This window comes from Hyaena hyaena, unplaced genomic scaffold (genome assembly GCF_003009895.1).
Source record: "Hyaena hyaena isolate Hyena2069 unplaced genomic scaffold, ASM300989v1 scaffold_32, whole genome shotgun sequence".
Classification (NCBI taxonomy): Eukaryota; Metazoa; Chordata; class Mammalia; order Carnivora; family Hyaenidae; genus Hyaena; species Hyaena hyaena.
In genome coordinates, this window is record NW_024080663.1 from 2,029,809 (window position 1) to 2,101,897 (window position 72,089).

The following is a 72,089-nucleotide window of genomic DNA, read 5'->3' on the forward strand; positions in this document are numbered from 1 at the left end:
GCCTTGAAGCTGCTTTGGGATCCCCTTAGCTGTGCCCACTCTCTTTACTACGTGGATCCTGCACACTGTATAGACTTCACGGCACGAAAGAACACCTGAATTGCTGCAGCTCATTCTCTTCTTTATGCCAATAGCTTACCATCTAGTGTTTTTTCTGGCTGTTTGTTTTTTTCATTTTCTGCTCTTTTGGCCAAGCAGGAAATCATTTTTGGCCTCTGAGGAGTCACCAAAGCAAACAAAAACAAAAAAAACCAGGTCTCCATTTATCTGGTATTATTGTATCTAACTATAGAATATACACTGATTACCAGTCACCACTGAGTTATTACTTCCTTATTTTATACCTACTGGTACATTTTTCTTAACTAGCTTTGGAAGTTCTGGTTGTTATGTCTCCTAGGCTTTCATACTCAAGATTCTCTAAAATGTTAAATAATCAGCATTAAAAATGTTTTTTTAAAAACATTTGCTGACTCCCCTTGCCATTTAGCCATATTCCTGCTTGTCCTAAGGCTCCTGAGATCCCATGAGCTCCTCTGTGAGATCACTATGTGTTCTGGCCTGATGAGTGACTCACAACAGAAATACTGTGATGGTAAGGGCTCCCATATAAACAGCTTTTCCCCCCAAATTCCAAGTTGGTCTATAAAAGCAAGACTTTATTATTGTGGCTATAATAGCCGTAGATTCTTCTGCCTAACTCTTATTGACAACATACAAAAAAGTCTCTTCTGGGTTTGATCTGCCCATGGATTCTCTGGATCTCCCTCAGCAGATCACCATGGATCCACTGCTAACCATGAATGATCCTGATGCAGCTTGTGCCTGCTAGAGGCCCAGATTATGTGTCCAAATTATCCAGGCAACCGTATTAAACTGCTGATTCTCATCTCCTACCACATATTTGCTGAATTAGGATGGTCACAGCAGTGGTAAGAGAAATGATTCTTAGATGAGAAAACTGTTAACATTAAAAAAAAAAAAAATACATTTTAAACAAGTTCCCTCTCTAGCCAGCTCAGCCTTAGTCTGGTGATTTGCGTATGAAGACTGCTGTCCAAAATGCACTTATTCTGTTTGAAAGACAAGGAACCTGTGCAGGACAAGATGTCAGCCCTTTGGTAAAACCAAGGTAGCTTATTGCTGTGCTTCCTGTTCATTTTGTAGGACATTACTCTGTCACAAAAGGAGATTTTATATGTTTGATAAGGATATAGCAGATGGTAATTACACCCATAAATTCATTTTGTGATGATGTTCCTATTATTTCTTTGGTCACAGAAATGAGAAATCCATTTTGTTTTCTAAGTATCAGAGGATCATTTCTTCAGCATAAGTGATTATTTGCCAGGAGCTTACTCTATACCAGACACCCTAAAGGTGTTCTGCTTCTCTGACTGGACACTGACTGAAATATCCATTGTCATGTAAGATTGAGAATTAGTGATACAAGTAAATCCCAAGGCAGAAATCATTGGAATATTTGAATGAAATGTGCAGAAGTTCCTGCTATTATTATCAACTTAACAGAGTACAAAAATTTATTTTGGGGCACCTGGGTGGCTTAGTCGGTTAAGCGTCCGACTTTCCCTCAGGTCATGATCTCGCGGTTCGTGGGTTCGAGCTCCGCGTCGGGCTCTGTGCTGTGTCTGTTTCAGTCTGTGACTCTCTCTCTCTCTGACCCTCCCCTGCTCATGCTGTCTCTCTCCTAGAAATAAATAAAAACATTAAAAAATATTTTATAAAAATGAAAATAACTTAATACAATAAATCCCTCATGGTAACAGGTCTATTGCAGTTGTCTGACCTCACATATGCAGGGTGTGGTCCCCTAGCCCCTAGAGAAGTCTATAAAAGTTGAGAGCTCACTTCAACAGGGAGAGACGCCAGTAATAAACAAAAGGAATCAATCACAGTGACTGTACAGTAAATGACCCTGGCAGGAAAAGAAAAAAGTTTTCTTTTATTTAGATACTAAGGACTCACCAATCTATACTCAGGCTACTGAGCAGAACAAGCACTTGCCAGACTGAGGAGAAATACCTAAGCCTCCACTCAAAAAAGCACATGGTGCCTGTGTATGTGATACAACATCTGGGAGGAGTAATATAACATAGAAGCTTTGCTGAGGCCTAGAGATGAAAAGTATTAATGTACTCAGCAAAAATATACTGGAGCATAAAATTATTCACCAGCAAAGTGGGAATGACATCCTCAGAGCCAGATTTCTACTAGAAAGGATCCCAACAACAGGAAACAGGTCAGTGGACCTGCTGGAATGGCAACACATGAGGTTAACAATAATTACATGGCCACACCTGTGGTTCCCAACCTTGCCTAAGTACTCTGCCACTGAAACACATTCATAAAATAGTCTGGGATGACTTTAAACTGTAGTGATTGCTTTTGTTTGTATAATCTTTGTAGCTACTTCTCTATTCCTTTGCTAAAATTTCACCTTGATGGATTGTTTCTAATATGCTTACTACTTATGATAGAAGTCAATCTCCTGCACTGGCAGAAGGAACAGCTGACCAGGTCTGTATATAGAGGAGAGATACTGTCCTTAGTTCTACTTCTCCTAAATGGAGATCCCAGTACAGTGACTAAAGATAAATTCCTTGAAGGCAAGGGTTCTATCAAGTCATTAGCTTGTCTTTTGGACTCTATAGTTCTACCCTTGATGGTGGGCCTGTGTCTGATTCATCTCCAGCTCCCATCGGGCCCCTGGAAGAATGCTGAGCACATAGGAACATAGTGTGTCATTCAAATGTTCATTTGTAGAATGAACCAATGAAGAATCTTGGCAGCCGAAAAAGAATACTGAAAATTTCAGATGCTTCAGCCAATGTGAGCTATATGTAATGGTCTTAGCCAAATATATTTATCAAACGCTTGGAACTCTGATTTAATACCCAAAATGCTATTGAGTTCCTGAGGTGCAACAAATTATAAATCAAGACACTTGGCATGTTTTCTTGGCTGGGTGGTCAAATATTTACCGAAAAAAGCTAGGAAATCATTGTCTTAGTTTTTTGATCCATGAAATGGGGATAATGTTAGACTCATGTGGTTGTTGCTATGGTTGGCCAAGACACTCTATGTGAAAATGCTATTAAAAGTACTAAGGACTATATAAACATTAGAGTTGTTGTCACATATTACAAATGCCAGATACTGAATTGATTATTTGCTTGTCTGTGTCTCCTACATTTTTACATGTGTAAATATATGGACAAATAAAAAATGAGGAGAAAAACTACTTAAACAGTAGCCAGACCAAATATTTTTAGTATTCTTTACTATGCTTCTAAATATTTAATAGATTATTAGTAGATGCAAACATAGAAGACACTATTTCACATTTGCATGTTAATGAAAAATCATGAATTATACATTATTTGCTGTGTGGAGTAGTGGAAACAGTATTCATTTTTTATGGCCATAAAAACTTAGATTGTCTCCTGAAACACACATCAAATCCCCTTCTGTAATAGTGCCAGAAAGATCTGCAAGCTTTTTAAAACCATCTCCAGCGAAATTAGATAGATTTGTTTGTGCCGCTTTGCAACACGTTAGTGTGAAAGTTCATTTTGAACAAAATAGTTTTAATAATGTCATTACTAATGTATATTTGGTCATCACTAAAAAATGGGGTTTTAATATGAATGCTTCATTTTAATAAACGACAGAGGAAGCAAGTTGCCCTGAGTCAGCAGGAAGTGGTTATACACCAGAGAACAGCCTGATTGTGTTAGATTCATCCAGAACACTGAGCAGCCCAGAGACGGTCCAAGAAAAAACAACTGGCTTTATTCAAATGATTAGGCTTACTGCAGCTCAATAGTGAGATTCACACATTCTCCTATTATTTCTTGACCTTGTGCCAAAAACTCCCACTTACAGTAATAATTAGAATTAGAGTTTCCAGTGCATGCCTGCATCTTCCTAACCAACAGGAAAACAAAAACAACAACAACAAAACAAAACAAAAAACTGTGGTGCTTATGAACTATGCATTAATGAAAATTTTCTTTACTTCATTTGATTAATTCAGCTTCATTTTCCTAACTTTACCATTATGACAAGTGTGTATACCTTCTGTTGCTAAATCACTACGAGTGCCATCACCAGTACTGCCAATCCCGCAGTTTTGAAAGGAACCAGTGTTTCTTTCTGCTCTCATTAAATTCTAAAGAAATTCATTTTCCTGGTCAGAGCACATATGTAAAGCTGTCTCTGACTACTGTCATTCTGGGGTGTGTGCATTTTTTTTTTTGTCAGTAAATGGAAAACTGTAAATACTTCAATATTGAATCACAAATGCTGGGATTAGCAAATAGTATAAATTACTGTGCCTACTATTTTAATGAGAGGCACAGTTTGTGAGAATGGTCTGGAAGGGCCAATCTTCATCGATGTCGATGAAATGGTTCTGTCTACAGGCCCATCTGAACTACTCACTAGGCTTCCCGTTACGTTCAGTCTCCCCTGCTATGAAGGAAATGGTGAGAAGGGAGTCATGTCATATTTATGCATTTAGTGATTCCTGTAGCACTGTGGTTATTACCACTCACAGAAGCCTAACACATACATCCAAGGAATTTACCCTTAGTTGGCAGGGCCTAATGGGAAATCAAACAGAAATCAAAAGGTGTGAAAAACAAACAGGATAAAAATAATCAAAACTTAGAAATATATATTTAATGGAATAAATCTGATTGCAAAGTCAAGTGGGATCTGAATTCCTTATAAGAGATCCAGCTCAAGTTTGGAATCCCAAAACCTAAACTGGACTCCACAGCTCCGCCACTAACTAATTTTAGTCTTCCTTGATGAGGCATCTAGCTGGTGGCATTCTGAACCTTAATTTTCTCATTTCTATAACTGGGAGAATAAAATCTCTACTCCCATCACCTCAACTTGTTTGTTGCCATGAACAAATGAACAGAGGTGAGTCTTGTAAACTCTACATGGCTAAATGTTGATGCTCAAAAACAGCATCCTACAGAGTTCTCTACCTATTGTCTTTTCACAGTCTGAAATTATCTGCCTCACTTATTTGTTTACCTGTTTGTTGTTAAGTGCACACAGAACATAAGCTCCCTAAGAGCTTAGGGCTTATTCAATTACTTGTCGTGTTTACTGCTTTAAAGGGGCACCTAAAAAATGTCCAGCCCATAGCGGGGACTCAGTAATACTTGTCTGAATGATTGCTGTTGGCAGCTCACTGCGAGGGACAGAGGGAGAGAATGGCTTAGCTGGTGTTTAAAGACCTTGACTACTTCCCTTTTGGTAAATTGTCCCACATCTGTCCCCTGCCATACTACAATGACTCCTAATATTTCCTTATCCCAGCTGTCCAGGGTCCTCTATCTTCTCTCCAAATATTAAAAAGAGTAACAGTAATAATAAGTGAGCACTAACATGTAGCTAAGTATTTCACAGTACCTGATCACATTTAAATCTTCAGAACATTTTACTTTAGAGTGAACAGAGACTTACAAAGATTGAATAACTTTTAAAACTCTCACCACCAGAGGCAGAGCTTATTCTCAAAAGCATGTTGGTCGGACACCCATGCTCTCCCCTGTACCCCAGTGCTTTCTATACAGCAAAGCTCGTGCAGATAGTGACTCACACTCTTGCTTCAACACACCTTGACTCCCTTTTTCTCTACCCTGGCACCCCCTATCCTGGGGGATGAATTGACTGAACTACCAGAGAAATGAAACAGGTAGATCATGCTCATGTTTTCCCATGAAAGTATATATCTTATCAGAAGCCCCCTGAATACAAAATAACTGACAAGGAAGCATGCCAGATTGATTATCATAGTAACAGCTTACATTTATGGAGTACACACTGAATGTTAGTCCCTTGAAGCTTCATGACAACTCTGTGAAATGGGTACTCTCTCTATTCTCATTTTTACAAGTGAGGAAACTGAGGCATGATGGAGTTTGATTATTTGCCCAAGTCATATGCCTAGCAAGTGTTGGAGTTGGCATTTGTACTCCCTAGTGTGACTAGAAAGGCAGTGTGCTTAATCACTGTGTTCAACTAAGCCACTATGAGGGAGAGGCAAGGGCTAGTTTGCTTAGCCTATATATAAAATTCACCTTTAACAGCAACTTATTTTTCCATGGAACATCTGGTCTAAGATAGCACTTAAATAAATCATTTCCATTTCTGGCAATGTTAGTTAGTGCTTTCATTTTGTGATTATATTTAATATTAGAATGATTTTAAAAAAACAGAATCTTGGATAAATAATCTATTTTTCATTTGATACAGATGAGCCATCAAGCTAACAATATCATTAATCACTTTAATATATCTATCACCATCACTTTCTCTAGAATTGCTTCTTTCTCTGTCAAGGAGAATCATAGGAAATAAAACAATTGTGCCATAAGAAATCATGCAAAGAATTCAAGTATTTTTTGGGGGGGGGCTTGCTGTTAAGGTCTCAAATCATATATGTTAGACATAGCAATTTCATTAAGCCACACTGGCTTAAATAAGGGAAGATTCTGAAAGGAAGTGGAACTAGTTGTATAAAAACCCCTAAATATCGGCAGTTTCAATGAGAATTATTTTATTTAAAATGACACATTCTTTTAAGAAAGTCAACCAAAAGAAAGAAAAAAAAAAAAAGGACAGCTAGAGATTTGTGAATCAGGCATTTTAGTAATTAACCACCAAACTTCCAGATGATATGACAGAAAGCAAGTTATGTCTTGGAGAAATTGCCCTCTGGAGAAAAAGGAAAAAAAAAAAAAAAAGATTTTGAGTTTGACAGGACAACCTTGTACCAGCACCAGTTTCTTCTCCTGCTGGTTCAAGGAGTTCTAAGCACCCTTCTGTAAATCATCATCTCACATCTATTTATTATCTTCCAGCTCAGTGCACAATACTATCTGTTACACATGGATACCAGCAATAATACACGAGGGGCTCCCGCATAAGAGGCAGCAAGCTCTGTGCTCATCTGCGTTCTGAGTCTCATCCTGCAATGGAGTTTCTGCTCACGCCGTAGCCACCAGCATCAGCAATTAAAACAAAGGTATTATGTTTCTAGTATTTATTCCTCTGTATTTTACCAATGCAGTGTGATGTTTGTCATCCAGTGCCATATGAATAGACAAAGTGTGTGACTGCCTTAGAGTAGCATAGGTTAAAGACTTTGTTTTCTTTTTTTTTTCTTCTTTGCTGTCAGAGTGGGCAATTCCATAGGACTTTGGTAACCTATGTTACAAGATGCTTGTACACACAGTAGCACTGTTTCTCTCCAGTGGAGGGCTAAAATGCAAAGAATCTGACATTCCCTTCAGAATGATACCAAAATGTTAGCTATTACTGCAGAAGAGAAAATCAGGCTGTGTGGAACAAAAAATAAAAACTCTAAACGTATGGTGTGTTGCGGTGATTCTCAACACAGGCTATAAGAATCACCTGGAATGCTTTAAAAAATACACACTTAGGGCCCCCAACCACTGGAGATGCTGATTCAATTAGTCTAGGGCAGGGCTCAGACACTTGTCTTTTTTTTTTTTTTCCGAAAGCTCCTCAGACAATTACAACTTGCAGGCAGGAATGAGAACAACTGTTGTGAAATAAAAGAAACTTCAGAGCCCCAATTTGCTTTAGTACTAGCACAGGGTTAACTATTTATGAGACTCTGAACAAGTCTTTCAGTTTCTTTGTGGTTTCATTCATCATACAGAGTTGTCATAATGACTAATTAAACCATGTAAGTGAAACTATTTTGACAAGCATAAAATGTTATAAAAATATATATTTTTTAAATTTCTGAAATCAAGGAATCCTGAGGTCTACTGTAGATTATGACATGAGGTTTAGAGGCAGGAAATTTGTCTGCCATCAAGTATATCCTTTTACATCTCTCCACCTTATTTCCTTACCTGTAAAATGGAAACAATTTATTCAACTTATAGCAGGAAAAAGAAAGAGATAAATGCTTCCATTTTATAAAAGTGTGAAGATTAAAAAGTAACATATTTAAGGTGCAATTTCAGTCCATTCTATTTTGGTTTGGTTTTGTTCCCTTTCTTTCAAAGACTCTCTGAGGATCAAATGAGTTCATTTATGTGAAAGCACATTATAACTATAATTTATTATCGTTATGCTGTTATTATTATGTTTTTATTATGCCTCAGTTTCTTCAACTGTAAAATGAGAGTACTGAACTAAATCATTCTAAAAATGTCCTCCAAGCACTAAAATTCTGTGGTTCTTAAAAAGGAAGAAGTGTACAACCTTTCTCTTCATTTGATTCATGTTCAGTATGTGTGTCTGTGTAAATTTCGGACAGCATTAATGGAAAGAAGGCTCTTGAGTTGTCCTACCCTAGAATTCATCACATTTTGTGACTCCGTTCCTCTGGAATAATCTACAGGAGGATTCTGAAGAGTTTATAAATAAAAATCTCTTTCCATTCCAGAAGCCTATGTACACCTTGACTTCTCCTGGTTTTAACTCACTGGGTGTTGAGATACTTTGTTTCAAAACAGAAGAAGGCCAAAGGATGAAGTCCACTGACTATATCTGCTCTACAGAATAGCCCTGAAAGGCCCAAGTTGCTGTCCTGTGACTCACTTAGAAACAGAGCTGCCAGCCTCCTCAAACAGCTCTTGTGTCCAAATTCCTGATGTCAGTTTGGGGGAGGGAAACACATTTCTACATTTGGGTCAGCATTCAAGGGAAGTAACAGAAAAATGCTGCATTCTTCTAGTAGATACATGTCTGTGTGGTCTCCCTGTTTATTGTGTGACTCTTTAAGCAGTTCCCTGTGTTGGCTCATTTCCTTTAGAATATAAATATACTCAGGTTTCTCCAATCTTAAAACAAAAACAAAAGGAAATAGAAATTAAAAATCCTTCTTTCCATGTAATATGATTTTCTAGCTATACTACTTTCTTCTTACTTACATAACCAACACCCTTGAAAAGCAGTCTACACATGCTGCTTATATTCCATGTCTTCCAATTCATTCCTAAATCCCAACCTGGCTTTGTCTCTGCTGTTGGCCAAGGTCGGCAATGACCTCCCAGGTGTTGATTTTAAATGTCCTTTCTTCCTTTATTTGGGTGTACCGACAACCAATGCATCTCTGATTCCACTGATAGCTCCTCTTATCTCAGATTTTCTCTTCCCCTGAGTTTAAAACACTGAAGGCTCCTACTTCTCCCTCTCTGCCCTGTCCTTGAATTCCTTCAGGCTCCTAGCATCTCATATAGTTCTTAAATACTGGTTCCCCAGAAATCTGTCCCTTGACCCTCTTTCTGATCACTCTGCACACACTTTCTGGAGGGCCTCATCCAATTGCCTGGGAGCGGTCATCACTTTCCCACGGTCTTTAGAATGAAAACAGCACGAGGGAAGCAAATCCTTACATGCTACTACCCCTGTAGGAAGTGGAACCTCAGAGAAGCATCAATGAGCACAAAGGGTGAGGAGTAGGAATACAAGGGGATCGCTGCTTCGGTTTTGTGTAAAACACAGCTGATTTCGCTATCTCACTGTTGGCTTCAAAAAGACCATATAAAACCCAACGTGTCAGAACAGACTGTGAAGAGCAGGGAAGAAACATTTGCCCACTAATTCCTTTCCCAATTGGCCAAAGTCTGCCCCGTGGGCACCAATACTTCACACAGAGTTGTGTCCTACAGCCCTTTTGGGTGTTGGCAGATATATTCGTTTTCTACGACTGTTGTAACAAATTACTAAAAACAATGACTTAAATACAAATCAAAGAATGCAGAGAACAACAGCCTTACCAATCCATACAGGTACACAGAATATGACTGTTCTTTACTCAAATCCTGAAAACCCCCAAACTGATGCTTACAATTCAGCCCTTCTTTGGGGTCCAAAAAATCTATAGGACAACTCAAGCAGGGGTCTCGTATGTTCTTTATAGTAAACATATGCAATGCTAAAGTCAACATCTTTTCTAACACTCTGTCCCCCAGATGTGCTCCTCCTACAGGATTTCATTTCATTAACCCAAGAACCCCAAATCAAAAGGCAAACAGTCATCCGTGACCTCTCTCTGCCTCACCACCAACCTGTTCTTGACACATCAAAGTCACCAGACTCCATTTTTTCTCTTCCATTCTCACCTTTCTTGCCTCATTTGGCTTTTATTTTCTGTTAACTTTTCTCCATTCTTCCACTTATCACTTTTTCCAATCAATGCTTCACTGGACATCCAGAATTACCCTTCTTATATAAGGTCCATGGATCAACTAAGGTCCATGTCCTTTTGCATAGAAATTCCTCAGTGCTCTCAGGATAAGATTGGAAGTCCCTAGCATAATATGCAAGGCACTTCATGATCTGGACTTGACTTAACACTTGTCATACCTTACTTCATTCCTCCTTTTAAACTTCAAGTTTTGCCATGTTGAACTACCTGTACTTCCCTCAGGATGTCATGTTCTGTTACGCCATTCTTCCTCTGCACATGCTCTTTTCACTGCTTGGAATGCCCCCTCCTCTCACTTCTTCTCCAGAGTTATGGCTACTCATACTGCAAGACTTTGACCCTCTTTCCTGCAATACCTAACCTCACTCAGTCCCCTTCCTACAATGTGGAGACTCACTATATCCTAACATTGCTCTTGCCACACACTCTATTATGGTGTTTTTTCCTTTGGGGTTTTATTTTACTGCAGAATTGTGAATAATTTTGAGAACAGAGACCCATATTATGTACCTTTGATTGTCTGGTAGGTGGCATGTAAAAGGTGTCTAATGAATGTTTGCCGAATGAATAAAAAGTCTGGGTGGTAACTACAGTTAAACAAAATAAGCTTTTTTTTTTTTTAAAAAAAAATGTTTTATTTATTTCTGGCATAGAGAGAGAGAGACAGTGTGAGCAGGGGAGGGTCAGAGAGAGAGGAAGATACAGAATCTGAAACAGGCTCCAGGCTCTGAGCTGGCTGTCAGCACAGAGCCTGACGTGGGGCTTGAGCCCACAAACCGTGAGATGATGACCTGAGCTGAAGTCGGACGCTTAACCAACTGAGTTACCCAGGCGTCCCTAACAAAATAAGTTTTAATATTATACAGATTAAGTGGCTTAATACATTACTGTTACAATTATTATTATTATTATTATTATTATTAATTATCATATTATGAAAGATATCTAGGAAGAATTCTTTTGTAGGCAGTCAAATCTCTTGACTAGAGATTTCCTTTCTATCATTCTCTGCTACTGGTCCAGGATTTCCTCCTCCTAAGAGCTAATAGTTATTGTGTTCCTACTATGTTGAGTCTGCCACTGAGCAAAACCTATTAATCCTCATACAACTTGATGTGATAGAACTATTTTATTTCTACGATACAGTGAGGATGCTATAGCACAGAGAAAGTAAGTAACTTCACCTGGGTAATACTTATAGGAGTGAGAGCTGGGATTTCATCAGAGATACCCACCTGTAAGAGCCTGCATACCACTCAACATACCACTCCTGCAGCCAGATGATTGGTTTAAGGCACAAGGAAATAGGGGCATCGGGAAACATGGCTTCTCATTCCTACTTATTTCCATCAAGCTAGAGAACTTTGCCTTGTCACTGGGACTATTTCCCTACCTATAAAATGAAGGGTGGTGTTTGATTCTGATCTTCTCTATGGTCCCTTCTGACTCAGATTTTGTTAGTTCTATCGCATGTATCCAAATGAGCTTTATAAACTCAATGAGAAAGGGAATCATTGAATTTCCAATGGCTAAGTATCCATTTGCAAAAGGTGAAAAAACAAAAAGCCCTGTAACATAGAAGTAGAGGTCTGCCCACCACCTACTAGAAACCCAAATGACCCTCTATATCAGGGTCTTTTAAATGAATTCACCACCTCTTTTTAAATCAGTTGATTATGGGAACAATTTATAAAATTACTTTTCATCTTTTGTTCAGCCCTCTTGGGTTTTTATCCTTTACTTCTTTTGCCAGTTAGATAAATAAAGTAACTCTCTAGAGCTGCTCAGGCACATCCTTCAGGTGTCTGAACAGGCAGAGGGAAGCCACTTTGTAGCTTATTTCTCTGAAGGCGAGCCCCATCTCCCCTCCCCTCAGCTAAGGGAGATACTAAACACATTATATCTCAAGGGGTGCATTCAGAGAAAAATACAACTCCAAGAGAAAACAGCCTTTGTTACACAATATGTCTCTTCTCAGTCACCATAGGTATGAGATCATGGTTGTAAATATTACCCAAGCAACCCCCAGAAGTAGGAACGAGTCAGTGTGTGTGCTTATGTAAGAGAAAATTACATTTATGCAGAAGAGGGTACCCTTCCAATGGAAATCACTTAAATTTGTAATTAATTAAAGGTCAGGAGCCCTGGCTTCAAACCATAGCCTCAAGTTCAGGCTCTGCTCCTTACTAGCTACACAGCTTTCCATGTCCATCTTTCGGAGTCTCTGCTTCATTATCTACAAAATAGGTAGCTGGACAAAAATAATCTTTTAAATTCCTTGTAGTTTTAACATTCTGTAATTCTGTTTTTTGCTAGAGTTCAGAATTTGAATTTATCCTGCTATCCCAGATACTGCCACAAAGGTCCCTTTTGTTAAGTCAATTTCATACAGTTCAGAATTCCATGCTCACTGAAAAACATAAGGAAAAAAAAAAAAAAAAACACCCAACTTTTATTCCTCTCAATCGAGTTTAAGGATGAGAAACTCGAGTGAGATGGTTCCCCTGGGTAAACTGTAGTGTGCTCACACTGCCCTGACCTGGAATCCTCTTCTCTTGGGTCAGAACCAGACCAGTTCTGAGAGGAAGTCAATCGCTTCCCTACATTTCATCTGAGTTATACTTGAATGAAAACATCACAAAATAAAACTCAGAATTTTTTTTCCAAAAGTCAACAAATTACTATAACTAAAAGATTATTTGGGCTCTGAATCAACTCTATTTCTTGTCTTTTTGCTCTTTTGAAAGTAAAAAAATCTTATTTCCAGCTCATAAAGTAGCATTAGTTCTTATTATTCCATACATTAGAAGTCAACTGGTAATTCATACAAATTAAATTAGTGATTTTGCATTTAATTTACTGATGACAAACTACAAGATTCAGCAGTTTTGCTCTGATAACCTTTAAAATGTATTAATTCCATCAGTGATTTACATAGGGCTTTATTTCCCACTGCTACAGCTTCATTCTCCAAAGCAGAAATGCCCCATGGTTTTTCAATTTGTTACCTAATCAGCACAACATATTTCTCCTTTTCTTCCTTTTATATTGTCTCCTAAATTTGAGACTTCAATATTTGAAGAAATTGCACCAAGAAATCTCACATGGTTTTTCTATTTCTCTGAACCTTTAAGGGAATAAACAGAGAAACATTATTCCATTGAACTAGGGGTACTGCTCACAAACACAGTGGTCTTAAGATGATTGCATTCAAATGATTTTTTTTTTTTCCAAATCATGGTACTTGGACATTACAAAAACCATTCCACAAATCCACCGAAAGCTCCTAATATCAATATATCAAAATCTCTGAGAACTATACCTATGGCAAACATTGGAGTTTTGAAAAGAAGTTGCCTAAGGTGATTCTAATGAGGCGTACTGTGGAAGAAAAGCTGCTCTCTGCTCTCTAAATGCCCCCATTCTGGCTCAGGAATGAGGAGGCACATTTTCTCCAGGCTTATCTTTCCTTATTGTTATCTCCAGGCCAGAGGACCCCAGATATAATGGGGGTGACTCCAGAGTTCAGAAAACTGTGCTTTGCTTGTCAGAATTCCAGTTTCTTTAAACCATTATAACCACATACTTTTGAATCTGCTTATAGTTATGGCAAAACAAACAAACCCTCCCTCAAAATTTAAGATGGTTTTGGAAGTGTTTGTCTTAGCTTAAAGGCGGTGAAATCGAATCATAAATTGAAAGTGCAAACAGGTCATTTTTCCAAACTCAATTTAGCAGAAGTCCTTATCTCACAGAAGGAAAGATGGCAATGAGGATCTGGGAACCACCAAAGTACCCACCAGAGATTCCTGGTGTTCCCTGAAGGAAGTGAGGGATGTTTGGCTGAACCAAGGAGGTTGACGTGGAGCAAGAGAGTTTGGGAAGAAATGAAGATCCATTTAAAGCTTTATATTGAGAGAGTGGAAAGATGTTTGGCCACTTGAGTGGAAATATCCGTGTTCTAATATTCCTTGGAAAATCAACAAAAAAGAACACTGCAGGGGAACTCTTATTTGAGGGCTGTACTGGGGAACTCTGATTTCAATACCAAATGGAAAGACAACTGTGACAGCAGCATTAAGGAAGTGAAATAATATTCATATAAAGTCATTGTATTGGAAGGCACCTTATTCTGGTTTTGTTTTTGTTTTTGTGTGTTTTTAAGTTTATTTATTTTGAGAGAGACAGAGATACCTTGGATGGGGGAGGGGCAGAGAGAGAAGGAAAGAGAGAATCCCAAGCAGGCTCCACACTGTCAGCACAGAGACTGATATGGGCCTCGAACTCATGAAATCGTGACCTGAGCCCAAACCAAGTGTCCTTCGCTTAATCAACTGAGCCACCCAGGTAACCCAGTCACCTTATTCTTTTGATTGCACTGTATTTGTTATATCTATACTTTGTCATGCTTGGGTTCTTCTAACACTGAATCTGAGGGGTAAAAATATATGATGTCCTGTAGGTTTTTCACAATGAAATATGACTTCATAATATAGCCTATAAAATATGATCTATCTAGTACTAAATTAATTTTTCTTTTATATGTTTCTTATCAAATGCACCTTCTTATGTAAATGTTTACATTTTCTTTGTAAATTGTTTTATAAACAACTCTGCACTCTTTCCTTAACGTTTATTTTAATTTGAAAGAGGCTCAGGTTCTATTCATTTGCTGATACTATGTGACATTTAAGCCAAACTTTGTCTACTAAATGTTTTTTTTTATAGTTCATGTTTTCTGGTTTTGTGGCTATTCTGAATGAATAGAAACCATACCTTTTAATTTTCCACTTTCCAAATAAAATCTCTTGATTACTATCCTTTCTTCATTTCTTCATTTTATATTTTGCACTCGCACATTTCCATTACAATAGACAAAGATTGCAGTTTAGATTTCAGTGAACTAGAATCTCTGTTATACCCAGATCGCAGTATCCTCAACGACCAGAGACCACCGGGGAGACCGAGTCACACATGCAAAGGCAAAGGGCTTTATTACAGGCTCAAGCTCGGGCTCACAGACTTCACCAGCGTATGGATCCGTGCTGTGAGCCCCGAGCAAAGGCAGAGTAGGGTTTTTATGGGGTTTGTGACGGAGGAGTTACAGAAGTTGTGACATGGGAACAGTGATCCAGTCATAATTATTCAACATCACTGACAGTGGGTTTGACCATACACATTGTCTAGAGTATTAGTTACTTTTGGCGGGATCCAATTACAACATTTAGAGTACCTTTAAATTCAACCAATCACAGAGCGAGCCTAGGGTCTTGTTCGGAGACTAACAGGTTAACTTTAACATTAGATAACAGGGTCTATAGTTTCTATCTCCAGGCCTCTCCCTTAACAATGTGGAGGGTGGTCGCTGGCCTTTCCTGATTGGGTGTTGCAAGGGTGGTTTCTCCTGCCTTGGGCAATGTGTAACTGCCTGATAGTTTCGGGGAAGCTGAAACTTAGGCCTTCTAGTTTAGAGGGGAAACTTAAAGCCTGTCATGGAGTCAGTTTGGTTTAGACTTGTGTCCTCGCATCTCTATTTCGTGAGGGCAGTGACTTGGTCCTCAGTTCCTCAGTATCCTCATTGTTTCTCTTCTAGGACAGTGCCTGTCACAGAGTAGGCAGTCAAAAAATATTTTTTTAAGGGCTAAATTATTAAAAGCACTCTTGGGGGGAACTGGGTGGCTCATCTGGTTAAGCATCTGACTCTTGATTTTGGCTCACGTCGTGATCTCACAGTTGTGAGATGAGCCATGCTCAGTGGAGCCTGCTTGGGATTCTCTCTCTTTCTCTCTCTCTCTCCTTCTGCCCCTCCTGCATGCACGTTCTGTGCATAAATAAAATTTATATATAAATTTATTTTATTTTTGAGAGAGAGAGAGAGACAAAGAGAGAGAGAGAGAGAGACAGAGCATGAGTGGGGGCAGGGCAGAGAGAGAGGGAAAACGCAGAATCCCAAGTAGGCTCCTGTGGGAGGCCGGCTCCAGTGGGGTCCAGGGGTCCCTGAAGGAGGGACGGTGTCAGCAAGGGAGGGATGAGAGAGCCACTGAGATTCTTTCTGGTCACCAGGCAGGCATCTCCACTCTGACTGGGGCTCAACTTTATTTTATAATTAAGTGTTTGGAGGACGGCACAGAAGTGGCATTTGCCTTAGACAATGATTTCTGATGACAAACTTCCTTGATATGTAAGAATTTCCTGGAACATAGATTTGTAGAAGACTCCTGCATAACCTTTATCAATAGTGATTGAGGCAGGGGATTTAGATGCTTATCCTATAGGGAAGGAAGGTATCTTTAGCATACAAGACAAAGTTTTTAGCATAAAAAGGGTGAAGTTACTTCTTTGTGAGCAGGGGTCAAACAAGTCTTTCAGGAAACACCTCTGCTCCCATAATCACAAAAGAAGTTCCTCAATAGGTTCCTTCACAGGGAGCAACCAGCATATTCAAGGCCAGAAAATGCTCCAAGCAGAAACAATTGGGTGGGGGTGGATATCTGCCCTTAACTCTAAACGAGGCTCTTTGTCTCAGGGCCAGACTCAGTTGTAACTCCTGTTCTTAGCCCCCTTTATTATGTAAGTCTTGGATCTGCAAGGCCCAGAGGAAGAGCCTTTTAACAATCATCCACAATGTTTTCACCTGAAATCTCTTTGGAAAAGGCATGGATATGCTTTTCCTTATGAGCAATCTGTGAGGGGAATATCAGTCTGATCTGGAATATTGTGAGGCCTGGTCCATACCAGCAGCCTCATTTCCAACATGAGCCAGTAGTAGCAGGAGATACCAGTTTTCATTTCTCATGGCAGGAGCTGTGTAAATGCTGCCATTTCCTCACTGTGACTGTCATCCAGAGAGGCCGGTGCGGCTCCCAGCAGGCTCCAGGCTCCAAGCTGTCAGTACAGAGCCCAACGTGGGATTCTAACTCACAAACCATGAGATCATGACCTGAGCCAAAGTCAGACACTCAACCGACTGAGCCACCCAGGCGCCCCATAAATAATTTTTTTTTTAAAGCACTCTTAGGATCAGCTGACCACAAGTTTTCCCAAGAAGATTCAGCAATAGTGCCAGCCCAGATGGTCTGCACCAAGGTGAGCCTGGTGGGGTTTTGCCTAGCAGAGATGATAGCTGTCTACTGAATACTATCCCACGTGGGAAGCTGGAGGTCAGAGTCAATATAAACTATTGTTTTCCCAAGCATGTGGATCAAGTGCCAGTTCTTAGCCTCTTCCTATATGTTCCATCCTGCTGTTATTAAATGGGCATGCCCCATTAATTTCTAAGGCACGACAATGTAAGAATTGGATCTTGTGATTTCACTGATCATACTGTGGATAAAGTGAAAAAAACTAAATAGCAAGATCACATCGTATTTCTGAACCACACAAGTGGGTTTTAAAGTATTACTGAGAAAGCAAAAATTACCAATGACGTATGGTATTTGTTAAAGGAATGAGAGGCAAGCCACTAACACAGGTCACTGTTTAAAGACTGCACAGTAAATTCTCAGCCCAGGTAATCTGGATATTTTTATCACGGAAATAAATAATGTATATATGAATTGAACCATAGAACATCATATTAAAATATATATATATATATAAACCTCATGATGTATGTTTGAAATATTTTCTTTTTACAGTTACATATTCTAATACAGTATCCAATTCCTCAAGGCATATAAGTACATATGACACTGAAGTATTTGTATTTTATTGAAACACTTTTGTGAAGTGTATGTATGTAAAGAGTCCCTGGGATGTCTAACTTGGTACATTTTGGATATATTTCCATGTGGTTGCATTACTTTATTATGGTAATTGAAGCCAAAGTTTAAATGTAATATGTGGTAGAGAAAACTACTTCTTTATTAAGGAGACTGAGATCATGGTCTAGTACTTAAGGAACTTGACTCACAAATAGATCTGGAATATTGTCTCTACCTTTGGTATATAATTTTTCAGTCTCTACCTTTGGTATTTCCTATAGCCTTGGTATTTCACCTCTGCAGTTTGTTTTAGTGCCTATATTTGAAGAACTTTTTTGCTAAGTAAATTCCAAAAGTCGAATCAGGCGACTTCTCTGATGAGATTCTGGTAGACATCAATACAACCAATCCTTGCCATAATAAAAAAAAGTTTTATAAGACTTAAAAGACTAAATATTCTCTACTAGCTGTTTAAGATGTGTTGGCTTATTACCACTGTGTTTATGATTGGAAGCAATGGGAACAAAAGTCCTCCTCTATTGGCAATTTGCAATACTCAAATCTCTAACATCGTACTGTTGACTTTTCTGTGATGGTAGTATACAACTCTGAGTGAAAATCATAGATGCTGGAGAAAGGCCATAGCCAAAAGACAGGATAAGCCTATTCTGTACCATGTTTTAGGGCATTTAAAATAAAACAAAATAGATTTTAAAAGTGTGAAGTAAGTGCTAATGAAAAAAAAATCATAAGGTTTCACTTGGAATTATGTTATAGATATAGAGCAAATACTATTTCTCTGTGTTAAGAACTCCTACTCATCCTTTAAGCCCACCTGTTGCCCAGATCCATTTTCTTTTCTTTTTAATGTTTATTTATTTGAGAGACAGAGAGAGAGAAAAAGAGAGAGAGAGAGAGAGAGAGCGAGCACATACAAGTTGGGGTTGGGGCAGAGAGAGGGAGAGAGAGAATCAGTGCAGAGCCTAAAGTGGGACTTGAATGCACCAACAGTGCAGAGCCCGACTTGGGACTTGAATCTACGAATTGTGAGATCATGACCTGAGCAAGATGCAGAGCTCAAACCCATGAACCAAGAGATCATGAACAGAGTCAAAATCAAGAGTCAGATGCTTGGGGAGCCTGGGTGGCTCAGTCGGTTGAGCGTCCAACTTGGGCTCAGGTCATGATCTCATGGTTGGTGGGTTCAAGCCCTGCGTCGGGCTCTGTGCTGACAGCTCAGAGCTTGGAGCCTGCTTCAGATTCTGTGTCTCCCTCTCTGACCCTTCCCTGCTCATGCTGTCTCTCTCTCTCTCTCTCTCTCTCTCTCAGAAATAAATGAAACATTAAAAAAGAATAAAAAAAAAAAAAAAGAGTCAGATGCTTAACAGACTGAGCCACGCAGCTACCCTGCCCTGGCCCATTTTCTAAAGCAGAGGAACTAAGAAGAGACAATTATTTCCTCTTTTGTGTGTCCCTATTCTTTGTATTTTTCCTAACCATGGCCTTTATGCAGCTACTTATCTAATGTCTTTCTTTCCTTTTACACTGTCAATATTTAAAGTTTGGGATTAAGTCATTTATTAGTATTTGTGGTAACAGTTGCCTAGCATATAGGAGACACACAGTGAATTTTAAGACACACAGTGAATCTGACTGACTTACTGATTATACCACAGTTTTAGTTTTATCCTCAAAGTATTTTTTTAATTGGGTTGATGCTATATTCCAAGGGTCAGAAAATTTTATCCATAAAAGGCTAGATAGGAGATATATCAGCATTTGTGGGCCATATGGTCTCTGTTGCAACTATTCAGCTCTTCCATTGTAGTGCAAAAGCCATCATAGACAATACTTAAATGGATGAGCTTGGCTGTGCACCAATGAAACTTTATTTACAAAAACAAAAACTGGGCTGGATTTGGCCTGCAAGCTATATAGTCTATCAACCTGTGCTTTAGTATATTCTCTTTCTACTCCTTTGTCCGCATTTTTCTTTCTTCCTTCAGTGTGTTTCCCTATTGCTATGAGTTTCTGCCCTCATTCTTCCTTTCTTTTTCATCTGATAAATACTTTCATAACTTAAGATTCAGCTTGATCAACCACTACTTTATGAAATATTTCTTCACCTCTTTGAGAGGCATTGCCTTTCTGTCCTTTGGACAACCACAGTGGTTCTGTTATATGATGGATCACGTCCAATGACATTTGAATAAATTTCCATCTCTGGTTTTAGAGTTAATGCCTGATTAGAAATGAATCTTACTCATTTGCGTGTCTTCATTACCTAACACATGCATGAAACACAGTAGGTACTCAATAAATGTTTGCTGAATTGTCAGAAATCATTGATTGGTAACTGTGAATTGTCAGAAATCATTGATAGATTTGTAACTGTGATACAAAACACAGGCTATAGAGCCAGATTATAAAGCATGAATTTCTCATTTCAAATAATATAATGCCACTTTTCTTAGATTGCTATTTTCTCACAATCAACAACTTGCTCATAATCTAACCAATTATGTTATGAAGTGCCGGCATTTCAGTATCTTCCATAGAAATCTCTTTCTTTCATTAAAAAACATGCAACTGGGATAAAAGTGAATTCCAAGTCTGAGGGATAGCAATTAGCAAAATCAGTGTCTGGGGCACTGCCTGTATATAATTGAACTCATGGACTATTGCCTGTAACAACTGCAATAACGATACCTAACATTTATAGTGTTTGAGCTGCTTTGTGCAAAATAATCCATTAGAGTAGCTTAGTGATCCAACAGCAGCACACCACACCTCTAAGTCAACTGTGAGTTGTAGCCCATGCTGTATTTTATTGCTCCCGGTGGAGTGTGCTATTCAATATCCTATGTCCCACATCTGTGGCTCCATCTCTAAGAACAGGGAGGATATGCAACACTTACTTTCGTAGTCAGAAATGTTATTTTCAGTCTAGTCAGACCTCCAAATTTTAGAACCTTTAGTCTGTGAGAAAGTGTTGAGCTTTTCTTTTCTAATGGTTTTTTTTCTTATACGCTGATGAGAAATTATGGTGTAATTCTGGCTGGGCCTTCACTATGGAAGTGAAATGGATTTTGAAAGCTCTGCTAAGTACTGGCACCTTGGCACTGTTAAAAGACCTGGAAGGATCTTTCAAGTCTGATTTAAGCCAACACCCACCTCTGAACTCCTCAGATGTAGCATTCATTTCTAGTTTCCACTGCTGCTTGCATTCAGGTGACTCAATCTATGTGTCTAGTTCTAATTACTCTACGAGCACTAGACTAAATTTGGGCAATATTATAAGGAAACTAATGTAGAGCCGATTTAGTCTCTTCCCAAAGTCAAACTGCATCTTTAAGATGTTCCTGGGAAAAAAGCCAATTCTGTCTCTCAAATTACAGACTAACTCTGTTACTCACTAGCTAGAAAACACCTCATGGGTCCTGTGAGACTCCCCATTACTGTTAAAATGATCCTTCTAAGAGAGAGAGACAGTATAATATTTGTTAAGGGTGGACTCTGGAGCCAGTTGGATTGGGTTGTGGTTGCTAGATAAAACACTGGATGTCCAATAAAATTTGAATTTTACATAAATTATCAGTAATTTTTAGAATAAGTATGTCCAAAATATTGCAAAGAACAGACTTCTACAAAGAAGTTATTCATTGTTTACCTGAAATTCAAATTAAACTGAATGTCCTGTATTTTAATTTGCTAAATTTGGCAATGCTAGATTTTACCACTAACATCTAACCTTGGCAAATTACTCATCTCTTCTGTTAAAGGGATATAATAACAGTATCTTCCTAATAGGGCTGTTCAGTGTAACATTAGAACTGGCATATGGTTAAGTGTTAGTGAATTTTATTTTTCTGATCATCTAGAGCAGGGATAAGCAAACTTTTTTGTAGTGGGCAAGATAGTAAATATTTTGGACTTTGCAGACCATATGGTCTCTGTTGCAACTGCCTGACTCTTTCCTTGTAGCCACTGACAATCCCTAAACAAATGGGTATGGTCACATTCCAATACAAGTTTATTAACAAAAACAGTCAGTGGGCAGGTTTGACCTGTGAACAACAGTTTGCTCTGATCGAGATTAAAACCCTGTGGTAAATCTTCTACTATCCTTTATTGTATTTACCACCCTTTTTATTACTGCACTCATCCCCTTTCATGGTAACATTTCCTATTTTAAAGAGACTTCTGATGGATCACTATAAACTTCTGACGGATCACTGCCTACTACTTAATAATTCTAATACTATCTAATATTGAGTGTGACTCATTTTTAAGGCATTTCACATGAATATATACAATTGACAGTCTAATTATATGTATGTTATATAAATCTTCAACAACATCATAAAGTAGGTTAATAAAAGTTTCTTGGTTCTTTTTTTTCTTTGATAGATTCTACTTTTCTTTTACGCATTATCTTTCCCTTTCTTCCATGGTCCCCAGCAAGTCTCCTATGATGCAGTTTACCTGGACAATTTGCTATACACGGAACATTTCCCTGCCTTTTATCTTTACGGATTTCTGCATGTTCTTTCCTTATTACAGTATGTTCTCTATCCCCTATATTCTTGTCGACAGAATGTATATTCATAGAATTAGTAGAAACAGAAAGATCAGGTTGTTAAAACAAAAACTGGAGGTTATCTCTACTCATTTAATAATTGTGTGTGTGTGAGTGAGTGTGTGTGTGTGTGTGTGTGTGTGTGTTCCAACTGGTTTGTACCTTTCCCTTTATCTACTTTGAAGTCATATCACTTCTTTGCCCACCGCTTGGGAAATAACATTCCAATGTGACTAAGACCCAATTTGGTCTCATGTCTCTTGATTCCACTCTGATTACTGCTGTCAATGAATGACTTGTGGCTCAGCACACTAATAGCTCTTCAACAAAGCAGGCTTAAAACCAGAAGGGGGTGGGGCTCTTTAAAGAAAAAAAAATTATAACAGTTGAGAAATTAGAAGCCCTTTCTTATTATTGTATTGCTCTCCTTTCATCTTTAGGCTTCTGATGTTTTCTTTTCATTTCTTCCTTGATGCCCCGAATGTATTACCAGACATTTTAATGAGATGTGGCTAGGTCCAGTCCTGGCCGATAATTAACTCCTTCCCCTCTGTGTGACTGTTAGAATTTTATGGCATTTCTAGCCTCCAGGAGTTTAAGCGTAAGTCCCAAGTAAGAAAGTATATATCCCTTGCACAATTTGTAGGATAAGCTGCTTCTAAATCATCAGTGAAGAATTCTCCTTAAGAGTCAACTTCAGATAGATTCCGGGGATGGGGAAACGGAAAGAGCAGGGAGATAGAGGCTCAAATATAAAGGTAATTTTTAGCCAGCTTGGAAGAAGTATGATGTGACTTAAAGAAAAGATGAGGCTGGGAAGAAGATTGCCACAACAATCACCACAAAGAGCAAGAGACATATAGTTCCAGTCTCAAGTGAGACAAGGATTGAAAACATTATCTGTAATCCTCCTCATCAGAAAGTAAATTTCACAAAGTGGGATGTGGAGTAGATAAAGTTCAAACTTCCAATAGAGAAATCTATTTTTCCTCCAGAAATATAGGTTAAGACTTTGACAAGTTTTACCAAATGTGTGCATGTGCTCTATATCTCCACACCACTCAGAAAGCATTGATTACATGACATTTTGAAATGGTTCAATTAGGTAGCTCAAAATGTCTGCAACATAAATTATACAACAAATATTGCTCAGAGACTCTCCATTTTGCTTTTAAAACCTTGCCTGTTATGTCCCTTTTGTGTCTTAAAATGGCTGCACTTTTCCACGAACAGCAAATTACTCTTTGTCCTAAACACACCTTAATGAAATCTTCACAGCGTTTTGCCATTACCCACGATTTTTAATAGTGGGGTCTCAGACTACTTCAGCAATAAGGAGTCCAATTGTCTTTATCTGCTCAAAATAAGGTTTGGAAGGGAATAAGCCATAACATAATCAGGTCCTACTCCTCATCCACACCCTAACACCTTTCTCTGTAAGGTGAAAGCTGAGGAAGGCACCACAGAACACAGACTGCTAGGCCAAAAGAGCTGAGAACAATGAAATAAAAAGGAAGATTAACAGTTCTCAAAGTTCCCAAATCAAAGATGCCACTCTAGGTCACAAGCACTTCACTGGGAGAGCAACTCAGCCCAACACAAGAATGGCAGAATCAGAGGCATGGTGTCCCTGATGGGGATTTGGCCCTTGTTGCCCTTGCTGCTGCTTTCCCTCCTCAATTCAATGTGTTGTAACTTCATTGATTGGTCTCCTGGCTTCCCTTTTCCCTTCTTATCAGCACTTTGGTTTATTTGGTGAGGGATAGCCTCTTTCCAGAGGGTAGATCCCAGTGTGGGTGAAATCAGGTGTCCTGTCCAGTCATCTCTTAACCTAGAGGCGGCCACTTGACCCAAGATAGGTCTGTCAAATGATTCTGGCTTAGAATGCGAACATGAGTACATGATACATGAAAGAAATCACGGTGGAGTCATTCACTGCAGCATCCCAGCAGCAGGTCTTGGGCGTACAGCTTTGCTATGAGACCACTTCCCTATTTGCAGCTTCACAGCCACTGGAAACACTACAGCACAGATTCACTCTCACTCCTGGTATCTGGCTTTTCTCTAGATTCTGTGAGTTTCTAATAGCCCTTAAGAATATTCCCTTTTGCTTAAGTTGGCCAGAATCAGTTTTTTTTTTCCTGCTACAAGAGGAAAACTGACTGGCAGATCCAAGTTGGCTGTTGAAAACTGTTGAGAAGAATTTACCATACTCTCAGCGAAATTGTGTGTATGTGCATGTGTGTCTATGTGTATGTGTATGTGATGAAGGGAGAAAATGGGTACAGTGACACTTTCATCTGATGACTGGAGAAACTAGCATACAGAGGTGAGACATTTTTTCCTGCTCTTTTCTCTTCAGGCTAGCAACCTCTATACATTTCTATGCTTCCTCTTCACATTATTTAAGGAAAAAGTCACATGAAATGTTGTCTACTGTGTAAATGTCTCTTCTGTCAAGACTAGTGTCTCAAACATTACCAGGAGTTCTTGGTTCTTACTGTGGCATTCAGTAGTAGTAACTTGCGACCAAGTGGCAGCTTGTTGTCTGCCATTATGGCCGAAGAAGGTGAAATCTTATTAGTGGTTCTTGCTATTTCCATATTCACCCACATTTCAATACCCTCTTTCCTTAAGCCTGTCCTCCAAGTGTCTCCCCAGCTTTGTGAATGCTGGAGTTCCTTCCACTGAGAGCATTCCTACCAAGCCTCCACCTTTGCAGGTCAAACATACTCTTCAAACCCCATGCCCAAAAAACAAAAGAAATTGAAATTCCAAACTTAAACACACACTTCTACTTGTTTTCTCTATCTCTTCTTCCCTAAGTGTGACTTGAGAGGTGTACTTTAAATGGCATTTTTTTCCCCTGGAAAAAAATTGCTTAAGAAAGAAAAATATTTAAAAACTCTAAATTCCTTTCAAATGTACCACTAATTGCTATGTGACTCTGAGTGATTCAATACTTCTAAAAAATGGGAGTGAAAATATTAAGCATAAATGAAAGTTCCCTGATGGGGCACTGAATTGCAATTCAGAAAATACTTGGAAAACTCTTATTCATCTTTGATTTAGAGTGGAAGATAGGAAGTGGGGAGGAGCTAACCATAAAAATATATAAAAATCAAATAAATCTCTGATCAGTTAGCATTAAAAGAACAGCTTATGAAACACATTTAATATAGTTTGTAGAAATAGATAATACATACATTATTCTTCAGGAAATTCCTAAGATAATATTGGCAAAATGGTTTCCTGGGCCACATTTCAAAGGTTTCTGTAGTTATTTCAAGGAAGAATGCACTTCTAATCCCTAAATGCATCCCCATGTTACAGTTTGATATGTAAGTTATTGTAATGCCATTCTGAATATTTTAACATGGAGCATGCAGTTATATTATGTTTATATGGTGCATGTAATAATGCAATACTAATGATCTTAAATGTTCAAGAACAAATCAGCATAAATAAATTAGATTTTTCTTAAAAGGAACTTTGAGAAGTATTTTCCATCATGTTTCACACTAATTTTTTAAAACATGTTTGGAAGTGTTATGAATACCTAGACTCCAGGGAAGCACCAACTTTGTCTTGCATGGTGGTGGTAGAGGGTATAAGGAATGGGGAAGGAAAAAGTCACATAACATGGATAGAGGAGACCACTGGATCACCTTTCCCCTGACCCCAGCTAGTGGCAGGAAACAAGCCACCATTAATGTAAAACTTGTGCCTTGATAAGACAAAAGCACACTGTCTTCTTACAGGAGCTTCAGTTACTAACAGTGATGACTATTTCAAAATGATAAGAAGGAAAATTACACAAGCAAAATATTTTCTATGATATCCTCATATTGTGATCAGGGAATAAATTATGAGTATTATTTACTCTCTTACTCAAACATTTTCATTTGAAAGTTCTTAAAAATGAATCTTGCTCCGTGTTTATAAACAGTGGAAGCAAAACAGGAAAAGCATTTTATCTGGTGGGAGCAAAAAAGGAACAGAACCTTATTCTTATTTTTGGAAATTTTAATTTACACACACACACACACACACACACACTGCACCAAGGTTCTGATAAGTGATAAACAGCAATCAGTAGTCTTTTCTCATGCACTCCTCCTCCTTCTTTCCACTTCCATTTCTTGTTCTCTCCTTCTTCTGTGTTACTAAGACTTTAGCTGAGTTTAGACATTTCCCAAACTCCTTTTAAATTAGTAGTAACCATGACCATGCCTTTTTTCCCCCTCTTTTTTCTTCTTTCTCTTACTTGAATGTGGTGCAAATAAGATATAATATATATAATATATAAAATTAGGGGTATGAATAAGGAAGCAGAGCAGCTGATAAAAGATAAAATTGGAGTTCTTTGGGAAAAATGGCAGCTTCCTTATTCATGTCTTATGAGGATTATTGTGTATACAATGAATTCCACACTTTTATACACAGCATGGTTCTTACATTATCTTTCCTGAGTAGTCTTGGTTGCCAAGTTAAATTGTAAGTTAATTATGCCAGTAAATCACTACATAGGCATCCTCTGTATTTTTTTTTAAACATGTAGGTAATTGATTCTAAAAAGCACATGCTGACCATATACTTGATGGTTGACTGAAGGTCATTTGCTCCTATCAATGAACCTGGAGAAAGGGTAATAGATGTACGGATGAACAAAGAAATTGTATCATAGAAGGTCAGAGTTCTAGAAGATTGTATTTTAGAAGACCAAGCTTTTTATTTATTCATTCATCCATTCATTCAATAAAGAGCTACTGAATTTATTATATTCCATTTAAAATATTTGATCCTAGAGTAAGACAAGGATGAAGAAGCATTCCTTATCTGTATTAAGGTAAATCTTGCAGACTTACCCTCAGTGGTTGTAGTAAAAGGTCTCCTGCTTTAGTCACTTTCTAAAGGTCCCAGGAGTAAGAAACTGTCATGTATATTATCAGAGAAAATCACTAGAGGTGGACTGGGGACAGTCATCTGTGGAAGAACCACTGGCCATCTTGAGAGTCATAATTAGGGATGGCACACAGCCACCTCCAGTGAAACCACAAAAGCTTCTATAAGAGAAAGGGTTGATATTAAACATCAGCCACATTCACAGAGTATGGAGTCATCTTACAATAGCACTTCTCAAAAATGAAGTATTTTCCTGATAGCCACTCCACAACCATGATGGAGGAGAGAGCAGCTAGTGCAAAGGGCTGAGAAGAGAGAACAGGTGAGGAGGCCAACCATGCCCTCTTCCCAGAAGGCCTGCAGGTCAGCTAGTCCAGGTGGGGGCAAAGAGACTAGAACTGAAGTGCTGATTAACACATTGGACTAGACATTTAAAATGGCTGAGCTGAGGGGCCCCTGAGAAGCTCAGTCTGCTAAGTGTCCAACTTGGGCTTGGGTCATGACCTTGTGGTTCATGGCTACAAGCGCTGGAAACTGGAGTGGGTTTCAGATTCTTTGTCTCCCTCTCTCTCTGCCCCTCCCCTGATCACACTGTGCCTCTCTCTCTCTCAAAAGTAAACACACATTAAAAAAATTAAAATTACTGAATTGAGACTATACTTAAAGAGACTATATAGGGATTTTTATTACTTGGGTATTAATGGAAAAGTTACGAGATTGTCTAAGTTTCTATGGCAAGGTGAGGACAACTCACACTGAGGATACTTAAAGGGTTACTGATAGGAAAAGTTAAAGATGCTTTTCTGATTACTCCCTAGGAATCCTGCTTGTTCAGTATTTAGTACATGAGCATACTGTTCTTCCTAAGGGAGATTTTCTTCTTTCTTGATTTGTTCTTTGTACCCTCCCAATCGTACCCATAGCATAGAAACCATGACAATGTTTTTCTTCACAATGAAAATTTCATTTTCACAGTGTATTGACTTACTGCAGGTGCTAATTATGAAGCTGCACACAATTACAATCACAAGTATACACAGTTCAAGAATGGCATAGGACCTGGCCTGTGTGCTCAGTCTTCCATCTGCAGCATGTAAAACTGGCTTAGAAATGTTTCATGAGGAAGCAATTTTTGAGCAATTTCTTGTATGTCTCCTGAGAAAGAACTTTACCTGTCTTCCTCCTAAGTGCTCCTTTTCAATTCCATGGGTTAGAATTCTTAAGAGAAGGAGGAGGAGGAGGAGAAGAAGGAAGAGGAGGAGTAAGGATTTGTATCTCTAGTTACCTTGTTTGAATAAGCAATTAAAAAAGAAATGTAATATATACATGTAGGATTGGCTACAGGTTAGGCTGTTCCACTGTGACCGAAATAATTATGATTGAAGCAAAATAAGAGTTTGTTTCTTTCACTGAGCAGTCTGAGCTTCAAGAGTCCAGGTATTACTGATGGCTCACTCCACAGAGTTGGGACTAATAAATTCCTTTTGCTCCGTCCTATGCCATCTTTAACACAAGGCTTCCCCCTTTTGACCTAAGAGAAATGATGCAATTCCTTTTGAATGCTATTCTCTTGAATGAGAAGACAGACTCTTCTTTTTAAGTATGAGAATCAACAGTTGTAAATATCATTTCTGTTCACATTCCATTGGCCAGAATCTTGTCACATGGTCACTGCTAATTTAAATAGAGTTTGGGAAATGTGCTCAGCTAGTCTTATTAGGAGGAAAGAGAGAACAAATGGATAATGGGGGAACAACTAGTCACCTCCCGTTTATTTACAAAGACCTAAAAAAAACCTTTATTATAAAATTTCATTTCAAATAGCATACCTGACTTAGAATAGGGCCTCCAGGAACAGGGCAAGAATTAAAGTGTACGTTTGAATTGGAGGGTTCTAACTAAGGGTGTTGAGGGTGAAGCAAAAATGGGGAAATGAGGCAAGAAAAAGCTCAAAGCAATGTGATTTGATGCAGCACTATGGCTCAACACGTATTATTTTTTCATTATGCAAGACTTTTCCAAAGAACTGACAAGGAGAAATTGTATCTCAGAGCAGTGCACAATGGGAGGAAGCAAAGACATATTGTCTAACTGTTTCCTGCCCATTTCTCACTTTCCGATAGTCAAAGTTTAAACCCCTGGGAGCTAATGCTCCTGAATTTCTAAATATTGTCACATGGCCTTTTGAAAGGTGAGAGCCAACTTGGTGTGGTTATAGCAATAAAAAAAAAATAAGAAAAAAAGCAGTTGAGGGATTCTAAGAATACAATACAAGACAAGAAATCTAATTCTTAGTCTCCATTCCTAATTCCCTTTTCAGTGGAAGGTTGTCATTTGAATTATAGTTTTTACCTTTCTCCCAACTCTCTCATTTACTGATCTACATGGAAAGAGGAATGGTTCATCTGACAGACAAATGTGGATAAAGGGACTGGGCAGTATGTGGCTTAGCCACATCCCCACATTTTTTGGTATATGCAGAAAGTTCTCTGTGCAGCTTGGTGACATTCACGAGAGTTGGTGGTAGAGGCCCCGCCCTTGAAGATGCTGGAAGGCCTTTGGTTGCTAGTTATGACTACGGAGAGTGGCGGCCTCTTTCTGAAACTGAGTACTATGAGGTCTAATATTGCCTTGGAATTAAACTACATTCTCCGGTATCTGCTGTATCAGTAGGAAAACATAATTTTATTTCTACCTGCCTTCCTCTCTGTCTACTGCAGAACTTTTCCTAGATAAAAGAGAGTTGATCCATTATCTCACTAAAAATTTAACAGAGGGATGCCTGGGGGGCTTAGTCGGTTATGCAACTGACCCTTGATTTCAGCTCAGGTCATGATTTCATAGTTTCTGAGATCAAGCCTCACATAGGATTCTGCACTGACAGCACTGAGCCTGCCTGGGATTCTCTCTGCTCCCCACTGCCCCCCACTTGTGCTCACTCTCTCTCTCTCTCTCTCTCAAAATAAATAAAAAGAAAATGTTAAATTTTTTCTTAAAAATTCAACAGAAAGTAAGAGATAACATTTTCTCTATAGGCTCTTTGCTGCTATTTAAAAAGAAAAAAAAATTGCATGTGGACCTTGTACTTTTACTATTACCAGAGCTATAATTTATTGAGATCATAGGGTATTTCAGGCACTGTGTTAAGCACTGCAAACAATATTTCACTTCGTCCCTACAACAGACTTGAGAGGTGTACAGATAAGCTAAGACTTATTTCTAAAGACACATCCATTTACTCAATATATGTTTATTGCCTGCCTACTATGTGCAGTACTAAATGAAAAGGTAGGCAGATTTCATCCTCATGTAATATAGGGTTTAACTGGAGACATGTATTAATCAATTATTCATGCCAAGAAACACAGAACTGCAATAGCGATTAGTGGGATGCACGAGAGATACAGTGTACAATATGTGCAATGGAAAAGTAATGACAAAACTGGGTTCTAAGGCATGCATGAGAATTAATTAGAGGAAGTGGTTGGTTGGGAGATGGGTGTGTCAGGAGAGGACAGAATTCCAGATGCAGGCATAGCATGTACAAAGGGCCTTGGGGTGGAAGGAAGTATGGAATATAGAGGATCCTATGAAAATGGCCATTCTGGCTGGAATAACTGAGAGGAAAACTGAAGAGAAGCAAGGCCAGACTGTATAGGGGCCAGCTTCTGCTTTTAAGTTCATTAAAGCACCTTTGCTTTATTCTAAAGTGAATCAAAAGCCACTGACTGGTTTACAAACATGGTGTGATGCAATGATATTTGTTCTGACTGTAATTTGGAGAGTAGATCAGAATAAAGGTCAGAATGGATGCCTTTTTATGAGTTAAGGAACTTTTGCCAGCATCCAGGTGAGACAAGTTGGTGACCGTGATAGACGTGTATGAATTAGAAAAATATGCAAATGATAGAATGGATGATATATGAGGCATGAGGAAAACCAAGGTGTCAAGTATGACACTTAGGTGTGAGGACAGGGTAATTAGCCAAGGGACAAGAAGTTGGAGCATCCTTATAAATCCAAACTCTTTCCATTACAAGATAACCACAAGCATGTCTGCTTCAAAACAGTTTCCCTTGAGAGAGATAATTCAGCAATCTGCTCAACCAGGTTTATAAGGAGAGTTTCTTTCTCTCCTTCTTTTTTAATTAAAAAAAAAATTAATGTTTTATTTATTTCTGACAGAGAGAGAGAGAGACAGCGTGAGCAGGGGAGGGTCAGAGAGAGTTGCAGATGTAGAATCTGAAGCAGGCTCCAGGCTCTGAGCTAGTTGTTAGCACAGAGCCCGACACAGGGCTCAAACCCACGAACTATGGGATCATGACCTGAGCCAAAGTCAGATGCTTAACTGACTAAGCCACCCAGGCGCCCCTCTTTCTCTCCTTCTTGTTTACCATATCTGGCTTTTAAAATCAGAACCATTCTCCTTTAAGAATTTTCCAAAATATGTGTTACTGAGACAGAAATCAATACAAAATTGCCTTGAGATACAGTTAAAACCTTATCAAAATCATATAATTATAATGAATTTCAGATACATCTCTTCCTATGACAATTAAATGTTTTTTGATAACCAGATATACTTCATGGACTTGGTAGACAGCACTACTTAATGTGACTATAGTTTTGAATATTTGGTGAGAGTTTTTCACATTAACCAACATTCTAGTGCCTGTGAAAGGTAAGAGAGAAAAGAAAGGTGTAGTTAGCCAAAGGTTGGTTTTTATTTACTGGATCCTATTTTTGCATCTTCTTTTCTCATACTGCAGATCGCTAGAACAGATATAACTTTACCAAAATACCTATTGTGCTCTGCAGCTGTGTGATGCATGCTTCCCTAGTTATGGATTCACAAATACCATGTCTTAGCTTAGCTAACAAGGCTTTTTTTTTTTTTTTCTTAAATGAGGCAGAATAGTTAAGTGAAAGCCCCTTAATTTGAGCATGAGCGCTTCATTCCAATTAAGCTTGAGGAATCAAAGAAAAGAGAGTTGATTTCATTTTTTTCTGAAGTGAAAAGTAGGCAGCACACTCAAAGATGAAAACGGTACAGTAGCATCTGCAAATCGCACATTTTTATCTAGAACTTAGGTCAAATGTGAAAAACTCTATAAAGTATGGTATGAACAATGAAACTAATACAAAATATAGTAATGCATTAACAAGTCAATGGGAAAAACACGAGCCAATGCATGTGTTATTTGACTTAAAATTACAAGTGTTCAAAAGCCATTAATGGCACCATTTCATGATTGGCAACAATGTGGTATGCATGGCTATGTAACACTGGAAAGTTGCATACTATTACCATCACTTTTATTAATGTTTCTTCTGACTCTGTCAATAAAGTCACCATTTCTTGAAACAGTTTTACCGTTTGAGAAATGTAGGCCTATAGCCAGTTAATCCATGCTACCACCTGTATTGTTGGCTTAGTCCTACTGAGTTAATTACTACTGTGTCTCATTAGCCAAGGACATTAGTTAGGGTAGGCTAGGACATGCTGGAGAAATAGATTGATTCAGAAATCTCAGCCACTTTACACAAAAAGCATATACTTCTAACTCATGCTGTATATACAGCTCTGATTAGGGATGGGTGGACAGTGGGTCACTAAGGGACTCGGAGTGACACTGATACAAACTATCTGGTGACACTGTCATCCCAAGTAGTTTCCAGGGCCTGCCTCCAAGTACCTCAGACTTACGTCATTTCCACTGCCAGACAGAACTCATCATCCAATGTCAAGCTAATTTCAAGGGGTGCTGGGAAAAGCAGGGAGCACATGGAATATTTAGTAAGCACTACTGTATTTGTTACACTACATTAGCCAGGTCTGTACAATATAAGATTGACCAGATGGCAAGCTTTGACGAAGTTTTTTCTAGAAAAGAATTTGATCATGATTTCACAAGACGTTTCAGCATTGAAAAGAGACTGTCTAGGCTGAAGAGGGAACACAATGGCCATAGTTATTACAGAAGACTGATGTAAAATAGTAGAAGAAAATGAAGTAAAGAAAGACAGAATAGCAATCTGAGATCCCATACTCATGGAAGAAGTAAGTTAAATAAACCAATTAATAAAGATGATCTTCTTGAAAGAATAAAGAAAAAATGAAAATTAAATATAATATCTTAGACCCTGAGTTTCCTCATGAGAAGTTTTGATGTTACATGATGAATCACTGGAAAATTCTGAATAAAGAAATTATATATCTGCATAGAACCAAAGGTATTTCCAACTGCAGCATCTTATTTTTTTAAGTTTATTTGCTTATTTTGAGAGAGAAGAGACAGAGGGAGAGAGAAAATTCCAAGCAGGCTCTATGGATTCAGCACATAGCACTCAACACAGGGCTTAACCCCATGAACTCTGAGATCATGGCCTGAGCCGAAATCAAGAATCAGGTTCTTAACTGAATGAGCCACCAAGGTGTCTCCCAACTATGGCATTTCTAAACCAAGTAAAATCAACATAATATTAAGGAAATATAATAATTAGGAATTTGTTAAGAACTTGAAAATAGAGAAGAGGATGTATATTCAAAAGATCAAACACACTTTTGGCAATTTAATGTGTGTATGTAATTCAAAGAGCAGGAATGAACTACAATGATCCTTAGTGGTGTTTGGTGGTTTGAGAAAAAAAAAAAACAGGAGGGAGAATGATGAATGTAAAGAACACAGGGGAAAAAAGAGTGTCAAAGAAAGAGCATTTGCTCCTTATATTTTTAAATTTGGCAGAAAGCATCTATATGTGAATGGTGTAAAACATTTTTCTCTATTTTACTTTTCACTACAATAATAGAGAACTAGCAATAATTTAAATTGACTGCAAAGCTCTATAGCAATTACTTAACATACCCTATATAATTTTATATTTACGACATATTATGATCCAGCGTATCACAAATTATGGCTTACAAATGACAAGTAACTGACCAAGATAAAACAGCTCATAAACTAGATTTGAGCCCAGGTTTATTAAAACCAGAGGCTGTCAATAAAACCTTTCCTCTCAACCTCTCTATTTTCTACTTTTCTTTCATCTCCATTTCCTTTTTCCGATTCTTTCCCATCTATATATGCCATACTCCGAAGTTTTGAGAGCACTTTCCTCTATAAAAAAATAAAAGCCAAGTTGTATTGTACAAATTAAATTTGAGGGAGATAACCTAGGGGGTAAATGTGCAGGTCCTAATTTTTCCTAACTCAAATGTTATTGTAAAGCTTATTGAGTTTACTAGCGAAATGAAACAAAGAACAAATAAAAAGTGCAACTACCTTCATATTCAACTTAGACATGAAACTGTGTCTTCACAATTACTAAACAACTAGTTGAAGAACAAAATGGCAACTTACCAATTATGTAGAAATGGCTAGAGCTGCACAGTCTGTACACACGTTATCAATTCTGAGGAATAGAAAGTAATTGATCATCCTGGGATTATAATTGCAGAGAAATTACATGGTACTTTTCTTTTTTTATCCTAGTCTTGTCCAGGCTTTCATATTTTCAGGCATTTGACTCATATTTTAAGTTTTCATCTCATAACTTAAGCTCTGTGGAATAATATTTCATTTCATTCCGTTGTTTATTATTGCAAAATATAACATTACCCAGAGTATTTCAACTGCCTGATTAATTTCCGCCTGAAGTCTCCTGGATATTACTTTAAAATTACTAAAAATGACTAACAGACTTCAGTGGAATCCTTCCTGCCTCTCCCCAACCCAAACTCCTGCTTTTCCCTTCCTTCATTTATTGAAACTTAAAGTCAGTAACAACCTTGACAAATATTATGGCATATGCAATGGACAAAGTCTGATAAAGATGGCGGAAAAATTGTCGTCAGTGCACTTCATGATGCCTGGAAGTGCAGCAGGATGTTTGGAAACCCCAAAGAGGAAAAGTGATTTTACAAGTAGGTTACAATTTTTATTGACCTCCATCCTGAGTCCAATATCTTTGTTCTAAAGAGTGGAACTAGCCCTTATGAAAGAAAATCTCTTCATGTTCAAAATCCCAGTTGCCTTGTTTTCCCCAACTAAGTTATGTGTAAAACATAAAGAGAATTCTTAGATCTGCTGGGATATAGGGTTGCTAGGGTGACTGTTAAAGAAAGTGAGCCCGAGACTATCAGAGATCAATAAGAAAGGGAAGGCACTAGGGGCTAAAGTTAGAAATATTAAATCTTTGGACAAGACCTTTTTCTCTAAAGCTTAGAGATCTAATTGGTTTTCTTGGTTTTATCTCTCAGCAATGGTTACCTAACACACGGACACCTCTTTTCAGATCATACACTTGTTATCTCTCTCCATTTTTTGTATTTCTTCAAGACAGACATGAGATGAGTAAAAATTCATAACCAGGAAAGAGGTGCTGTTTTTGTTGGTCATATTTCATACCTTCTGTTATCTCATCATTGGGTCAAAATTTATCTTCTTTGCTTATTTCTTTCCCATTGTCCCTTCAAGAAAAAGAAAAATGTCCCTAAGCTTCAAACTAAAACCTCCTCACACTAGATGTAGACATCCCCAAGTATATAAATAATTATGAGCCAAAACGGAAAATACTCAAACGCTACTGTAAAAGTGCATTTGTCACTCTATGCAGTGTTTCTATATGGGAAGGAGGAAAAAGAGGAGAAGAAATGAGGAGAAGGCATCACCTGCTTCTTAAAATCCCTGACTAGAAGTGACAGATATAAATTCCATTGATAAGAACTCATCATTTGACCATACCAGGATACAAGAGGGCTGGGAATTATAGTCCCTGGTTGGGCAGTTGCATTGCAGTAACAATTTTGTAGTGTACGGTCGATAATGTAGATTCCTCTATAGCACAAACAGGAAACCAGCAATTCTGGTGGATGGTTGGCTATCTACGATATTATTTAAATAGACAAAAATTGCATCATTCATGAAGCTTGTATCTTAGTAAGGTATAAGCAGAAAGGAGAATCTATAGTAAATTCTATAGTACAATTAAAAGAGGTAAGTTCCAGGAAGAAAAATAAAGTGGAGAAAGGGATATTAAATGTAGGTAGTGAACTTCAACAGGATGGTCAGGAAGGGCTACTGAAAAGGTGCTAATTGAATAGACCTGATGGTGATTAGGGAGAGAACCACGTGCTATCAGGACAAGGGCACTTCACGTAATGGTGGAAGTATAGCTTGTATCCACAAGAAGCAAAGAGGTCTTCTGTGGCTAGGGTGGAATAAATAAAAAGGAGATTCTAGGAGATAAGTTCACAAATAGAAAGAGAATAGACATAAGATTTTACACCTATATAAGGACTTCGGCTTTGACTCCAGGGTAAAAGTTCACCTGACGATTTTGAGCAAAAAAAAGTTGCATGTTCTGCATTACATTTTAACAGAATCACTCTGGGTGCAGAGCTGAAAATAGACTAAAATAAGACAAGGTAGAAGCCTGTAGAGCAGTTAGGGGAGTATGAAAATAATCAGGCAGGCAGTAATGGTAGTATGGATCAGCTTTCCAGCATAAGCTGCAGTGGGGTATGGCTGGATTCTGTCCATGTTTTAATAGAGCATTTAGATGTGGGCATGAAGAAAATACAAGAGTCAAAATGATATTTGGTCTCAAGCAACTGAGAGACAGTGTTGCCACTGAGGAATGGAGGAAAGCTATTTCAACCAGCTTTGAGGAGTGATATAAACAGTTCTATTTGAACATGCTGAGATGCTTATTAATCATCAAAGTTGAGATGTAGGCTAATATATATATATTATTATTATATATATAAAATATATATATAAAAAATATATAAAAGACATATTTGGTTATACAAATATGAAGTACAGGGGAGAGCAATAGGAAAAGTTCTAGAAGGTATTTACTTCCATGAGACTGGATGAAATCACCAAAGGACTGAGTGGTGAAGGAGAAGTTCCATGGCTCAGTCAGGAAGCACACCAATGCCAAGAAAGTGGAGCAAATGACAAAATACGTGTCTTATCTCATTGTGCATATCTGGAAGAGTGAACTCAGAATTACCAAAGGTTCCCGACATCATGATGATGTCCCATCCGTAGGAAAAGTACTCAGAACAACTGCAGTTAAGAAAAGTAAGTGAATCCTATGCATTATTTTGGCAAACTTGTAAATGTTAGAATACATACAATTAAGTATAGATACATAATTTCTTGGACTTCTTTTTATTTAAGTTCAGAATTCTGACAAATTATGATTTTCAATGAGTGATTATTTATTCATTTTTTAATTTAGGCCAACAGTGAGTTTCCCAGCACTAGCCTAACACCATAAAAATGGCAAATTTCCACAAGGTGGATACTATAATACACTCGTTTTTTTTTTTTTTTTATTTCTAGGAGAGAGAGACAGTGTGAGCAGGGGAGGGTCAGAGAGAGAGGGAGATACAGACTCTGAAATAGGCTCCAGGCTCCGAGCTGGCAGTCAGCACAGAGCCTGACACGGGGCTCGAACCCACGAACCGTGAGATCATGACCCAAGCGAAAGTCAGATGCCCAACCGACTAAGCCACCCATGCGCCCCAATACATTCATTTTCTTTGATGTCATAATCTGAACAAAGAGGAGAACAGAAAGAGAACAGATTTGCCAGATAGAGATACAAGAATAAAATCACGGTCTATAAAATTTAGAGGATTCCAGTCTAAAAACTTCAATCTTCCAACACCTCTATCTAGTTCTAAAGCACTTTCATTGCCCCAGAAAAGAGATCTTGTACCCATTAAGTAGTCCCTCCCCTCAGCTCCTGGCAGCCACCAAGCTCTTCTCTGTCTCTATGGATTTGCCTGTTCTGGATGTTTCATATAAATGGGATTATATAATAAAAATTAAGAAAAACTTCAATATTACAGAATCCTATTAACTATTCATTTGACCAAATTCTATTTTCCCTTCCTAAATATCACGTATTTTTTGGCTTCCTCTATATCTCCAATTAATGGAATTTTAAGTCACTAACACCCATGTGGAAAATGCTGTGGACATTAAATCACAAACAAGGATACTTATGATCACTACAAAAAACTTTTAAAAGGGGACTGGGAAGAGTATGTAATAATAATAATATTATAGCTAGTACTTAAATATGCTTTCTATATGTTAAGTACTTTTCTCTTGGTAAGAGTATTATTATTATTATTGTAGCTAACACTTACGTTATGTTTGCTATACTAGGCATTTTTCTTAACACATTCTATCTATTTAATATAATCTTTGTCATAATTCCACAAATAGGTATGATCTCCATTTTACAGATGAAGAAACTGAGGCACAAAGTGGTTTAGTAATCTGTCTAAAATCCCACTGCTAATAAAAAATCAGGATCTGGACCCAGATGGTCTTGATCTCAAGTCCCAGATTTTATCCACCATGGTATGCAGCATCTGAGACATCATTATCCTCAGGTTTTTCACTATTTCACTTACTGTCCATTTTTTAATCCTATTCTTTGACCTAATCCTTTCTACCTGTTAATTAAAACAAAGATTTCCTTGAAAGAGTTTTAGTATTTTTGTCATTCATTGTCACAAAAGATGGGGCCATTGACCATGATTCATTAACTTCATTCACTCGTCCAATTAAAAAAATACTGACTATCCAATCTGTGGCAGAAATTAAATTAGCTAATAGACTTTGCCAGTCAAAATAATAATATAAAGGGGTGTTAGGCATGTTAACGTAATTGGAATTTAGTTTGACAAATGATAAAGATATAACACTGGATCCTTTGGGATAAAAAAGAGGGGGACAATAATGATTTATTCCAGTCCAAGTTTTGGAACTAGGAGAAGAGTCAGTCATTTGATGGAGGAGGAAACATAAAGTCTAGCCAAAGACAATGGGGTCAGCGAAGATATGGGAGGATAAACAATTAACAGTGAATTAGAAAAATCCCATATAGTTCAGCTTTATTCATATTTTTAAAATTATTGAGTACCTACTAGGTGCCATACACCATGCTAAATATTGGAGATTCAGAGAATAAGACATAGTCCCCATCCTCAAGAAATTTATAATCAAGTAACTCTTTAGAAGGGACATAGTGTCTTTTAGCATAAATTGCTTAAGACCTTTTCAGTTGTTCCTATTTAATTCTATCTTCTCTTGAGTAGCAAAAGTCAGTACATTATAATATTTGGGATGCAGTCCTTATTTGGAGAAAATTCCCATTTTCACTTAGTGGTCTTCCCAAGATGAAAGAGACAAGGACTTATCTTGCAGGGATTCCGTGACCATGGTTATAGGGCTTTTATCTCATCCTAATGAAAAGAGGAGAATCTGAAGGACTTAAATCTGGGACTGACGTGAGATGGAAATGTCTCATGCTTTATGTGTTTTAATGTGCTGCTTCTTTAGCTATAATGTCTCTCTTAAAAAAGAATTTAAATTCTGCAAAATGGATATCAGAATCATAAACCAGTAAACTTCATATAGCAATTTACTATAAAACAGAAGCTTAGATATAAAATGAGAGGGAGATAAAGTAGGCATATAAGTTACCCTTAACATCTGGGCAGAATAAAGTTAAAATACTGGAATTTCAGATGCTGAGAATAACAATTGTGTTTGCTAGTCAGAGTCTGCTTTGGTCCATTTGAGAAAAGTATGTCAGTCATTCTTAATGGGCCCTGCAAAACCCTAACCATGTCTTTGCCAAGACTCTCATATAATAGTTACATGATAAGCCCCACTGTGCTTCACAGTAAATCAGGGAGTTCTACAGCTAAGTTACACGATAAGCCTTGCTATATTGAACAGTAAATCATGGAATTCCTCAATAAAGTTACACACTAAAACTCTCTAGCTTGTTTATTTATTTATTTTCTTTATGGTATCATCTCCCTGTGGTGGATAAAGGCCAGTGATATGACTTCTGCTCACCTGGTTCTCATTATCTCTTTGGTGTACACATTTTTGGAAAATGCTTCAAGTCCCTCCTATCACATCTAGATAATGGTGAATATTAAATTTGACGGAAACCCAAAAGATCTCAGAACTGGAGTCCATATTGATGGCTTGGTGAGAATGGGAATGGGGGTTATGGAAGAGGTGTGTGAAATGAGAACTCCACAGAAGGAGCAAAAGCTCTGAAGCCTTAACCTACATTTAGTTCATGAGGAATCAATGGAATATTGGTAATAAATAGTACCATCGGTAAACATTCTCTAATGATAGTGTAATGATTAAAAATTACTACATTTCTGGATGAGGCTGTGTTTCCCCAAAGATATTACAAATATTACTTAAGGCATACCTGAAGATACCAAGCACTTTATCCAAATGTGACATGGTACTAATGGAGTCTGAGAAAAATAGTAACCATAGTCTGTCCATTTCCCCCTCGTCCACCCCAAGATACAGAATGATCATAGAAATAATGAACTACACTATTAGGCAGCAGGAAGTGAATGGACTACATGATTTTGTGGACTAGTAAGGGCTTTTATCACAAAAATATGTACACTTTGAGACAGATCTCATTCTGTTTAGTTATACATAACTCACATGCACAAATATGGTAGCATAAATACAGCATATTGAGATAAGAATATGGCGAACTAGTATACACTCAAACCTTACTCAGTCTCAAATATAATTATAAATTAAAAAAATTAGATATTATATCTAGCTTCTCAGAAAAGATTTGCAAGCAGAGTAATGCATTGCCTGCTCATATTACTAAAACTTCATTACTCTACAAAAGAGCCTACAGTACATTTGTAAGTATACTATTATCATAAATAATTAAACCCAAACAATGCTGGTCAAAATAAATGACCAAAGTACATTTTGTACTTTAATAATCTTGTTTTGACTGTGGGTTTGGTTTTTTTTTTTTTTTTATTTTGTTTCATTCTTATTTGCTCAAGTGTTAATTCCTTCAAATTGGTAACCCACCTTTTTTTTTTTCTCAGTTGTCAATTAAATTTAATAAGGACATACTGTGTAGACAAATGATCTTATGTAAAGCACTGTTAGTGCAGCAGTACAAGAAAGAAACTTAATAGGAATTTCAAGTTTGGAAAATTCAATGTTAAGCACATTTTTACCTACAATGTAGGGGTGTATGATTTCTTTCCTATTCTTTATAAGTATGCCTCAGAAAGTTAGTCCATTTAAGTGAAGATCTTAAGGCTTATATCTAAGCTTTAAAAAGCTTATACTGTATTTTTTCCCCAGAAGGGGAAAAAAAAATAATGTGCTTAATTTCAACAATCCATGTATAGTAAACACAGTAATTAAGAGACATGCAACAAGGCAAAGATCTAGCATTAATATTTCATGTCTCTCTGATTTTCAAGATGGATGGGTGAATGGATGGATAGATGAATGGACAAATAGATGCTCTTTGTTGAGAAAAACAATCTACAAAAAGAAATAAGTATCATTTGTTGGGCATCTAATGAGTCAAGATCTGAGCTATGTGTAATATACATAATCTTTAACCTTCACAACTACACATCCGTCACATGTTTGCACATGGTCAAACAGGTCCAGGGACATTAATTTTTCTAGACTCACATAGCTAATGAGAATCAGAGCCAGGATTTAAATATACAAATATCTAGGTTCAAAATCTGTGTCTCTCCCCTGTGCTACACTTTCCATTATATATAAGGAAGTGGTCCCAGGGTCTCCCTCTGAATAGATCAGGTCTCTTAAAGATGGATCAGGGCTTCCCATTAACTGTCTGGTCCACAGAGCAGTGGGGAGACAAGTTCATTTGCTTTCTCTTATTTGACGGTCTGGCTGCTACAAATTATGTCAAAAAGGAAGGTTGAGTTGTTATTTGATGGTCCTGATAGTTTTCTTCCAAACAAGGTGTTTATGGTACATGGTGAAAGAACAACAAAAACAAACAAAAACAAAATAGAAAAAAAAAGGCAACACATCTTATGAAATATCCTAATTTAAAGAAAGACTTTCTTGTTAAAGAATACTTTGCTTACCCATTTTTCTTTCTTTTTTTTTCTTTTTTGTATGCATTTAGTTAACTTATCTGTATTCAGATTCAGATTGTTTTCTTAACAATGTGGCTTTGGGTGAGAATATGGGAAGAAAGGTGAAATATGTAGAAATTGTTTCTTTAGTAATTCAAATTTCTGTGTACTGAGTTGTTTACTCATCTACATTCACAGCAGATTTTTCCTTGCATGCGCCACTAGTTCAAAAATAGCCGTCATCAGGACACTCCTGGAACTGGCCTAGAATGCAATGGGGTGTTTTTGCAAGGCTCTTACCATCTCTGGAATTTGTAAAAGAAGGTTGATAGAGGTCTTTTTAATTTTAAATCTAATTATTTTCCTCATTGCAACCTCATAAACTTAGTAAAAGTTTCATGGCCTCTGATGATACCTGGCTACCAAGGAGCCATCACACTGCTTCCAACTCTTGGCAATGCAATGGCAATCTCTTCTACCTGGACAGGTAACATGAGGTAAGAGAGAACTTGATCCTTGTCACCCCTAACTTTAGGAGTTAGATCCCAGAAGTGGCATTTGGAGGTCTGTGCTTCAAAATGAGCAATATCTCAAAGGGTAGATTGCTTTAAGTAAACTGAAGAATTTTCTCTGATATGCCAAGTAGTGTGTCCCTTGTATTGAAGAATGTGCACCTGCTGCTATCAGAGGAAGAAAAAGAGAAGTCTGGGAATGTCAGAGCACTTGTCCAAAGATCCTTACCTTTGGTGCAGAAGGCGGAAAGGGAAACCAATTGGTGTTCACCCACTTCTCAGGTGAGGGGAGTCAGTGCTCTAATGGGGAAGAGCAGGGCAGACAAGCACCTTTTTGGCACTCTAGGTGAACATCACTGAATGAGTAGGAATAACCAGATTTTCTGCTGGATTTGCATTCCCCAGAATGCTTCAGAAGTATATTTTCCCGAAAGGAAAGAGAGGAGAGATGGCAGAATTAGACGACGGATCTTAACATCTCTGTAAGCAAGTGGCTTATGTGAACTCCACTTAGATGTGATTGGCCAAAGTCACGTGGGCAAGCCTGATATCAGTGGGTGGAGAAGAAATACAAAGCTTTTAGGAGAGGGATAGCAAGTCGTTGAAAACAATGATACAATACAGCACATGTTTTTATACATGTTTTACAATGGGATGGATGGGTGCCCCGTCTCCTCTCTTGATTCAGTAAGAACTTCTGGCCTGTGAATCCTGAATAGCCTCTTGACAAGAGGCGCCTAGATTTGGCTGAAGTAATGCTGACCACTTTACAATAGCTCTTAGCTTCATAGGTAGAGAGCCTCAGCACATTGATTTCTTTGTTATTGCCGCCTGGTGTCTGAGAGTAGCAGAGCTGCACTAGCTCCCAGCTCAGGCCAGCTGGGAAACGTGACTGAAAGCCTCTTCCAACAGACTTTCACTCCCAGGAGCCAAGCCCTTTCTTACCTTCTGGATGTGTACTGCTGCCCATCCCCAAAAGACTCTCAGGAAACACGTAAGCAAGGCCATGGTGTCAGTTGGATTCCAAAAGATTTTTTCTCCACATCCTGGAATTACTGATTCGTGACTAAAACACCCAGTTGTGCTATTTACAGAAACTCCCGGGTTCGGTCCTCTCTGACTTTGTGTCCAGATCAATGGCAGGTAGCACACACTCTCATGCAGAGGTTCTGCTACTTGTCTGTGCATAAGAATCATGCTGGAGGCTTTTTTAAATGCAGATTCCCCAGATACTCTTATTCAGATGTTTTGGGACTGGGCCCAGGAATCTGCATTTAACAATCTCTGCAGGCACCTGCCGCACTAAGGTAGTTTGCAATGGTCTTAACCATCTTGATGAAGATCCACTGTAAGGACAGAAGCAAGAAAATAGCTGCCCAGCACAGGAGGTGCTTGGGGAGACCGTGTCCCTGTCCTAAATGGGCCATGCTCACGGGCTGGCTGTATGGTCATGAGACATCTTAAGCAAGGGAAGGACTTCCCTCTCTCCTTCTTCTCTCTGCCACACTTCTCAAGAGCAGCTACTAATGATTCATATCACCAAATCAAGAGGTCTTTTCTGAGAGTCCACACAGCTCCACTTTTGAGAGGTGCTCCAGTTTTTAGCCCTTTCCTGCCGGGCTGGTGTATAATCCTGATTCTACATGAATTCTCTATTTCCTTTGCCACTTCCTTTTCTGCTTCCCCCACTCCACACAGTCTAGAAATACACAGGGATTTTTCTAGGTCAGCTTTTATAAAATTGTAATAGATTTTGTCCTAACTGTGAAAGTAATATAACTTACTATAGAGGATTTAGAAAATGTAGATAAGCAAAAATAATAAAGAGCAACCATAATACCACCTCCCAAAGATAAGCTATGTGGTATTATCTCTTTTTCTCTGCTTACATATTAATATATTTTTATTAAAAAATGAGATCACACTGCATACTGTAGTCTTATAACTTGATTTCAGTAGAGTGAACATTTTTCCATTATTTTCTTCTGAAATATCATTTTTAGTGGCTATGCTATATTCCACTGTATACTCCATTTATTTAACCAATTCTCCATTGTGGGACATTTAGTTTCCACTTGTTTTAAATTGAAGAATAAAAAAAAAGTAGTAGTAGTATATTATCCAGACAGTGTTAAATATTAAAATTTTCCTTCCCAGCCTTACTAAGTTCTTGCACACAACTGTCATACTACCTGACTGGAAATATTAGCTTTGTGATGTCACTTTCCTACTTTAAAAAATCTCTAATGTCTGCTATGAACATGCTTCGGTCTGGCATTCAAAACATTTCATTCTCAGAACCATCTACATACTCAGCTTTATTCTCTACCTGTGCTGCCCATATTCCTCCACTATCATCATATTCATCTACTCACTGTTTCCTGAAAACCGGGTTGTTTTCACCTCTGTGACTTTCCTTATACCATTGCCTCTCCTAATTTGTTCTTCACTCTCCCCTTTGCTTCCTTCAAGGGTGCAGAGACTCCCACTATGAACCCACCACCTCGACACTGGTTGCTCCCACTTCTGAGCTCCTGAGCTATTCAATGTCTGAGACCCTCATGTGGTTTGTGCCGCTTGCTTCCTTTTCTTGTTTATCTTTGTGTAGATAGTTATTTTCTTTGCTAAGATTTTTGTAAGCATTTTTCTACTCAAGACTATCACTGTTCTTTTTTGGTGTTAATTCCCCTGTTTCCAGAACCTAGAATAGTCTCTTACATTCAATAGATGCTCAATAATGCGCAGGAAGAAATTAACTTAAAAAACTTTAATAGTTATTAAGCTTGGTTTTGACAACCATTTTTTCATGTAATCTCCAAAACAGCTCTGAAGAGTGTGTAATATCTCAATTTTACATGTGAGGGAAGTAAGGCTCAGAGCGATAAAGGGACATGGTAGTATTTACACAATCCAAAGGGACATGGTAGTATTTACACAATCCAAAGAACACTGTATCTGTCTTGTTCCCCTCTAGATTTCAAATGTCCAATACATTCCCTTGCACATAAATAATTTCTCTGCAATATTAATTCTGTAATAATGTTGGAGTTATAGTTGCCTCTAAATCCCAGGGTCTATATAGATGATATCAAAGAGTTTATGAATTTGGTAAATTCTAACGTATTTGTTGTGAAGAAGTGACTTAAAGTTGCTTCTCATGAAATTTGGAAGAAGAATTAGCTCTAAACAACAGGGCTGTTCCAAGTTCCAAGGAACTTCCACAGGATATCATTAAGCGTCCTATTTCTTCTCTTTCTTACATTCTTTCTTTGTTATGTGTGTGGTTGGAGTGTTCTGGAATCAACTGTGTTTAGGAAATGCTGTCTTAAACAGTTTCTTTACTATGACTTTAAATGTGTTAAGATAGATTATAAGGCCTATCTCTTTCCAGGGATGAACATAATAGGAACATTTTTCAACAGCATTTAGTCATAGAACTCTTTCTCCCACAACTCCAAGACAGGCTTTGGGAAACAGTCTTATGAGTAAAAAAAAAAAAAAAATATATATATATATATATATATATATATATATATATATGAGATATTTCTTATGGGATCCTAAAGGAAGTATGGGTGTGTTGCAATCGATTCCTAAAATTAAGACTGCTGTTGAAAATGGGTTATCTCAAAATACTCTTTAGTTTATTGGAAGAACTAGGCAGTATGGCCTGGGTCTAGCACATGATGTTTCTACTCTCATATCTTGGAGCTTAATATTTTCTATTTTATTATCAAGTCCTCTTCCATTTATATGGGAATCTGATTCAAGTGAGCCAGCTCAGATGTATGTTTACTGTGTGCAGTGAATATTTACTGTGCTTTTCTAACAATAGCCCCTTCCTCATTCCTCTGGCATCAGCATCCACTTTCTATGGGAGACTGCCGTTTCCCATCCCTGTGTGATTCCGTACGGCCTACCCAATACACAGCCATGGGCTGAGCGAGTGACACAGGACTGTCCAATCAGAATTTACATTCACCTTGCCAGTAACTAGTGCAGTGCATATAGTCTAAGCTAGGCCAATCAGAGTCTTTTCCAAAGCTCTCTCAATTTGGAGCTGGAGAAGAGGTCTTTCATGCTATGTTCTAGAAGCTGGAAGGTTATGTGTCTGGAGCTACCAGTGACCACATGTCCCATATATCAACAACTGAAAAAAGATAGCTAACCATAAGAAAAACTAAAGGTCTTCAGAGACAAACAGGGATGAGAGGAAAGGAGAGGAAAAGAGGAGAGAGCAAACACGAGAGAAGGAGCAAGCATGTGTGAGACAGCAGAAGAGAAAGCTGGGCAACATTTTAACTGGATCCTGCTTTTGGTCATGTCTGAAGCATGTTTCATCTTGGACTCCCAGACGCATGACTCAAAGAATCTTTTTTTCTTTTTCTTTATCTTTTTTTTCTTAACTGGCTTAAGTTAAGCTACTGGTGCTAACAGCAAAGTCAAAGCTGGTCAAAATCTGGGTGGTTTTACATAGGGTGCCGGGGAAAATGCATTCCCTCAATTTGGTGAGTGTCTGGGTCCTTAGGGTCAGTGTGAATGACAAGAAAAACTGTAAGGTTTTAAATTTATAAAATAGTACTATGAAGACAAGATCTTGAGGAAAAAATATAATCCAAATCCCTGATTTTGCAGGTGAAAAAACGTGAGGTATAGAAAGCTGAAGTGACTCGTCTAAAACTGTTAACATCAGCTGAAGTGTCACACAACCAGGACTACACTCAAGCCCATTTTCTTTTCCTTTATAATGTATTTTCCAATTTTGTCCTGTTGGTTTTTTTTTTTTTTTCTTTCCTCCCACAGTGAGAGTGAGTAGGTTATGCTGCTGTGTATTGGGAGGCTGTTTATGTTGGTACAGAGAATATTGGACTTAGAGCAGAAAGTGTGAGTTTGAATCCCAGGTCTGTCATTTCCTTAGGCAAGTTACTTAACCTCACTGAACCCGAGTTCTGTTACACAGAAAATGAGGCTAATAATATATACCCTGCATACTTCAAATGATGATTTTTGTAAAAGCACTTTGCAACTCTACAACACTATTCAAGAGATATTCTAAAACTTATTCTCTGTCATCATAAATATGTTTTATTTTCTTATTTTGTAAAATTAGGTTTTTATAACTCATTTCAGGGGCAGTTACCCCTTTATCCATATAGGGTAATGACCTTATATTTTGCAGTAACTATTTCATCTTACTCTCACACTGAGAAATACAGCCAACCTAATAGCCATAGGGTATGCTTAATTCTAGATGTGCATTTCAGGATGGTAGCATAAACACATGCTACAATTGATAGGACTTATCCAATTTTTCTGATCCATATTCCTGAGGGCAGGGTCAATTGACAGAATTTTATTTTCTCAACAATCCTAGCACACTGAAGCTTAATTTTTCTAAATGAAAAAAAAAATCATTTTTACTGAAATCTCTATTATAAAATCATCATGATAATCCTCCTCTTAAGATTATCAGAGGGAGGATGGGGTACAAGCCCTCAACCTAAATCCTCTTGAAAAACTTTTAGTCATAGATCTCAAGTTACATAATACTAGGAAATTTTCAGGATATGTGTATATGGAGAGGAAGTAAATTTATTTTTTTTAAACAAAGCCAGGGCAAGCTTTATTTGTTTGCTTATTTAAAATGTTTTATTTATTTTTGAGACAGAGAGCACAAGTGGGGGTGGGCAGAGAGAGGGGGGGTAGAGGATCTGAAGTGGGCTGTGCACTGAGAGCAATGAGCCTGGTGCAGGGCTTGAATCCACAAACTGTGATATAATAACCTGAGCTGAAATCGGATCCTTAACCAACTGAGCCACTATGGTGCCCCAGCACCAGTTTTACTATGGTTTTTGAAAGTGGTGGTCTTTTCTACAGCAGATTATTCCTCTCTACACCAATAATATCAGAATTTACTTTGTGACTTGCTTTGACCAATAAATTTTAGGCTGAAGTGACACATGACATTTTTAAGCAGAAGCTTTAAGAACCATCAAGTGATTCTTCTTTCTTTTTCCCTCTGACATGACACTAACAATATCTCAGGTTGAAGATGCTCCTTCAGCCTGAGTCTCAGAGCGAAGACCAAAGTCAACCCTCAATGAAGATGTAACATGACTGAGAAGTAAGTATATCGTCATTAATGTGAGCTTCTACATTTTGAGGTCTTTTGTTGCTGAAGTATAACTTAGCCCAAGCTCACAGACACAGTCTTTGATGATATGTTAAATACACTGAGAGCTACCATACATCAGAGATATTTCCTACTCAGTACAGATAGGGCCGCTATAGTATAACCAACTTAAACAAGGGGAAAATACAGAAACATAATCTAAGGAAAGGACACGTGTGTCAATGACTTATTGTTGGTCCTTTTCATACTTTAGTTTATTTTTAAATAGATAAAATTCAAAGATTCTTAATGATGATCCTAAATACTTTACAGCTTCCAGTCATGAAATAAAGTTATCCAAGCCCTGCTAAATTGAACACTCGAACACCAATCCATCGACATTCTTTAAAGTGAAAAATAAATCATAATCACTCAGTGGCACTAGTGACTTTTATTGTATTTTACCAGAAAGAGTAACTAAAATTGCCTTGTGGATTCCCCCACCATAAATTCCTTTGTTGGGCTGTCTTTCCTGTCTCTTGCAAGTATATTTGTACAATGTCACTTGGCCATCAAGCACTTCCTCCAAAGTTTTACTCACCAGCAGCATGCAGATTCTAATGGATGGTAGATTTAAGATTCAATTTGAATAGTTATCAGTTTTACATGGAAACCCTGGCAATGCATCTTTGATCACATTATTATCTGTTCTCTGTCTCTCTTTAAAAAGCAAAGGATGAGGGTGCTTAGGTGGCTCAGTCGGTTGAGCATCCAACTTCAGTTTAGGTCATGATCTCACAGTTCGTGAGTTTGAGCCCCGCATCAGGCTTTGTGCTGGCAGCTCAGAGCCTCAAGCCTGCTTCAGTTCTGTGTCTCCCTTTCTCTCTGCTCCTCCCCCACTCATGCTCTGCCTCTGCCTCTCTCTCTCTCAAAAATAAACTTAAAAAAATAAAAAAAGGAAAGAAAATGATAAACACACTTTCCTTCCCCCTGAAGAAAACTGATTTAAAACTAGAAGTACAAAGTTTGCCTCAAATGCCCTTTAAATTGTGTATCTCAAGAAAATCCTCAAATGGAAACAATGAGGAATATGTGGAATAACTTCCAAAACAACCTATTTCTTAACCTGGGAAGCAATTTCCAATATAACCTAACTTATCTCTTAATCTCTCTGTCCAGTGGCATAATATCAGCTCAGCACAAACTATGCCTGGTTTATACAATTTAGGCAGATTCCATTCTAATTTGTTTATAGATTATATCAAGAAAATAACACGGTATCACTGAAGCTAAGGAAGCACCAACCCTCTGAGCTCCTTTGTTGTATTTATATCTTAAGACATTGTGCCTTTAGTTGCGAATTAAAAATGAGTTGTCGGGTTCCCTTAATAATTAATGTTGAAATGAACAACTGTTTCAAGTACAACACATTCTATTTAATGTTAAACAGCGTTATATTTACTGTAATTCCACCTTTCATCCTAATGTCAACTTCTAAATCTTTAATGCTTTAATCACACTTCTTTTTCTGATATCCCTTGTGAGTTCCTCAAACCAATGCCCACTCCTTTGTGAGAAGGTGGGCATTTTATGCTGCAAGGGTTAGTCAGCAGCAATTGTTAATTATTAAGGAAAACAAAATGCAGCTGCTGGAAAATTGTGTTTGTTCCCAGCAGGGCATGTTACCTTTAATCTCTACTGACACTGAGGCAAGCAAAGTCATAAAAGGGAGATAATGCATTTCAAGAACATGGCCCCACAGAAAATTAAAGAATTTCCTATAAAATTAATGAGCCTAATTACCAGATAATGTCTGCAGATGCCTTTCAGTAAGGTATCCGCCTTTCTGATAGAGAGCTGGAAAGAGGGGAAGCCAGGGGTGAGGCACCAAGGAGCAGCTTAGAGGCTGGTTGGGTGGAGACAGGAGAAAAGAAAAGAAAGTCACAGTTTGTACCCCAAAGCTTCTATTTCTCCTGAACTGATGAGAGGATGACGGGCCAATATTTGTTAAGAATGAGTTGTCGGCGAGGTAATGTACTGGGCGATGTGTATTACAGCTCAGTCACTGTGTTTGGGGCCTGGAGCTATTATTCACCTGGGTTATTTAGAGGATTAGTTTAAGATATTTCATGTAAAGCACTTAGTACAATGCCTGCAACCAAAAAATCATGCACTAAATATTACCAAATAGTTATTTAATTGTCACTACAATTCTGAGAATGAGACACTGTTATCTCCACTATCATTATCTCCCAATTCAAACAGCTAAAATGCAAAGAACACAAAACGTGAACTTGGGTCTCTCAGGCTATAAACACTGAACTAAATTATGTCTTACATGTGTAAAATGGACCATTTCCCCCCAAAACAGATGAATAATTGAATAAAGATTTACTCCCCTCTTCAATGGGTAAATTTTGTTTCCAACTTAGGGTTTTATAGAAATTCAAGTAGGAAAGATGGCTACATGGCAATTCAAAAAGGAAGAGCCTCAACAAACAGCCGCTGAAAGCAGCCTGAATTTCCATAATCTTAAATGCCTGCTTTGCATTGCTCAAAACCTATGGCCCCATTTAGGAGTCAAAGCCACAATTATCTAAAAATGAGTCCAGAGTAGTAAAACTACAATAAAGGCAATTGTACAAAGCCTAAAAATGCTTTGAAAAGTTCTTAGAGTTAACTGAGCTTCAAAGTGCTTCCAGGGCAGAAGGAATCACTGGGATAGAGTATTTGGGACCCAGGAATTGATAAGAATTCTCAGAATAGTCCTAAGGTGAAACATCCCTAATGATTATTGGTTCATAAACCACTCTGAAAAATGTGTTGAATCCTATGGATATTCTACTGAGGAAAAAAAAAAAAACAAAAACAAAACAAAACAAAAAAACACCTATGTACTCAGGTTAAGAATCCAGTATGGATTTTGCTTTTGAACCAGTGATTTTTAAGAGTTTAAAGTCTAAGTTAGATTCTCTGAAACCTAAATCCAAGACAAATTTAAGTCAGAGCAAGTCTTTTTTTTTTTTTTTCTTAATGTTTTTTATTTATTTCTAGGAGAGAGAGTGAGAGGGAGAGACAGAGTGATCAGGGGAGGGTCAGAGAGAGAGGGAGTCACAGACTGAAACAGGCTCCAGGCTCTGAGCTGGCAGTCAGCACAGAGCCCGACGCGGGGCTCGAACCCACGAACCGNGGAGTCACAGACTGAAACAGGCTCCAGGCTCTGAGCTGGCAGTCAGCACAGAGCCCGACGCGGGGCTCGAACCCACGAACCGCGAGATCATGACCTAAGCGAAAGTCGGACGCTTAACCGACTAAGCCACCCCAGGTGCCCCAGAGCAAGTCTTTTTATACTATCCTCAGCTCATGAAGCTTCCCTGAGGATTGGAGTCGACCTTGATGTGTTCAGTGGTCCACAGCTAGAAGCTGAGTGATCATTGAGTGGATGAGGATGCCAAAGGCACATTATGCGCTCAGAATTGAATTGGCACTCACTGCCCTGGGATATTTGGCCCAGACTCATGGTGAGGACCACTTAGAAGCTGTATCTTTTCAGCCCTCTACATATTCTAATCAGATAAATTACTACTAATAGTACAGTTTAATAAAATATATCTTAATGTGATTTTTTTACTCTCATGAGATTAAGTATATATGAAGTCATTTTTATACATTATAAGGTACTATATGCAAGCCATAGTTAAAATTCCTTCAACTGTTTTTAAGTTCATTTTATTTTTCAGAGACAGAGAAAACATGCACAAGTGGGGGAGGGGCAGAGAGAGGGAGAGAGAATACCAACCAGGCTCTATGCTGTCAGTGCGGAGCTCAATGTGGAACTCGATCTCATGAACCTGAGTCAAAACCAGAAGTCGGTTGCTTAACTGGCTGAGCCACCCAGGCACCCCACCCTCCTTGAACTTTTTATTTCAAGAGAAAGTAGACAAAAGACAATGAAATTAACATTTTCCATTATTTCATGTAATACTATATAGTAACCTTCAATAACAATTCCTGCTTTATATTTAAGGAAATACAGTTCATAAATGTTTAAAAGTTTCTCCTTAATATCCTAAAAATGTTTATGACACTTCTCCATGATGCAAATATTAAACAAATTGCTGAGGTATGAAATTTGGGCAGAATATTCCTTAATGAAGATATTCCTTACTGACTTTCGATTGCTGTTGTGCCAATAAGGAAAAAAAAAAAAAAACCTGCATTCAGCAGCTGCACTTTCTCAGTTATGGAAGAATATTCTATAATGATCAGAACTTGGGTAGCACAACAGGACAAATCTTAGTTGTTAAAATCATAATCTTCAGAGTCAGACACACTTGGGTTCAAATCCCATTGCTACTTACTAAGTGTGTGACCTTGGAAATTTTACTTAATGTCTCAGAGCCCCATTTGCTTCATTAATAAGAAGGAAACCTATTTCTCATGAGGCTGTCATGTAGATTAAATGAGAGATGCAGGTTAAGTGCTTAGCATAGGTCTGATACATAGTAAGCCATCTGTGTGTGTTACCATTTGTTCTGCCATTTGTCATGTATGTACTATATATCTCTTATGAATAACCCCTTTAGTGTCTGTGAAAATTGACATTCCAGGAGGTGGAAGTAACCCATTAAGATAGTCTACTCTGTCTTTCTTTAGTTTTATCTCCTTTCTCTCAAGGTTTATTCTTTGGCTGTAGTTACACTCCTACTGTGCAGTTTCTCCTTTCACTGCTCCAAACAGGCTTTCTTCTCAGCATTAAGAGAAACAGAGATAAATAAGGCCAAGCACCTTCCTTGACGACCTCAGTGTTAGTAAGACAGAGCAAAAAACGTCAGTGATTATCTTGCACGGTGGGCTACCAGGGCCCAGAGAAGGAGTGGAGAGAATACCCCCTTACCTGGCATGGGTGAAGACCTATTGGCAGTCTGACATAAGGAGCAAAGTATCGTGTGCAGATGAAGCAGGTGAAGCTAGTAAGATAGCCACAGGGCACACCATGAAAGCATCATGAACCTTAAGAAACTGTATTTCACTCTGAAGGAAATGAAGAATTAACAATGTGGGGAGGGAAGGATGTGAGGGAGAGGGAGGAGTAGAACTCATAGTTTTCAAGGAGTCACAGAGGTAGGGAGCACAACATGGAAGAGCAGATTTAAGAAAAGAGAATGGCTTCAGTTTGGAACACTGATCTGGAGAGGCATTTTCTTCTTTTTTTTTCCCCTCTAAAAGGGGAGTTTGAGGTATAGAGCCCATTATTTATTTCCCAGGCCTGTTGTAACAAAGTACAACAAATGGGTGGCTTAAAATGATAGAAATTTATTCTCTCTCAGTTTTTGAGGCTAGAAGTATGAAATCAATGTGTTGGTTCATTGGATCAATGAAATCAATGAGAAGGCCATGCTCCCCTCTGAAGGCTCACGGGGAGAATTCTTCTTTGCCTTTTCCTAGCTTCTGTTGGTTGCCAGAAATTCTCAGTGGTTCTAGCCTTGTAGATGCATCACTCCAATCTTTGCCTCCGCCTTCATGTAGCACCTCTTCTCCTATGTCTTTGTGTCCAAATTTCCCTTTTCTTACGAAGTTACCAGTCATTGTATTAGAGCCCACCTTAATCCGGTTTGACTTCATTAAACCTGCTTATATCCACAAAGACCATATTTCCAAATAAGGTCACATTCATAGGTTCAGATTGACATACATTTCAGGGGGGCACTATTTCACCCAGTAAAACCCCTGTATCCCATTTATGAAGGTGTCATCAATAGCTGATGGGCTGTGAAGACCCAAAGTTACCATGTTAAAGTGCCCTTGCAAGACTAACACTTGGTAGTGGAGGTCACCAGAAGCCCAGAGACCAGAATGAGCAAGAGCCTGTTCAATAATTTAAGAAAGCCTCAGCCTGCTCCATCCATCCTCTTGCCTAAACCAAGCAGACCGTAAGGATAGAGATGCCCCAGAGGTCTACAAAAACCTTTGGAGTAGAAGAGGAAAACTATGAGGGTTGACTGAAGCCACCCTCCTCACTTAGATGGTGGTGAAGAAAGTTTTGAATTAAATATGGTATTGAGGTTATAAATAGATTAGACTAAATTTTAGTAACTGTCAGTGGCTGAAAAGTTATGGAAGCTTCTCAGATGTCCCAAGGGAGCAGAAAGTGAGATTTAACAAAATAAAGTAGAAGTCAATTATTAGAACATAAAATTCACATCCACATCTAAAGCATGGATGGATAGAAGGCTCCTCTGACTACAGGCACTCTGGAGGTGTCTAATGAGGCTGAGAAGTCATGGTCAAAGGCCTTAACGGAACTCTTGGGAACAGAAGAAGATACCTCTACAGGGCAATCGAATGTGCCATGTGTGGGAAGCAGGACTTAAATGTAGCCACAGAGAGAATTTCACTCAGAATGAAAACAAGGAAAGTTGTGCTCAGGAAGCCAAAGCAAGCCCCAGAGGACTTGTATTACACTGACCTCCTGTTCTGCGTGTGCCTTCTTCTTGTCCTTTTACCATCTATCTGCAAAGGAATTTAAGTTTTACACAATAATATTCTCTTTTCCTCTTCACAGTGCTCCCTTTCTCCAATCCAGTCATGACAGTTTCTGGCAGAGACCATTTGTCCTTTTTTTTTTAAAAAAAAAAAAAAAAAAAAAAAAAGTGTTATTTTTCAAACAGCTCCCTTATCCCTACCCTTCCTGCCCTTGCCAGTCAACCACATTCTCTGAAGCCACTGTATGCAGAACAGGGTGCTAAGAGCCACACAGGGAGACTGAAAAGTGTAAAAGAATACTGAAGTTGATCAAAATGAGGAAACTTTGCTTAGCCATGGTTTCAATCCCTTCTGGTCATCTGAGTAGGTATTCTAAGCATACTGTTTGAACTGGGGTTCGCCACGAGCTACACTTTTAAAAGTCTGCTTTTCCAGTATTATCATGCCCAGCTAGAGTTACTTATTTCATTCCAGCTCAGCAGGAATCCACAGGCTGCATAAAAATACATTAAGGGATATTTATAAGATGGCAAACAGGGCCAAATGTATGGGAAAGAATAATATTGTGCATTGCTCATTACAAACATGATTATTTTGTGTATGTAACGGATGTGTTGTTAAGGCACAGTGGGTTGTTTGAAGTTTACAAGTTTGTTATGGATTGATTTATTCATGAAATGCTTTGTTTCTATGACAACTTTATTGGTTTGCCTGTGGTCTAAATACATATAGGCATGGCAGGAATTCCACGGTACAAAACAAATTACACACTCCCCCCTGAATCACTTGCTGCCTTTAGGGAGTGTAGCAAAAGGATTTCCAACCAGGGCAGACATCACCATACACAGGGCCAGCATTAGAGAGATCACATAATAAAGGGGAAAAAGGCTTTTTAAAAAGAACAACTTAAAAGTCTCCAACGGCCTCCAACTCTGTAATATAAGGAAAGATGGAAATGAGCAAGGAAATGCCCAACATAAGAGAAATACAATCTACCCACAATGCATGAGGTTTTTATTTAAAAAAAAAAAAAAACAACACTGATCAAAGACCCATATTTCCTCTATAAATAATACCCCTTGAAGGATACCATTAATATTCACAACAGTTGTGTAACTACAAAAGAAACTAAGAATTGTTGTTTAGAGAAAATCATAATGGGTTTTTGGAAGATAAAAGGAAAAGGTGGAAGAGAAGAAAGGGAAAGAAAAAGAAAGATATTTACTGTAGACCAAGGATAATCAAGGAAGGAATGGCTCTTACTTATCCAGTGAAACTTAAGTCAAGGAAATCATGCCTGAGGAGACTTAGACATTTTGAAAGCTGGACAAGAGAGAGTAGAATTGAAATAATGTTCCTCATATTACCCAGAAATGCATTCCTATGTATACATCAGAGGGAAAAAAAAATTAAAACTAGGAAGATTATTTAAAATAAAATTGTTTCTCTTCATAAATTCAAAGAATACAATGTTCCATGAGGAAATGCATCTAGCCTCATATATAGTAAGATAATGTGAATTTTGATTAAAAATTTACATGAAGCAAGGTGCATTTTCTCAAAATCATCATTTCATATTTTTGTAAGAGCTACTTCAAATTTTCTGTTCTTTTCATTTCCGCAGACATTGTTTTGTTCTGGTAAATGAAGATTAATTTTGAGGTGTGTGACTGCTTTCAAAATCTCTTGGAATCAGTTTCTCTCCCTGTTTGTTTGCTAAGGGGCTGGATTAGACAACCGTACATCCACCACTTGACTCTACCATCATGGCACTACAAATTATGTCGGATTTAAATAACAGTCACTGGTAAAAATTCAACCAATAAGAGTGTCCTTAATTTTTGTGGCAGCAAAACAATGCTGTATACATTTTATATACTACACAGGGCAAACAGTCTTTATTTATTGTATCTGACAGTGTCTAAGAAATTTGGAAATGAAACACTCAGAAACCATCTCTAAAAATTAGAACATATGTATATTTATATTGTCATTTACACAAACTGTATTTGTGTGACTGAATCCACAAAATGTTTATATACAATAACTGAACTTTCCATATTTTGACTTTAGGCTTCAGAGTACTTGCTGTGACACTATGAGAAGCTTGCACAACAGAGTCATAAGAGGCTACTACTCCCACAAAGTATTAAGAAATTGCCACTTACATGGCAATATGTTTTGTTTGAATTCAAACCTTTCTCAAATTTGAAAATAAATCAGTAAACACACTGACTGCACCCCATCAAAACCAGTTTCACAATTTGACTCAAGAACACAAACAAAAAAAATGAGTACATTCCTAGGTGAACTGAATACTGAATTTTTCTTGGGGAAATTAAAGTGGTGTGAATAATCAGTTATTCACGCTTTCTTTTAATATAGATTGTCTGAGTTTCTGCCATATTTACACACTTTTTCCCACCTTGTAGATTACCCATCCTTGGGTGAGCCAGGCAGTAAATAAGTAAATAAATCCATAAGATCCTGACAAATGGTGATAAGTGCTATGTGGGAAACCGATGTGGAGCTGAGACAGGTAAAAATAGAGAGAGGAAAGAGAAGTTACTTTAGATAGAATAGTTAGGCTGTGATTTCTAAGCTGGGGCTTGGAGGGTAAAATGATTTGCCATGGAGAGTAAAGGTACGGGAAGGGGGAGGAACATGCTGAAACAGAGGGAAACAGTAGCTTAAAAAAAAAAAAAAAGGCTTGGAACAAAAAGGTGCTTGGTATGTTTGAGAATAATAATAGTGATATTCAGAGCTAATACTGTTCCAAGTGCCTCATTTCTATTATGTCATTTAATGTAGAGAAGGCCAGTGTGTCTAGAAGATGGAAAGATCTTAATATATATTAATTGAATAAATAGATTTAAAGATTTTTCATAGTTTATTTATTTTTGAGGGAGGGAGGGAGGGAGAGAGAGAGAGAGAGAGAGAGAGAGAGAGAATGAGTGGAGGAGGGGCAGAGAGAGAGGGAGACAGAATCTGAAACAGGCTCCAGGCTCTGAGCTGCCAGCAAAGAACCTGATGTGGGGCTTGAATCCATGAACCGCGAGATCATGACCTGAGCTGAAGCTGGACCTGAGCTGAAGTCGGACGCTTCACTGACTGAGCCACCCAGGTGCCCCAAATAAATGGATTTTTAAAATGACTGGGTACATCCTACAGAAGTCTCTAAATATAGGACTGGCAAGGGACTTGGCATGTGAATATTGAAAAAAGATTCTTGAGATGTTAGCTAGACTTATCATGGTGAGCCTTTTGCAAATTATACAGATAAGGAATGATTATATCATATACCTAAAACTAATATAATGTCACATGTCAATTATATCTCAATAGAAAAGAAGAAGAAAAAGATACTCAGATGACACTGACGTGTACCCCCACTTTTTAAACAAATAGCACTACTCTAAGTACTCTATTTCAGGGTGCAGCTTTTAGAATATGTATCTTTTACTTCATTTTACCACAAGGAAATTTATCTGGATAAAAGGCCACAGCATTGCACAACTCCAGGGGGCACCATTCACATCCGCTTCTTTGTGAATGGTGCCCCCTGGAATTTTGTAATGCAGTGGTCTTGCTGATTAAGCTATATTTCCACTGAGGTCACTGGGATACAAAGTAGATGTGTCTGGCTTACCTAATTGCACTTACCTCTGAAGATAAAAAAGAAGAGAGAAGAAAAGTTGAATCTCCTTAGAAGAGGCTCACAGAGAATCCTTCTGGGGAACACATACCATATGAACATTTTATCTCAACACTTTAGTGCCTGAACCATTTTGCTAATTTGACATGGGAAGCGCTAATAAGATAAAAAGCTCAGGCGTCCTTATCCCATTAGCACTTCCTCTATAGTTTTTCTGACCCACATTCTGACCTATCTCTCCCATATTCCCCATGGCTTGTATTGTACTGATTAAAACCTTCATCCTTTTGAAAAGATGTTGGGGAATTGACTGGATTTAACTAAAATTTCCAGCTTAAATTACTGTGTGATTTTTAGCTGATCAGAATCCATTTAGCATAGGCGGCAGTGGCCAAGTCAGGGGATAGACGACAGAGTAGAGAAAGGATATAAACAGAAGGAGCCAGTTAATAGGCAATTAAAGCTTCACTGCCTTCCCACCACCACAAAGCTCCTAATCTAGACTCACAAACGCAAGGAAGAAAGCCAGCCAGTTGAAAATCGCTGTTTATTTTGCTTAGCCTTTTTCAGAATTTTCTTTCTGTTTTGTTTTTGTTTTTCAGATTCATCTGCATTCATTCGGAACTCATATTTCAAACCCTAGCCTCATCTCTCACTGAACGGTTTTAGAATTTCTCTTTATTCAAAACATTTGGATTTCTCTATATTACAAACATGCCAGTGTATTTTACAGATAACTAATGAAGGGATATGGTTGTATTCATCCCTATCACTCTAAGTGAGACATAATCTCTTTTTGCTCTTCCCTCTGCCAGGATACATATCCAGGCTTCAGTTATTTCCTGTTTTAATTACCATAACCACCTACTTCTTGGCCTTTGTTTCCCATCTTCTCTCCTTCTTGTTCTGTTTAAATCGTTCCTGTCAATTTTCCTTTCACGCTCGGGACCACGTTGATGTATTCCTTGGATCTTGACACAGGCTTCTTTAATATGTATGCCTCAACTTTGGACTCTGTCAGCTTCACGATTCTTTTCCTAGCACCTTGTTTTGTTCCTCTCCATCCAACTTAGGGATTAGTTCCTTAGTGCCCAGTCTTGTCTTTCTTCCTGTTCCCCAGTTTGATGGGAGGAGGCCTGTCCACCCTTATTCTTTTTGTCAAGTGAAAACAGTACCACTGTATAGACCTAGAGACTGTCTGGCATGAGTGTTCATTTCACTGGGGAGCAAACAGGCACAGGAAACTCAGGGAACTGGTTCATGGTCATTGTGGGGTGGCAATAGCAGAGGTAGCTTCCATGCAGCAAAAGTCAACGTAGAATCTAGGTCTCCTGACTCTCCCTTGTGGCTCTTCCTCCTCACCAGTGGGAAGTTCCTAATGTTTCCAAGCATGAGGACCCCTTCTTGATGTTAGCATTTTTTAAAAGAGACTTCTGTTTAGATATGGTAGCTTGAGAACATTTATCTATTTTTCTAATAAAAAATCTATCTAAAATTATTTTAAAGAATATAAAGATGTAAATCTATAATACCTTATTTAGAAAAAAAAGGTATTGACGAATTACAGAATTTGACCAAAATCTGGGAAATGGAGAGTGGTCTGAAGGACCACTGATTACTGATAAGAACAGTTAGCTTTCTAAGCAAATATGTAACAGATATTGTTTTAATAAAAAATAAAAAGTATATTAAAATATGTCTTTATTTTGAGAGACAGAGACAGAGCGCAAGCAGAGGAGGGGCAGAGAGAGAGGGAGACACAGAATCTAAAGCAAGCTGCAGGCTCTGAAGCAGTCAGCACAGAGCCCAACACAGGGCTTGAACCCACAGACTGTAAGATCATGACCTGAGCCGAAGTCGGACACTTAACCAACTGAGCCACCCAGGTAACCCCAAAATTAAATTAAAATAAAAAAGCACTATTTTTTTAATTAAAAAAAATATTTCTGAGAGAGAGAGACAGCGTAAGCAGGGGAGGGTCAGAGAGAGAGGGAGACACAGAATCTGAAGTAGGCTCCAGGCTCTGAGCTAGCCGTCAGCACAGAGTCCGATGCGGGGCTAGAACCCATGAACTGTGAGATCATGACCTGAGCCAAAGTCAGACGCTTAACCAACTGAGCCACCCAGGTGCCCTTTTTTAAAAATTTATTTAAAAACAAAATTTTTAAAAGGCACTATTTTTAACTTGAGCAGTTCTGTAGAGTAAAAAATCACATTTTTAATTTTGAGTGATTACATGCCCAAAAGGTTAGTTCAAATGTAGGAATATACTAAAATAAAATCCTAATTTCTCAATTAAATAGTATCTGCATACATGGGAAACACAGTGTATGTGTATGAAATGTCATTCTGTCAATACATGGATACTGTTTGATATCCAAATGGTTGACTGGACTGCCTGTAATAACTTGTTAGCTGTTGCACTTCCGGCACCACAACTCCAGACTACTCTGTCAATCTGGTAGAGAGCTTAATGACTAATTATTGAATCCAGTCAGGATTAGAAAGCACCAGAAGAAAAAGTGATTCTTCTTGGCCAACCACGATACTTCAGTGAAAGACAGTTTCTTTGTAGGACCCAGTGCCAGTAGAAGATTTAATTTAGTTACAGGAGATTTGAACACTTGAGGAAGAATGTAGAAGAAGAAAAGGAACCAATGAGGAGAGAGATTGTTTGCTTCTCAAAAGAGTAGAGTTCAGTAACAAAACAATGTATTTTAACAATGCAAAAGGCTCGTCAAGGTCATACTTTAGGGGATTGGTGCCAAGTCAGCCTCTATTTCCTGTTTTTAAATAATTCAAATAACTCAATTTTTTTTACCTCTATTCATGTATATATTGATAATTTTATTTATTTAGGTAATTCTAGAAAATGTTTCCAGAATAAATTAGATATGTCTCAATTCTACAGTCAGTTATGAGCAATAACAGCAAGCCTATATCAACAATAAATAACACTGTAGGCAGTATTCCTATTTTCTCCTACGCTTTCACTCAGGCCCAGCCTTTTCTATCCCTAGTGTATAAGGGACATTTGTCCGGCCAACCAGCTCCAGTTCTAGCTCCTCCAACTCATGCTTTTAGGATCCTTGTATTTTCCCTGTCTTTGTATGTTAGGTCTATCTTGAGAGCTTGTTTGAAGGTTCTAGCAGGGGAGCACAGCTATTCGTATACCCTTGACTGAAGAAGAACAGTCCTCCTCTAGCGGGGAAGGTGGTCCTCTTCGACCGAGTGAGCAGCTTCAGGAGGGAAGCACATGGAGCGGTGAGGGAGGAAGGGGACACCCGCCTAGCCAGCCAGATCAGCTGAATCAACCCTGGTGATCAATGGGGTGAAAGATGTCGCAGCCAGATCGCCCTCACATCCAATATTAGGCCTATCTTGATAGCTTCCAGATCTTGAAAGTTTTTTAGTTTAAGAATTTTTACTAAAATGGCTTACATCTGTATTTTCCAAAAAATAAAACATTTTTCAAAAAAATAACCTAATATGGAATATCTTTATATACCTTGTCTCTGATGCAACTCTGAATTACTATTATTCTTAACTTCTTTGAAAGCACATTCTTCTCTTTCACCGTTTCCCTCTCCCACTCTGTCTTATCTCTGTTTCTCACTGTCTTTAATTTTCTGGCTCTCAAATTTCAACATTAGGTATGAGGGCTGAGATCATGTTGGAATTTTGAATTTTTTTTCACAGTGGTGACTACACCCATCTTAATCACCAGCCTTCTAATGAGCAAATAGAGTTCTATGTAAGTGTAACTAACAAGGAAGAAAATAAGTACACACAAACTCTATTTGTTAGATTTTAAGAAATAAGTTGTTTATAATCAGACCAATAGATAAAAACGAGACCACCTGAAGGACCAACTCAGTGAGATAAACTTAAGGAAACAGAATTTTGGGGGACGCCTGGGGTGGCCCAGTCAGTTAAGCATCCAACTCTTGATTTCAGCCCAGGTCATAATCTCACTGTCCGTGAGATCAAGCCCTGCCCCAGGCTCTGCGCTAAGCGTGGAGCCTGCTTGGGACTCTGACTCTCCTCTCTCTCTCTCTTTCTCTCTCTCCCTGCCTTTCCTCTGTTCTCTTGGGCTCTCTTTTCCCCCCTCTCTCTCAAAAATAAATAAATAGCCCTAAAAAAAGAAACAAAATTTTTAGGAAAAGTTACTCTTTCAGCAAATATTTTCTCCTTATAGAGGACAACTGCAAACAAAAAAATAAAGATGAGTAGTATGGAGCAGAAGACAATTGTGGGCATAGCAGTAAGAATTATTCTACTGTAGTGAGTCTACTTTCCGCAAAACAAACAAACAAAAACATTCTGGATATAATTCACTATTTTTTTTTTTTTTTTATCAGTCAAGACTGGCTATGGTAACAAAAGAAGGAACAAAATAAATGAGTTCTTTTCTCATGGCACAAATCCAGTGTGGGTCTGCGGATTGGGGTTGGAGGACACAGGTTCTACTCAGGCTTCCATCCAGGCTGGTGAAGCTCTAACCTAACACACACTGCCATGCTCCCCTCAGCAGGGAGAAGGATACACACTGGCCAGGGAGGTTCTGCCTAGAAACAACACATCATGTTCCTACTCAGTAGTATTCTAGAAAATGTTCACCAGCCAGATTTTTGAGGAAAAAGGAAACACTAATATGTACTGTTTGCAAATATCTGAGTATAAATACTCCCACTATGATTAGATTTCAAGATACTAGCATGATCACTATGGAGTAAGGAAGAAATACATACCATCATACAGCATTTTCACCACATAGATAATAGATAGAAATACCCTCAAAAACACACATGAGAGTAGAATGTAGTGAAGTAATTAGGAAGTGATGCTTTTGAATATTATCTTTGTTTTAAATTTATATAATTTAGTGGATGCTTTTGAGTATTTCTTATCTTTGTTTTAAATACAAATTATTTCTCAGTTTATATAACTTGTTGTTAATAATTGCTCCTTTCAACTATAGGCTCACCAATGCGTGCTGGCAAGAGTTGGTATAAGCTTCAGGACACCACTGGGTCCACTTCACTGGGGAAAGCAAGTGTGGTCACTCCTGTCTTTAAAGGGAGCAGGGAATGCAATCCTGCCTTACATGTAGAATGAATACTTCAGTTTCCATGGAAGCCTTGACAACCAATTTTAAATCATATTTATTTTTCAAAATTCTAGTGAGAAATTGAAGACAGGTTAATTAGACTTAGGCAGAAGAAGAGATATTTTAGGATTTCTCAGTGAATGGCTCAGTTAGCTAACACTAATCTATCAGCTACTTGAGGACCAGGAGTAGATTTATTCATCTTTGAATTCTTAGTCTCTAGTGCGATACCTGGCATACATAGGTTCTCAATAAGTGTTTGTGTGAATGAACTAAAGTTAGCAGTATACACTATCTTCTGATTCGTGTTTATTTTATATGCAGTGAAGTTGCTAAAATATCAGTACGCTGATTCATTATTAAGATGCTAAATTATTGGGGTGCCTGGGTGGCTCCATCAGTTAAGTGTTCAACTTTGGCTCAGATCATGATCTTGTGTTTGTGAGTTCGAGCCCCATATCACCCTATGCTGACAGCTCAGAGCCTGGAGCCTGCTTCAGATTCTGTGTCTCCCTCTCTCCCTTTGCCCCTCTGCTGCTTGTACTTGGTCTCTCTCTCAAAAATAAATAAACATTAAAAACATTTTTTTAAGATGCTAAATTATTAGAGGCTATGAGTACTTTAGAATGAAGGAACAATTTCTTTGGGCCTTTAGTCTATGAGAAAACTAATTTCTATTATTATCAATCCTACATATTGCAATTAGCATGGGTGGAAATGTTTCTCATCTCCTGTGATTGTAAATGCAAATGCTTTTCCATCTAATGTAAGCACGGACCTGGTGCATGCATTTGCTAAAGTAACAATGGAATTGCGTATAACTCTGGTTTGCTTTTAACCTGTGCTGCATTCATTTTCCTAACATATTGTCTAAAGTTGCCATAGATTGTTGACAGAAAGATCATTTGTCTAAAAATCTAGGGGCTTTTTTACATCAGTGATGCTTTTTAAAGCCTTTGAAATCTGACATCGATTCACTGAAATGATATTTTAGTGAAATGGTGTGTTTTTCTTTAATCGTCTTAAAGGCAACAATTTCTGCCTGTGGAGTCAACAGGGCTCAACTTGTAATAGTTAATTGAAAGTGTTTTCTTTTTTGGACTCTCTAAAATACCTTCTTCCCTAAAATAAACAAACAAATAAACAAACAAACAAACAAATAAATAATAGGGAAAAAACAACTCTTTCAAAATATTTTTTTAAATATTTTATGGCTAGTTATTTGGTATATCTTAAAATCAGTTACTTTTAAAATACGTGGCTCTTTTTCAAAACAATTTTTTTCTTCCTTTCCTTGCTCCCTCCCTCTCTTCCTTCCTTCCTTCCTTCCTCCCCCTTTTCTCTTTTACTTTTATTCCTATCGTATGCACAGATTTTGCTAGGATACCAGTGCTACACTTCAAGGAGTACAACAGGGCCGTGAACCTGACCTTACTCTTCCTGCACCTCTAGTAAGAGCCCAGTTTTCTCTTAAAATCTTTAAAGCATTACTATCGCAGGATATTTTTTTTCTACCAATAAAGATGTACTTGTTCCCCTCAACACCCAGTAATTTTTCAGAAGCAAAGCAATTTGCTATAAATGAAAACAAGTGTTTTGTTATATGTGGCAATCAGGATTCAGTAGGAGAAGTAGAATCACTAGGGGATATATATATATATATGTATGTATATAATCACATATCTTTACATTAAAAGGGAACTGTAATAGAGATTGAACCTTACACAATTTGTGAGAGCTGGTTCCAGCATCCTCTATAAAGCTGCTCTCTTTGTGTCTGATGTCAGGGCTTAAAGTCCACAGGGCAAGCAGTCATGAAGGAAAGATGGGTGTAACATTCGAAATCAGGCATAAGCAGGAAACCCACAAAAACAGAGTGAAACCCGTATCATTTTTTGGTGCCTTTGACATTGATGGTATGGCTGACCTGCAGAAGCCAGGGCCCTGTATCATACTGTTACACACTTGGCCCATAGTTGCAGAAGCTGAAGAAGGATCTAGAAGCAAGTTGAGCAGTTGCAGGCCCAGCCCCTGCCTCATGCCAAGAACGTGAGTCAGCAGATTAGGGATAGTGTATGAGCTACAAAATGGCTACTGCTTCCTTTCTGCCTTCCAAATCTCACAAGAATCTCTCTGTGCCCTACCCTAACTAGAGACACACACAAAGGAGAACCTAGGAAGGTGAATTTGGGATAGTCAAGTTGATACATGACAATGCCATGTAAAGAAGTCATTCTCGTAGTCTGACTTTTCTCAACCCCACATCAAATCTAATGCAACTTCTATCAGTTTTACCTCCTAAGCATATTCTGAATTAGCCTTTTCCTTTCCATCTCCATTTCTACTTTCTAAAACAAGCCACCATTTTCTCCCACTGGGAGTCCTGCAAACATTTTTATTGTTCTGCCTTCATTCACTCTTCCACGTCCCCAACTATTCTCTAAAAGGTAGCTAGACAAAGTGGGGCATGCCTCTGCCCTCTTCAAAACCTATCAAATCTTTTTTTTAATCCATAAAATAAAATCCACACTCCATGACAACAATGCCTAACTTGCCACATCATCTCACTGCAGCTTCATCTCAGGTCATTTCCTCCTTGTTGACTAAGCTCTGGTCACACCAGTGTTCTCTTGCTTCATTCCTTAAACCCCTAAGCATGTTTCCACTTGGGGCCTCTGCAAATACAATTCACTTTGCCAGTAACTGTATTCTCTCAGATTTTCATTATTCTGTCTTTTAGTCCCTCAGAAATGACACATTCTCAGAGTAGTGCTTCCATAACACACGATTATAAATAAGTATTACCTTCCAATTTTTCAAATGTTTTTTCTCATAACACTATGGTTTTTTTCTACTAATAATATTATTATAATCTATAATTCTATACTAATTTGTATCCATTTTTTAAATATCTGCCCCTGCGCCTGGGTGGCTCGGTGGGTTAAGCGTCTGACTTCGGCTCAGGTCATGATCTCATGGTTTGTGGGTTCGAGGCCCGCGTCGGGCTGTGTGCTGACAGCTAGCTCAGAGCCTGGAGACTGTTTCGGATTCTGTGTCTCCCTCTCTCTCTGCCCTTCCCCTGCTCTCTCTCTCTCTCTCAGAAATAAATAAACATTAAAAAAATAAATATCTGCCCCTGGTTTCTCCCATAAGACTATATATTTTTATAAGGACAGGAGTCACAATTTTTGTTCCCACTATATACCTAGAATCTAACTCAGTACCTGGCATTAAGTAGTCAATAAATATATACAGCATCCATGAATGAATGTGACATTCCTAAACTGAATGAATTTGTACCAAATAAGCAGCTTAATTTCACATGGAAAAAAAAATAGAGAGGTGCTATATTTACAATTGTAATAGGAACAGTAGAGATTTCAGATATTTATGGCAAATTCACTAAATGATTATGTTATACAATCATTAAATGATGACTTTTATTAAAAAATCATATGGAAATAGAGAAACTACTGATGAAATAGTATTAAATTAAAAACAAAGGTAAAATGGGGCGCCTGGGTGGCTTAGTCGGTTAAGCGTCCGACTTTTCGCTTAGGTCATGATCTCGTGGTTTGTGGGTTCGAGCCCCGCGTCGGGCTCTGTGCTGATTGCCAGCTCAGAGCCTGGAGCCTGCTTCAGTCTGTGACTCCCTGTCTCTCTGACCCTCCCCTGCTCACTCTGTCTCTCTCTCTCTCCTGGAAATAAATAAAAAACATTTAAAAAAAATAAAAACAAAGGTAAAATATATTTAATATGATTTTGGCCAGTTTGTAAAAAGATATATGAGAAAACAAGGGAAAAGAAATATATCAATATGCTACTATTGCTTTATCAAAAACATAAAATTATGATATTTTCTCTTATTTTCTACATTTTTAATAAAAATAAAAGGCAAAGTAAAATATCTAATATTTTTATGTCATCATTTTATGAAATAGTTTCATGAATTTTATTTTATTTTATTTATTTTATGTTCATTTATTTTGAAAGAGAGAGAGTGTGTGCATGCAGGAGAGAGGCAGAGAGAAAGAGAGAGAGAGAATCCCAAGCAGGCTTTGGGATTGCACTGTCAGTAAAGACCCCACTGTGGGACTCGAATCCATGAACCATGAGAACTGAAAGAACCTGCGCTAAAATCAAGAGTCAGATGCTTAAGTGACTAAGCCACTCAGGCGCCCCTCACAAATATTATTTTATTTTAAAAAATATTTTCATGTTTATTTATTTTTGAGAGAGACAGAGTGTGAGTGGGTAGGGGCAGAGATAGAGGGGCAGACAGAGAATCTGAAGGAGGCACCAGGCTCTGAGCTGTCAGCACAGACCCTGACATGGGGCTAGAACTCTTGAAATGTGAGATCATGACCTGAGCCAAAGTCGGGTACTGAACTGACTGAGCCACCCAGGTGGCCCTATTATGTTCAATAATACTCAATAACCCTAGAGGATGTCTAGAACTATACACCAAATCTCCATTTTACAATCAAGAAACTCAAGATGAGAGATTGTTAGTTGCCAAAGTCATGCAATGGCAGTAGGAGAGCCCACACTCTAACTCAACTAGATTCTTATGTTTGCAATTCCAAAGCCCAATTTTACCCCCTGCCTTCTAGAGGATGCCACACAATAGGGCAATGGAACACTGAAAGCCCAGGGCTGGCATAAGAATGGCAGTTATGGCGCCACTTCCCACATCTGCACTACAGAAGACATTACTGATCCACTGTGGTACCTTTTCCTGCTAAGCCCAGAAATAACTTCAGAATCCTTCCTAACAAAACTCCAGCAATCACTACGGATGTGATACATGATCACTACTGAGAATTCTAACCCGTCTAAAAAAGAAGGAAACAAAAGCAGTGCAACTGGTTAGAAGAGTATGACTGAAGCCAAAAATTAGGGTCACAATTGTTGGAAATAAAAACAAGTAAACTTAGTGACCAAGAGTCTTAAGAATAATCATCACAGCTCTACAGAGATAATGGGAATAAACATCAAATGGTATTGGAATACTGAAATGTAATGGTTGGGATATACTAAGGAAGGAGTGACCAAGATAGTAACAGGTATAAATTACGTAAAATGGGAAACCTACATTAACTGTTATATGTTATATGTGGTAAAGTTGAGACAGACTGAAAATCAGTGATAAGAAAAATAAGTGCTATAGAATACGGGGAAGTTCAGGAAATGAAGAACTCATCGTGGTAATCTGAAAAGCTTTCATATGGGTATACTGGAACTTGAAGCAGACCCTGAAACAAACATTATTCAAATAGGAAATAAGAAAAAAGAAAGACATTCCAGGTGAATGAAATGGCATGTAGTATGTCTAGTGTGAACTCCACTCTGTAAAGGAAGAATAAATAAGATAATCTTATAATAATAAGTCGAACTCTAGATCTTACAATCATAGAATTTAAGGCTGAGGAGGAATTTCATGTACGATGATCATTATCCTTGATCCCATTTCCTGATAGTATGAAGGAGTCTGAAAATCAGAGAGATTACATTATTTGACAGTAACTGTATGTCAATCAGAAACCAAGTAAAAAATATAATCCAATTCTCTTAATTCCCACTCTAATGCCTCATACACTTTTCTACATGACTTTCAGTTTAGATGGACATAAAGAATGGCAGGAGAAGGGGTAGCAATTGCTGAAGCAGACAAAGAATTTGACTTTTGTTCTTTAACTAATGGAGAACCATTGAATATTTTAGAGCACCACTATGATACAATGAAAATTTTATGTTAGATTATTCTGAAAGTGGTGTTCTGACCCTTAAGGGTCAGGGAGAGTCCTCTGAAGATTTTACAATAGTCCAGGTCTGAAATGGCATTTGCCTTAACTAGGATAGAAGTTGCAAATGTTGAAAAAAGAGCAGATATAATACAAGAAATACATCTACGAGCCCTATAATACTTGGGAATTAGTTGGATATTAGAAATCAACAGAAGAGGGAATTCAAATTCAAGTTACAAATATATATATATAGTAGTGAGTACGTAAATATATATGTAGTAGTATGCTATGGGATCAAAAGTAGCATTAATCTATTTTGTTATGAATGGTCAGGAAGATGGTGAATTTGTTTTTGATATATTTTGATTGGGATAAATTTGCCACACTCAGTAAGAAATGTGGGCTAGGTTAAAAGAATAGGTTCACGACAGATTTGAGATGAAATGAGATCTTAGCTAAAGTAGAATCTAGAAGACGGTATTAGTAGACCACTGAAAGTGCCTTAAACAAAAGTACTTCGAAAGAGTAGGGGGGCTTTGAAAGTAGAAAAGCGCAAATGCTATAAGCATTTGGGAGCTCAATAAAAATTTGATTTATTTTTCAGCACCTTCCTGGGGTAGAGAAAACTATATTAGTTTGAGGTAAAATGACAACATTAGAAGGCTCTGCTCTTCATACAGACATTTTACAACTCCAAATGTCTCTTCCATCTGTCACAAAAGTGGGTGGAACATACTGTACCATCTTAGGAATTTGAGGGCATTTATATAAAAAGTACTTGGGCAAATGGCAATTTCTATCACAGTAGAAACATATGTAAAATTGTATAGTATTCTGGGAGGCTTACAAGATTTTTCCTTAGAATAAATTCGCTAGAGCAGAGGTCACAAATCTGAATGCAGCACAGGAGTTTCTAAGTCATATTTATTGAAAGGATATAAACCCTTTATTGTATTTTGATCCAGAGGAATGAGGGAGGAGTTGGCAGTAAGAAAGGGGGAAAGACCAGGAAAAGCTGTTTTCAGTGTGAAAGTTTTGGAACTAAGGTGGAAAAATTAATTTAGTTTTGCCTCTCTTAGAGAGTGTGTGAAGTACAGGAAGCTGCAGACTCAGTACATTGGCTCAGGGCAGATGGGACCCTCATTCTGGGAGATCTGTCCAGTCTTTCTCTTTACTTTCCCAAGGGATGGAGTAGTCGATGGATTTCTAGTCTGTCTTTCACTAGCATTGAATTTACTTTAAATTTGCAGTGAAAGGTAGATCAGTATATGTGAAGAGAAAATAGAAAAAAAGGAAACATTTTATTTCTGGTATATATTTCTTTTTGATTCATATTTGGTAATTTATAATTTCAGATATACCTCACCCTCTTTTGTTGTAATACCTTCTAAGTTTTAAAAACTAATTCTTTGGGGCATCTGAGTGGATCAGTCAGTTAAGTGTCCAGCTTTGGCTCAGGTCATGATCTCGGGTCCATGAGTTTGAGTCCCACGTCGGGCTCTGTGCTGACAGCCTAGAGCCGAAGCCTGCTTCGGATTCTTTGTCTCCCTCTCTCTCTCTCTCTGCCCCTACACCCCTCTCTCTCAACCTTTCTCTCTCAAGTAAATAAACATTTAAAAAATTTTAAAAGAATTTCTTATGGACTATTTTTTAAAATTAATTTAGAAAGTTTGACCTACTTTTAAGTCAAATTCTCCTTTTATTTTTCTCTGGAAACTAAAATTAGATGTTTGGATTTCTGTTTAATAAACACAAATATTCAGGAATGTGATTCGTACATGAGCAACAACTTCTGTTTGGCAACTGGCATTTTTCCTCTTTCTGGTGAATCACATTTGTACAGCTGAATTTAGAAATGCTTTACTAGAAACATTGCCAACCTTAATATTATACTTTTTAATACTTTAAAAAGCCACTGATTTAAAATAGTAGAAAGAAAAAGTCATGGCACCCAAAAATGACACTGAGGTGATATATCTGGAATCGGCTCGCTTTGTCTCTTAAACAGATAGGAAAATGACATTTGGGTCAGAGAGGCCTCATTCACATTTGATTAGCACTAGATCTTAAAGGAGGCTCTAAATGCA